The sequence below is a fragment of the Aethalodelphis obliquidens genome, unplaced genomic scaffold, assembly GCF_003676395.1.
Source record: "Aethalodelphis obliquidens isolate GAN/ISIS:26980383/991018 unplaced genomic scaffold, ASM367639v1 scaffold18, whole genome shotgun sequence".
NCBI classification, from domain to species: domain Eukaryota; kingdom Metazoa; phylum Chordata; class Mammalia; order Artiodactyla; family Delphinidae; genus Aethalodelphis; species Aethalodelphis obliquidens.
In genome coordinates, this window is record NW_020837962.1 from 4358440 (window position 1) to 4427159 (window position 68720).

The 68720-nt window shown below is 52.0% G+C and overlaps 2 protein-coding genes across 2 annotated transcripts; both read left to right on the forward strand.

The window, feature by feature from the left end:
* Nucleotides 1-38166: 38166 nt before the first annotated feature.
* PRM3 (protamine 3) lies at nt 38167-38427 on the forward strand. The gene has a single exon (XM_027118300.1). It carries the CDS (start codon nt 38167-38169, stop codon nt 38425-38427), a length of 261 nt encoding a protein of 86 aa, XP_026974101.1.
* A 12591-nt stretch (nt 38428-51018) lies between these two features.
* Nucleotides 51019-52612, forward strand: SOCS1 (suppressor of cytokine signaling 1). The gene is made up of 2 exons (XM_027118301.1): nt 51019-51142; nt 51718-52612. Exon 2 carries the CDS (start codon nt 51768-51770, stop codon nt 52410-52412), a length of 645 nt encoding a protein of 214 aa, XP_026974102.1. The 5' UTR covers nt 51019-51142; nt 51718-51767; the 3' UTR covers nt 52413-52612.
* The last annotated feature ends 16108 nt before the right edge of the window (nt 52613-68720 follow it).

Genomic DNA, 68720 nt, shown 5'->3' on the forward strand with positions numbered 1-68720 from the left:
TGAGTCCTTTCCATGGGCAGATGTGACAGAATGGGTTAAATATTACCCCAAAAGTGAGTGGTTATTACCTAGAAGCTCTAGCCGACCTTTTCTCCTTTGCCAAGGACAACCTCTGATCAGTATACGTGTGGCTTCACAGAACATATTTTTCAAACCAAAACCAGGGACACAAAGCCTAGTCCAGGTTTCCTTCCTCCCTGAATGGTGTGACCTGATTTACATGAAAAGTCTTCCAGGGCTGTAAACAAGACACCTGGGCCAATATATTGTACTGTAATGAACCGCTTTCCCAAAAGGATCACAATTCTGTGAAAGTAGAACTATTCTAGAAAATCAAGGCTGGGCACCACTGTGCACATCTGCACAGAAAAAAACCCTTCTGAGCAAGACAGGGAATAGGAATGCCTTATTTTGTGGGGTAGGAAGGGAAAGTACGGGACATGTGATGTTGAAATGGCCCCCCAAGGGCAGCAGGTGCCTTTTTCTGCTGGGTTTCAGGCAGTCTTAGGCTGGGAGGCAAAGGGGTAGACATGATGACTGCCCGCAGAAGCCTCAAAGCAGTTTCTCCAAACCGGAATGCCCCAAGCGCCAGAAAGAGTTGTTTCCCAACTGTCTTGAGATTGAGGTTTTCGAGGAGGGGCATGATCCTCATTACAGGGTCACTGAGGCAGACAGCAGAGTCAAACCTCAGCCTTGCAAAACAGCAACACTCTTGAGTGAACCCAGCTGGGAACAAAGGAAGTATGAGTCAACCCCAAAAGTTCTTTTAAAAAGGCTGTATTAGGGTGCCACAGCTGCTGGGCCGGGAGACAGAGTTTGCATGAGCCTGGGGCTGGGGCTCTGGGGGCCAGGCCCTCAGCCATCCTCAGAGACCTGTGGGCAGAGAGCCAGCTGCAGAGAGCCGGCTGGACTGGGCAGTGCCAGTCCAGGAGCTCGCAGGACAGCCCTTCCTTCCAGGGAGCACTTGGACGAGGGGAGAAGAACTCCGGCTATGCGCAAGCATTACCTCTGAGCCACACCTCCCTGTCAGGGAGCTCTGATGAGGCCCCACTTTACAGACAGAAAGACTGAGTCTGATCTCTCTACTCATTTCTCCACTTCAGGTATTCACCTGGGACTTTCCTGGCGGTCTGGTGGTTAAGACTCTGAGCTTCCACTGCCGGGGGCATGGGTTCGATCCCTGGTCAGGGAACTAAGATCCCACATGCCGCTGGCCGCAGCCAAACAAAAACAAACAAACAAAGAAAAAACAAGTATTCACCAAGTGCCTGCTATATGCCAGGCAGTGGGATGCAGCAGTAAACAAAAGAGACGAGGACTCTGAGTTTAGGAAATTTATAGCTTCGTGAAGGGTGAGGAGATAGAGGCCGTGTATGTGTACGGGTGATGTGTATGCAGGGGGCCAGGGAGCGGGTCTTTATCTGGAAAGGCTCTGTCAGCTGGCGATGTTTAGTCTGAGACCTGAAGGATGAGAAGGAACCAGTGATTCGAGGAAGGGCACTCCTGGCAGAGGGACCAACACAGGCAAAGGCCCTGAGGTGGGAATGACCCTTGTGAGAGGAGCAGAGAGGCCAGCATGGGTAGGTGACCTGAGTGGCGGGTAGTGTGCGGTGAGGTCAAGAGGTCGGCGGGGGCCTGATCAGGCAGAGACTCACGTTTTGTTCTAAATGCAACAGGGATTCTCTGGAGGGTTGAGAGAGACAGGGAAAGAGAGGTGTGCTCTGATTTCCATTGTTAGCAGATGCTGTCCGGGCAGAGGCGCAGGGAGATCAGCCAGGAGGCCTGCAGTAACCGGAGATGCCAAGGCTTGGGCAGGAGGTACGAGATGAGGGGAAGTGGCTGGTTTCAGCCCAACCCCTGTGGTCCGATAAGGGGTGACAGAGGAGTCAAGGATGATGGCCTGGTTTGGAGCTTGAGCAACTGGGTGACTGAGACAAGGACGATACGAGCAAGTCACCCAGCCAGGAACTGACTCTGCCCTTCCCCCTGTGACTCCCATCGCCTGCTCCCGCCCCCCGCCCGAAAAGCCTAGAGTGCTCACGGCTGCGTTCAAGCACCGCTGTGCTCCGACCTTCTGGCTTCTCCATCCTCATCCCCACCTCACGCTGCTCCACAAGGGGTTCTTCCCACTCTCTCCCCTGACACGCCACGCTCACGCTCGGTCCCACCTCCTCACCTTTGCTTTCTCCCTTCCTCCAGACTGCTCCTCTTGCCTGAGGGCTCTCCCTCCTCCTGGGACAGAGTGGAAGCCCCACCCCCTTCTACGGAGGCCTCTGAAGGGCTATCTGGGGCAGCAGCTCTAAAGCCAGTCCCTACTTGATTAGAATTGCCGCTTCACCACCTCCCAGCAGCGGATCCTGAGCAAGTTCCTTAATGGGATTCAGTTTCTTCAGCTGCAAAATGGGTTGAAAATAAAAGTACCCACCACATGTGGGTAGGTGCAGGATTAACAAAGGACCACTCACTCATCTGGCCACTCCAATATAAAGATGGTTAGTCAGTGTTATTTCCAGGTGGAACAGAAGTGGCGTGGGGAAGCAACTGCTCTTTGATACGTCCGTGCTCAGGCCTCTGTGCTCACTCAGGGAAGCACATATGGGTGTATGAAGAGGCTGGCGCCCACGAGGACTGTCCCATTCATGGCTGAGTCTCCAAAGCCTCACCGATGGATGCATGAATGACTGCATGGTCCCCTGCACTGAGGACTTACTACCCCTCTTTTACAGGAGGGGAAACTGAAGCCCAGGGCCATATGGCTGGATATGCCGATAGTGGATTTCTACACCAGTCATTCACTCCGGCCAGTTGGACCCGGGTGACCCCTGAGAAGGGGTCCCAAGATGCACCCACATTTCCTGAGGCAGCTGTGCCCTGGCCAGCCTAGGTAGTGTGTGACTTTCCTCGGGCTCTTACAGTTGGCTTCATGCCACAGATGCCACAGCCTGCGAGCTTGCAGCTGGCAGTGGGGACAGGTGTCCTGCCCTCATTAACATCCCCTCCACCCACTGCAGCCAGAGGAGTGAGAATAGGAAGCCACGAATCAGACCCAGCCGAGGTCTTGGTGCCCATCGCCACTGCCGCACAGTCTGCTGGAAACCAGACCAAGAGGTTTACAGGAATCGGGGCCTCTGAGCAGCACTGAATGCGAAAGCAAAACTCTCTCACACACACACACACAGGCACATACATGTGTGTGCACATGCATATGTGCACACACATACACACCCCTCATACAGGTACATGCAGAGACGATCATAAGGCAGGCACGTGCAAGGCACACACACTCCTGTCCCTACAAGCCACCACCCATCTAAGTGGTCGGCTCCCACCAGCCCCACCCACCAGGAAGCCCCCTCCAGCAATCACTGCTGCTCAGAAGTGGGGGACACGTGGGCTGGGGTCCTGGCTCGCCCTCTCAGCTGGCTTGGTGCCTGCCACAAAGGATTTACCCTCTCTGGACCTCAGTCTCCCTTGTTACTAAAGTTGAGATAATTATAATCATAACAAGAACCCTTGTCCTTGAGAGGGGTTGCATGGCCAGCCAAGCAGGCAGTAGGTACTCAGTAAAAGCTCATTAAAGGAATAAGAACGACATTTGTGGCAGACGAAGGCTGGCCATGTTTACAGGAGGAGCCCTGTGAGGAGCTCCAGTGACTGCAGGAGGCCAGAGGGCTCTCATCTCCCAGAAGAGGAAACTGAGACCCTGCGGGTCGTGGTGTCTTGTCCAAGTCACCAAGGTCAGCAGCGGAGCCCAATCTACTGACCCCAGCCTCACCTGTCTGCATGGGAGAAGGTCTAGGCACAAACCCACTGCGGCCCATCCAGTGCTGTCCCAGGGGAGGCTCCCCGGCCCGCCACGCTCCCCACAGGTCCTGAAGGGGTCCCCGGGCAGCTGGCATCAGGGGCCAGTGAGCAGGGGACCTGGCAGCTGCACGGTGGGAGCTGAGGCGAGGATAGAGAGGCCCAGAGAGGGAAGGGGACTTGCCCAGGGTTACCCAGCATATCAGTTTCCTAGGGCTGTGGTAACAAATGAACTTGACGGCTTAAAACAATAGAAATTTATTCGCTCACAGTTCTGGAGGCCAGAAGTCTCAAATCAAGGTGGCTGCATGATTCTAGTCTCTGCCACCATCTTATTATGGCCCCCGCCCACCCCATTCCCCACTCCCCACCCCCATGTCTATGTGTCTCAAACCTCCCTCTGCCCTTCTCTTATAAGGACACCTGGTGATGGATTTAGGGCCCACCCTACATCCAGGAGGGTCTCATCTCCAGATCCTTAATTACATTTGCAAAGACCTTCCTCCCTCCCCAAATAAGGTCACATTCACAGGTTCGGGGGTGTAGGACAGAGACCTATCTCTTTGGGGGACACTGTTTAACCCACTACACCCAGTAAGCCAGGGTTAGTACCAGGCAGAGCTCTCCCCACACCCCAGCCCTGATCTGGGCTATCATTACCAAGACCACAGGTGGGACAAGGGACAGATTCTGGAGCCTTCGAGCCTGGCTTGGAATCCTGACCTTACCTCTTATTTGCTGTGAGACCTCAGGCAAGTAACTTACCCTCTCTGTCCCTCCGTTTCTTCACCTGTAAAATGAGGATAAGCTAGTCCATTATCCTTCTCATAATGGAAATGAAGTGAGTTGATAAACATAAAACCTCAGAGCAGTGCCTGCCTGGAACCTAGAGAGCTCTCAATAAATGTTTGATAACTAAATACATAAAACCGTGTCTGGCACACTGTGAATGCTCAGTAAATGCTAATTATCATCTGAGGGCGCCTGGTAAAAAGGATTCCTTACCAATCATCTCCTGGTTCCCCTCCTTACTCCCCTGCCCCCTGGAGAGAGACAGAGAGGGGCACAATAGTCCCATTTGTCAGATGGGACCACTGAGCCCTGGTGGTAGGGGGGCAGCCCAAATCTGGCATCCTGGCCCCACTGAGGGTACCATGTGCTGGCTCCCAGACTAGGTCTGACCCCTGACAACATCTTCAAAGCAAAACGAGAAAAGCAGAACAAGTAAGCAGGTGTTTCCTAGAGTTAAAGCTAACCACAGGGACAGTATCACAAAGACTAGTGGTTCCCAGAGGGTGATCCCTGGGCCAACGTCATCTGGGGACTTGTTAGGAATGCACGTTCTCACTGATGCCTGAAGTTGGGGACCACTGGCCTAGGGCTGCAAAGCACAGGTGGAGAGCTGGCCCCCGTGGGCTAGAGTTACATATCTGCCACCTAAGAGCTCTGTGGCCTCAGGCACGTCCCTTCATGTCCCGCAGCATCCTCCTCCCAGATGGAAACGACGTGTCTGGCTCCTGGGGCTGCACCTCAGTGAGTTCAGACCTGGCACTGCTGATCACTGTAATTATTGCCTAGGACTAGCTTGCATTTGACATTATGAGCTTCCTTGTGTGCGTGCGTGTGTGCACGTGTGTGTGTGTGTGTGTGTGTGTATGCACACATGCACAGTGAACATTTTTCCTTTTAGGAAGGGATGAAAACAGTAGATATTAGTTGGTTTCTTCAAAACTCCATACTTTGTACATTTTTAAAAATTTTAATTAATTTATTTTTGGCTGCGTTGGGTCTTCATTGCTGTGCGCAGGCTTTCTCTAGTTGCGGTGAGTGGGGGCTACTCTTCGTTGCAGTGCACGGCTTTCTTATTGCAGTGGCTTCTCTTGTTGCAGAGCACGGGCTCTAGGTGCATGGGCTTCAGTAGTTGTGGCACATGGGCCCAGTAGTTGTGGCTCACGGGCTTAGTTGCTCCGTGGCGTGTGGGATCTTCCTGGACCAGGGCTCAAACCCATGTCCCCTGCATTGGCAGGTGGATTCTTAACCGCTGTGCCACCAGGGAAGTCTTAGAATTTTAATATTAAAATATTTGCACATTTCATTCTCACAAACGTCCCCACGAGGTCGCTTTTAACAGGCAAGAAAATCAGGGCACAGAGAAGTTAGGTAGCGGCCCACGGTCATACAGCAGGTCAGTGTGGAGCGATTCTGACCTCACACACCGGTTCCAGAGCCCACACTTGGCACCCCTCAGCTCTGTGGCCCTGGGGGACCAGAGACTCAGTGGGGAAATGAAGGAATAGAGAGAGGCAGTGGGGTCTGGAGGAGCTGGGCAGGACACAGCGAGAGCGGCCAAGGGTGGGGGCAGGTGGGCTGGGCAGAAAGCCCTGGGGGTCTCCGACAGCAAGGGGTTGAGGGGACAGCGGGAGAGCGGGCCCTGCTGCAGAATCACCCCTGCCTGGGCCTCACTAAGCAAAGCAGGGCTTGTCTGGGCCCTTCCGGAAGGCAGTTATCAGTTATCAGCCGCCTTGAGCCGTGCACTCCCTTCACAGCAGTAATCCCACTTCTTGGAAACCCTCCTAAGGAAATTCCCCCCTTCCTCCTCCTGGGGCTAAGCTACTAAGAGGGTGGCTTTGTCTCTCAGCCCGGGGACCACACACATTTCCTGAGAAAGGCGAGGCTGCTGGGTGTAAGGCGCTCCCCTCCCCCCAGCACCTGGTGGGAAGGGTGGATGGGAAGGGTAATGTGGTGGGGTATGGAAGGCAGAGGCTGAGGGGCCCTGTGGGTGGCCAAGGCCAGGCCGGGGTTCATTAACCTTTCTGAGTTCCTCTTGAGACCATTTTTGGGCTGAATTTTTTTCTGAATGTTATTTAATGCTGTTTAATTCCCTGTCCATGTGGCACCCAAAATCGATCGTGTGTGTGTGTGTGTGTGTGTGTGTGTGTGTGTGTGTGTGTGTGTGTGTGTGTGGTTTTTTTCATCGAGGTATATACAACCTACATACAGTAAAGTGTACAGCTTTGTGAATTTTTACACCTACGTACACATTTGTAAACCGAGACCCAGATCAAGATTCGAGCCCTGGCTACTCCAAGCGTGGTCCTTAGACCAGCAGCATCCACCTCTCCAGGGAGCTCTTGGAAATGCAGAACTGCAGGCCCCACCAGTATCTCGCGTGGGTCAGAATCTGCTTCCACTGAACAAGACCCCAGGGGATCCGTCAGGTCCTGGGTCTGGAAGCAGGCTCAGCCGTGCCTGGACCTCACTCTCACCAGGCCTCACTCTCTCACGACTGCTCAGAGAGCCTTTCCAACGGAGGGAAGGGAGTCACACAGCAGGTGACTAACGGGTCCAGGGCACCAGTTGCCCCAACCAGGCCTCTTGCCCTGGACATTGCTACTTTGGGTCTCTACTTACCCATCTGCAAATAGGCATAAATATCTCTTCCCAACCGCCTCCCACAGCCGTGGGAGCCCTTGTAACACGGGGCCTGTGCCCCACCGGGCACTTTCTCAGGCATGTCTGTGCACCGCCTCACTTAAGCCAACAAGCTTAGAAGACAGGAACTATTATTAATACCAACACCATATCGATACAAATATATCATCTCAATAACGGGCCATTTTACAGGGCAGAAAACCAAGGCTTGGGGAGGTTAGACAACTTTCCCGAGATCACTACAAAGCAGGGCAGCCAAGCTTTGAACCCATTCTGTCTGAATCCAGAGCCCTGACTGATTTTAACCTGAGTCTCTCACACAGTAAGCAACATGGGACGTCCCTCCAGCAAGCTAGTTTGAGAAAGAAAGCTTCTTTCTTCTCTTTCTTCCTTTGGGAAAAAACAAAAACAAACCGGAAAACCCAACCACAAGAATAATGCATGCACATGATGTAAACAAAAATTCAAAGCATCCAAAGGCTTTGCTGGAGAAAGTAGGCTTCCCTCCCACGCCATCCCCAGCCTCCCATGGCCCTCCCTGGAGACAATCCCTGTGATCAATTTCTTGCGCCCCTTTTCAAACATGCTCTGCGTGGACAGTACGTGGAAATACATACTGTGTTTTCTCACTTATATTGTACAAATGGGGGCATATGCTCTATATCCAGACCTGCTCCTTGCTTTTACCGCCCTGCACTTTGTCTTCCTATCAGCCCATAAAACCCGGGTTATGGTTTGGCTGTGCTGTAATTCACCTCGCTGCCTCCAGATTGCCCAGCACATGGGTCGTCTCCAGTCTTTTATGACCACAGCATTGCTGTGCCCAGGCCCCTTGCACTCCCATTCTTTCGAGCTCCGATGAACCTTTCTGTAAGATGCCACCCAGAGGTGGAACGCCCAGCCCTGGGTGTGTGTGGTTTCAGGCTTGGCAGATACAAGGGGCATTTCTTATCTGCCAGCCTTGGACTGGGCTCAAGTTGCCTGAAGCCTCTGGTGCCCAGATCCTGGGTGGGGGCTGACGGGAGGGGCCCAGGGTAGGGAACGTCAGTGCTTTCCAAGAAACTAAAAATGGAACCAGAGAAAGGTGCTAGCAGCTCCTTGGGAGAGAGGGACCTGGCTGTGCAGCTACTTCTCCAGAGATAAGGGTCTGGAGCTTCCCTTTCCCTGAACATCTTGGGGGACAGCCTTGCCGCACACCCACCCCACTCACATCCTTCGAGGCCTCTCAGACCTGAGCTTTGCCTTGGACCAGGGCCTGGAAGGCAGCGGAAGATTTTCTGTGTGTTCACTTCATCGACGGTCATACGGCAGCGACGTGCGAGGACGCGTTGGTGCTAACCTCCCTGGGCCAGGCAGAGCCCCTCTTTTACTTTCACAGCTATTTGTTGGGTGCTAGCTAGGCGCCAGTGTTTATTTCAAGTTCCAGTGACTGTGTAGACATTAGTTCACTTAATCCTTGAAAATATACCGTGAGGTAGGTATGGTTATTATGCCCATCTTACAGATGAGGAAACAGAGGCCTGACAGGTTAAGAACCACATCAAGGTGACACAGCTAATGAGGAGCAGAGCCCATGTCCTCACCATTAAGCTGCAGGCAGTGGCTCTCACGGGTGAGTGAGCTCCAGCAGCCCCTGGGGGACTTGTTAAAACATGTTGTGCTGTCCACACCCCCCAAGTTCTTGACTCCATAGGTATGAGTTGGTCATCAAGGCCCTCAGACCAGGGATTCCTCACGAAAGGTCTCATGTGTGCCCACCCCCACCCCACGGCCTGTGGCCTTGGCTTCACCAGTGTCCCCAACCCCAAATAAGGAGCCACTCAGGACACACCCACCAGAAGTTGCAAAATGAAAAAGAGACCGGACGTGGCGGGGGAGGGCGGAGCTGCTGCTTGCTGCTGGGGTGAAGGTGGTACAACGCTGCGGACATCTGCTTGGCAGCACTGACCGAGGCTGGACGCAACCCCGCAATCCCACCTCTGAGTCTCTGCGAGACTCAGAGAAATGCAGCTGCATGTTCACCAAAAGACAGACAAGAGTGCTCGGATCGGCGCTATTCATAACAGCCCAGTTGGGGACGTAGAACTCATCGACAATAGAGCAGATAAATAAACTGTGGTCTGTTCATACAACAGAATATTATACAGCGATGAGGATGAACTAATGTAACCACACACATCAACAGAGTGAGGAAAACAGACCTAGCGTTCAGACAAAGAAGCCAGACACAAAAGAGGACGCCTGAGGGACTGCATTTACGAGGAACAGGGCAGGGACTCTGGTGACACAGTCTGATGGCCAGGGACCTGTTGGGGGAGGGGCATCGGCTGTGCAGCGCGGATGGGAGCTGCCGGGAGCTGCCTGTCCTCTGTCTCAGTCTGGTGGCCACCACACAAGCGTGCACACAGGCGTGCGCACATGTAACATTCCATCAAAGTTCTGGGAACTCTGCTATTTACGTTTTCCCACAATAATTTATTTTACAATACAATAAAATTTATTTTAATTGTAGCAAAATACACATAAAACTTACCATCGTAACCATTTTTAAGCATCCAGTAGTGGTAAGTAGGTTCATATTGTTGATAGCCAATCTCCAGATCTCTTTCCCCCTCACGAAACGGAAACTCTACACCTAGGAAGAAACCACGCCCCATCTCTCCACTCCCTGCAGTTCCTGGCAACCACCATTCCACTGTGTCTCTGTGACTAACTACCCTAGGGACACATGTAAGTGGAATCATACAATAGCTGTCCTTTTGTGACTGGCTTCTTTCACTGAGCGTAGTGACCTAGTGACCGTAAGGTTCACCCACGCTGTAAGATGTCAGAATTTCCTTCCTTTTTAAAGCTGAGTAATATTCCGTTGTATGGATACACCACATTTTGTTTATCCATTCCCCCGTGATGGACACTTGGGTCGTTTCCACCTTTTGGCCATTGTGAAGAATGCTGCTATGAACGTGACTGTGCAAAGGCCCAATTTTGTTTTACGATTTCACACCCACAAATGACGAGGCACGGAGGCTGGCAGGACAGAGGTTCTAAGGCAGAGTTCTGGAGTCAGACTGGGTTGGAGACCCAGCCCAGGCACTGTCAAACTGTGTGACCTTGGGTCAGACACTTTCCCTCTCTGACCTTCCATCCTTATGTCCTCATCTCTACGGGGTGAATAATGGAGAGCACTTAGCATATCAGCTACTGTTACTATTCTCACTATCGTCACCCCCACAACACACACACACACACACACACACACACACACACACACACACACACAGCCTCTGTACTCAGCTCCCAGACCCTAGAAAGGGTTTTGATCTCCCTAGATCAGTCATTCTCACAGAGTGGGGCAGGGGCCAGGAGAACCCCCTCGAGGAGCACCAAAACCACTGAAAATCCAAAGGCTGCCTTCTTTTCCTGAAGGCCAGGATCTACCTGTTTTTCAGTAGGGGTGGGGGCGGGGGGCCATGGAGATGTGGAGGGAGGCTTCTTACAAAGAACGGAGTGAGTTATTGAGGGTCATTAAAAATGGGACAGTTTTGGGCTTCCCTGGTGGCGCAGTGGTTGAGAGTCCTCCTGTCGATGCAGGGGACACGGGTTCGTGCCCCGGTCTGGGAAGATCCCACGTGCCGCGGAGCGGCTGGGCCCGTGAGCCATGGCCGCTGAGCCTGCGCGTCCGGAGCCTGTGCTCCGCAACGGGAGAGGCCACAACAGTGAGAGGCCCGCGTACCGAAAAAAAAAAAGGGACAGTTTTAACTTTACTTTATTGCCCTCCAATCCTTTGTTACCACCAAGCTGATTTCTCTTCAGTTACAAGCTGCTCGCGGTTGTGTCCTGTGTCCCAAGGGCCCAGGGGTCCTCAAGCCCCTGAGATCTCGGCATCGTGCAGTTTCTGGGCAGAGGGTCCTCACGCTCGGCAGCTGGGCCCCCTCACGCACACGACTGTCTTAAACCAGAGGGTTTAGTCCTCGCATGTGGAGGTGTTTTAAGATCCACATTCCCAGCCCCATTTCTCTACAGCATCGGATGAGGGGCTGGGGTGGACCCCCAGAACCTGCATTTTAATAAAACTGCAGCAGAGGCCACAGTCCACGCTTGGAACTACCCGGCTCCCACCTCGTCCCGGCCTCCTCTGCCTCTGGGGGCCCGTGGGTACCGGGTCCTCTGTGCTCACCTGCCCCAGCACTATGGTTCTGGGCCAGGGCGAGAAGATTTTCTCTCCTAGAAAGTTTTAAAATAACAGCTCTATTGAGATACAACCCACAAACCATACACTTCGCCCATTTAAAGTGGTTTTCGTGCATTCACAGAGTTGTGCAACCATCCCCACAATCAATTTCAGAACGTTCTCATCATCCCAAAAGACACCCTGTACCCATTTACGGCCCCTCCCCACATCACCTCCCCCCAGTCCTAGGCAACCACTAGTCTACTTTCTGCCTCTATGGATTCATATTTAAACATTTCCTATAAATGGAATCATACAAAATGTGGTCTTTTGTGTCTGGCTTCCTTCAAATAGCATGTTCTCAAGTTTGATCCACGGTGTAGCATGTGTCAGCACTTATTTTTTTTTTACATCTTTATTGGCATATAATTGTTTTACAATGCTGTGTCGGACTTCACTCATTTTTTATGTTATTTAATTTATTTTTTATATAGCAGGTTCCTATTAGTTATCCATTTTATACATATTAGTGTATAGATGTCAATCCCAATCTCCCAATTCATTCCACCCCCTACCCCCCACCACATCCAGAATTAGAGTCTGTCATACAGAATGAAGGAAGTCAGAAAGAGAAAAACAAATATCGTATATTAACGCATATATGTGGAACCTAGAAACAAGGTACTGATGAACCGGTTTGCAGGGCAGAAATAGAGGCACAGATAAAGAGACTTCATTCATTTTTATCTCCAAATGATATTCTGTCATACACCCAGGAGCTTTTTTTTTTTTTTTTTTTGGATCGATGATTGATTATTTTGCGGGAGGGGGGGTGGTTCTTCCTTGCTGTGTGCGGGCTTTCTTTAGTTGCGGCGAGCAGGGGCTACACTTCGTTGTGGTGCGTGGGCTTCTTATTGCTGTGGCTTCTCTTGTTGCAGAGCTCGGGCTCTAGGTGTGCAGGCTTCAGTAGTTATAGCACATGGGCTCAGTAGTTGTGGCTCACGGGCTCTAGAGCGCAGGCTCAGTATTTGTGGCATACGGGCTTCGTTGCTCCGTGGCATGTGGGATCTTCTTGGACCAGGGATCGAACATCTGTCCCCTTCATTGGCAGGCGGATTCTTAACCACTGCACCACCAGGGAAGTCCCACCCAGGAGCTTTTATTTATTTATTTTTTTAATGTTTTTTGTTGTTGTTGTTTTGTTTTTTGGCCTCGAGGCATATGGGATCTTAGCTCCCTGACCAGGGATCGAACCCACGCCCCCTGCATTGGAAGGCAAAGGCTTAACCACTGGACCGCCAGGGAAGTCCCCACCCAGGAGCTTTTAAAACATACTGATGTGGCCGCCCCACCCCAGACTGATCCAATTAGTTGGAGGGGAGGGGACAGGACAGGATTTGTAAAGCTCCCTGGACAGACTAGGAGAATCCCTGCTGTCACTCCTTCAAAACTCCAAGCCATAAAAAAAAGATAAAATCTTGCCATCTGTGATGAGGTGGATGGACCTTGAGGGTATTATGCTAAGTGAAATAAGTCAGACGGAGCGAGACATATACCGCATGATTTCACTCATATGTGGAATGGAAAAAACAACAACAGAAACGCACACACAAAATTAATGAACACATCGAACAAGAACAAACAATTCGATTCAGAGATCAGAGTGGTGGTTACCAGGGGGGTGGGCGGGGGATCGAAATCGGTAAAGAGAATCAACTGTGATGGACAGAAACTAAATTTTTGGTGTTGAGCACGCTACAGTGTATACAAAAGTAGAAATATAATGTTGTACACATGAAACATATGTTATAAACCAATGTTACCGCAATAAAAAATAAATTAAAAAAAAACAAGATTCCAGGGCAGGTCTTATGAGCACCATTTCACAGACTAGGAAATTGGGGCTCAGAGAGGGGATTGTGTCACCAGCCCAGGGTCCTGCAGACAGAACTGCTGAAGTGGATCTGACTTCCTCCCTCCACTTGTTCAACATCAACAAGGTGCCAACTGTATGCCTGGCACCATGAGATTCAAATGATCCAATGACTGAGACATTCCTTCATGTTATTTAGTTATTTAGCCTGGCCTCTGTTTAACCACGAGTAGAATGAATGGAATGAGGATGGGAAGGCCGAGCGACTGCAAGGGCAGGTGATGGGTTCATCAGTGTTTTAAATCAAGTGGTGCTTCTCAGTCTTTGGGGAGTGCCCACCCCACAGAGAATCTAATGGACACAATGGGAAATGCTTTTATGGTGACCACATTTTTGCCTATAATTATAGGGGATTCTCCATCCTTTGAAGCCCACTGGTAAGAACCCAACCATACACTGAATACCTTCTTCTCTGAGCATCTGTGATTTGCCAGGCGCTGGGGCTGCAGCCATGAGCTGGTCCACGTCCTTGCTCTCAAGGGGACTGAGATCTGGTACAGGGCGGCAAACAAATAAGGAGGCAGGACCGTCCAGCTGTGTGGAGGACAGAGAATGCAAGCGGGCTGGGAAAGGCTCCCTGTGCCTGGGAGGGCAGGGCAGACCTGTGACATTTTGCTGAGATCTGATGATAAGAAGGGCATTCCAGGCAGAGGGAACAGCCCGGCAAAGGCCCTGAGGTGGGAACAGGATTGGAATTCTGGGAACTGAAAGGGGGCCATACATAATGCGTAAGAAGGTGGGTAGGGGCCAGTGTCTGGCTCTTTTCTAGGCAAGAGGACGGGGCAGTGAACAGGCCAGACTTGGCCAAGTCCTCTTGGAGCTGGGGGTGGACAGAGCCAGCGCTTTTACAAAACACATCTCAACAGCCGGGAGGGTGAGGGCTGGGGCATGGTGTCTAGGCAGGGAGACGCGGAGGCCTGAGGTTGGGCAAACAAAGGCCCATTTGCAGGCAAAGTGTCACAGGAGGGACTTGCACAGACCTGAAGCTGGAATAGTGGTTGTTTCCCAAGCGGAGAATGAGACTAAAGGTGGTTTCAACAAAGTCCCGAGAGAAGGGGTCCCAGCTGCAGTCAAACCCACTGGCATTTGCTAAAACTTCTAAACTGGGCAAAACCGGAGCGCCCAAATGTTTTCTCTGAGCCGGAACATTTTATATATGGAAATAAATGTAGACATTCTTTTGAGCACCCACAATGTGCCTGGCACTGGGCTGTAGGCTGATATAACTACTATTCATATCCTGGTTGTTATTTTCAGACAGCTTCCTGAGTCCTTTCAGCATATTTACCTGCATCTCCCATGGAGTGGGTTGAACAGTGCCTCTAAAAAGATATGTCCCTGTCCTAACCCCCAAAACCTGTGAAGACGACCTAATTTGGAAATAGGTTCTTCGCAGATGTAATTAAAATAAGGCTCTCAAGTTTGGGATTGACTGCTATATTTAAAAAGGATAACCAGCAAGTATAGCACAGGGAACTCTGCTCAATGTTATGTGGCAGCCTGGATGGGAGGGGAGTTTGGGGGAGAATGGATACATGTATATGTATGGCTGAGTCCCTTTGCTGTGCACCTGAAACTATCACAACATTGTTTTTATTTTTTACTTTTTTGTGGTACGCGGGCCTCTCACTGTTATGGCCTCTCCCGTTGCGGAGCACAGGCTCCGGACGCGCAGGCTCAGCGGCCATGGCTCACGGGCCCAGCCGCTCCGCGGCACGTGGGATTTTCCCGGACCGGGGCACGAACCCATGTCCCCTGCATCAGCAGGCGGACTCTCAACCACTGCGCCACCAGGGAAGCCCTCACAACATTGTTAATTGGCTATACTCCAATATAAACTAAACAGTTTTAAAAAACACATAAAATAAGGCTCTCAAGATGAGCTAATCCTGGACTAGGGTGAGCCCTAACTCCAGAGACAAGAAGGCCATGTGAAGATGCAGGCAGAGCTTGGAGTGACATATCTACAATCCGAGGAACACCAAAGCCTTCTGGTGGCCTCCAGAAGCAGGGAAAGAGGCCTGGGGATTCTCCCCCAGAGCCTCCAGGAGAAACCAGCCCTGTGGACACCTTTTTTCAGACTTCTGGCCTCCAGAACTGTGGGAGAAGACATTTCTGTAGTTTGAAGCCACCCAGTCTGTGGTCACTTGTTACAGCAGCCCAAGGAAACTAACACAACATATATAATTTATTACGGGGTTCACATACACAGGGGTTTGTGCTGACCTTTTACACTGATATGGGAACGGAGGTCAAAAACTTTGGGGGAGGGCTTCCCTGGTGGTGCAGTGGTTGAGAATCTGCCTGCCAATGTAGGGGACACGGGTTTGAGCCCTGGTCTGGGAAGATCCCACATGCCGCAGAGCAACTAGGCCCATGAGTCACAACTACTGAGCCTGCGCGTCTGGAGCTCGTGCTCTGCAACAAGAGGGGCCACAACAGTGAGAGGCCCGCGCACCGCCATGAAGAGTGGTCCCCGCTCGCCGCAACTAGAGAAAGCCCTCACACAGAAACAGAGCCCCAACACAGCCAAAAATAAATAAATAAATAAAAATTAAAAAAAAAACAACAACTTCAGGGGACCCCTCGCTTAGCCTGCCTGATTTCGAACCTCCCCCTCACGCTGTAACCTTGGACAAGTTCTTTGGTTTATCTGGCTTCAGTTGCCTCATCTGTCCAAAGAGATTAACCAATGGGTTAAATGAAATTCTGATATGAGGCTCATGTGGTGTGGACATGTAGTGGATCTCCATCACCAGCTGCTGGGAGTTCTGTTGTCAGGGCTGCTGCCTTAGAGTCAGTGGTGGCTTCCGCTTCGGCAAGCCCTGTCTGGCCCCACGATCCCCCTCCCTTCAGGAAAGGGGCAGGAGTAGGTTTCCGGGTCATGGGGTAAAGCCTCCAGGTGGGATTCCGCAGAGGGAACACTGTTCCCTGGAAAATTCTGGGCCAGGTTTTCAGTCCAGCAATGGAGGCCTCCCAAGAAGAGGTCAGGGGGGTGATTTATGATCTGAGAAAGCCCAAGCAGGGTGACCTCTCTGCTGGGCTCAGAAGGAACAGTCCCTGTGGCCAGGATACTTCTGGGGGCCCACTGAAATGTTCTGAGTGCTTTTAACATAGGAGGGAAAAACAGATGTGGTAATAATGAATATGTAATAATGACTCCAGCCTAGATTATAGTCACTTCATACAATGTGGCCATAAAATACAGCTTTATTTTTCCTTTTTTTTATGGAGGAGGTATTCATGGAAGCATCCCTGGACCAACGACCCCGGAGAGGGATTGAAGCTGAGGGACAAGAGGGCTTGGCCGGCCCAAGTAAGGAGTTTCAGAACCCAGACCAGCAAGGGAGCAGAGAGGCCTGATCTGGAAAGCGGTGCCGGCCATGCCCATACTCCCTGCCCTACTGGTCATCAGGCCACCATTGCGGGAGGGCCGCTGCTCCTGGAACAGCAAACCAAGTGCTCGCTGACCAGGTGCTGTGCCCAGGCTACATGGGGAAAATAATATTTAATCCTTCCCATGACCCTGTGCGGGAGGACTGTTATTCCCATTGGGCAGATGGAGAAACTGAGGCCAAGAGAGTCCCTGCACATAACGCAGGGCCTCAATAAATGTCTGCTGAGTGTGAACTGGATGCATAGAAGGTCCTGCGCCCAAACTATCACCACTGGTAAGGGTAGAGCTGGGATTTGAAACCAAGCATCCCTGCTCCAGACCCTCAGCTATAACCACCACCTTCTACGGCCTTGCGGTACACATGCCAGCCCTGCTCTGGTGGTATTTCTAATCCTGTACGGTTGACCTTACCAGCCCTGTTTCCAGGTGAGGAAACAGAGGTTCAGAGGGCTGAACACGCCTGTCCAATTTCCACTTGACTCTGTAAGTGGCTTCCTTTCCCTCCCTCTGCAGTGTCCTTTGATCCAAAAGCCGGGGAAGGGCAAGCGGCAGTGCCTATCCAGGCTGCAGAGCGTTGGTGTTTATCTGACGCCCTACCCGACCACAGCAGGCTGACCCTTGCCCATTATCCCAGCAGGAAAACAAGGGAGGGGTTCCTGCCAGCCCTGGGGGCAGGGGCAGGGCTGGCTGCTGCCCACCCCTGTTGTCTTGATAGCCAAAGGGCCACCATCTGAATTTCAGGGACAGGCCTTCCCGGGCTGTGGGGCAAGAGAGAAGGGTCTGGGCAGGGGAGGCTCCCCCAGGGGAATGAAAAGAACTTCAGACCCAAGTTCCCCCAGTTGGCTCTCACCTTGGATAAATCAGTTCGTCCCTCTGATCCACCTGTGAAATGGGGCCTTCCAAGAGGGGCTTCAGGGATGAGACAGCCAGTGTGGGCCAGCCTCGGCTTCCTCACCTTTAAACTGGGGATAAGGACGCCGACCCTGAGGGCTTCTCCTGGAGCGCAGATGTGGGAGGTGCCCAGCACAGCCGCCCTCATCACATGATGCATGTAGGCTCCTGCATTTTTTTAAAAAAAATTAATTAATTAATTTTTTAATGGCTGCGTTGGGTCTTCGTTGCTGCGAGCAGGCTTTCTCTAGTTGTGGCGAGCGGGGGCTACTCTTCTTTACGGTGTGCGGGCTTCTCATTGTGGTGGCTTCTCTTGTTGCGGAGCACAGGCTCTAGGTGCACGGGCTCAGTAGTTGTGGCACGTGGGCTCAGAAGTTGTGGCTCGCGGGCTTCAGAGCACAGGCTCAGTAGTTGTGGCGCATGGGCTTAGTTGCTCCGTGGCATGTGGGATCTTCCTGGACCAGGGCTCGAACCCGTGTCCCCTGCATTGGCAGGCAGACTCTTAACCACTGAGCCACCAGGGAAGCCCAGACTCCTGCTTTTTAACAGATGTCATGGAGGTTCTGACCCAAAGGATCTGGGGACAGCTATAAATAGTTCTCAAAGCACCTTTTTCTCTGGTCTTATTAGCTTTTTGTTGTTGTTTTTTAAACCACAAAACTACCACTATGTGTGCTGGATCATGTCACTCAGGACAAGGCAGCTGTGCTGAAGGGCCCATCATCTCCCTTACTTTTTTTTTTTTTTTTTTTTTTGCGGTATGCGGTCCTCTCACTGCTGTGGCCTCTCCCGTTGCGGAGCACAGGCTCCGGACACGCAGGCTCAGCGGCCATGGCTCACGGGCCCAGCCACTCCGCGGCATGTGGGATCTTCCCGGACCGGGGCACAAACCCGTGTCCCCTGCATCGGCAGGCGGACTCTCAACCACTGCGCCACCAGGGAAGCCCCATCATCTCCCTTCCTTTAATCCAACCTTTGGGGAAAAACAGGGGTAACAGTTCGGTGTTATACAAGTTTCACACTTTTCTCTCTTCTCAGACAAACATATTTGGACATAATTTGGGTTCCCTTCTTCTAGGTTTTTTTTTTTTTTGGCCACGCTTGTGGGATTTTAGTTCCCCTACCAGAAATCAAACCTGGGCCCTCAGCAGTGATCACACAGAGCCCTAACTGCTGGACCGCCAAGGAATTCCCTAGTTTTTTTTTAAATTGAGGTATAGTTGATGTACCGTATTATATGTTACAGATGCACAACATAGTGATTCACAACTTTTAAAAGGTATGCTCTATTTATAGTTATTATAGATTATTGGCTATATTCCCCGTGGTGTACAGCATTTCCTTGTAGCTTATTTTATACATAATAGTTTGTACCTCTTACTCCCCTACCCCGATGTTGCCCCTCCCCCCTTTCCTCGCCCCACTGGTAACCACTAGTCTGTTATCTACATCTGTGCATCTGCTTCTTTTTTGTCATATTCACTAGTTTGTTGTATATTTTAGATTCCACATGTAAGTGATATCATAGAGTATTTGTCTTTCTCTGTCTGACTTATTTCACTTAGCATAATGCGCTCCAAGTCCAACCTTGCTGCTGTAAATTGAAATATTTCATTCTTTTATATGGCTGATATTTTAAAAATTTTATTTAAAAAAAACATTCATGTTTTCTGCATTCTTGTTTTGACAGCCCCTAGTGTCGACACACAGAGCATGGAGGAGGGGGCTTTGGGGAAACGGAGGCCCGCCTGGAGGGAGTCCCAGCGGAGGCACTGAAGCCTCGGAGGTGATCTGGGGACCGGGCGGCCCAGCAGGGGTACCTGGGCTTCCTGCAGTCCTCCCCAGGGAGCAGCTCACATGCCGCCTCCCCTGCCCGGGTGGGTGAGGGCCCACGACTAGCTGCACAGCCCGGCCAACCGCAGACCAGGCGGGAAAGTGAAAATAAACGCTGGCTGGCATCCGAGTTTCTGTTTCCTGTCACACAAATGCCTTATCGTCCCCTGGGCCGTGTGTGCAGTGGGGTCACCTGGGCTGCTTTTGATTTTCTTAAGGAATAACATTTACATAACGAGTGTAGGAACCATATCAAAAAATTGTCAGTGCCCAGCTCGACAGTTTTATACATTCGCCACTCAAATCAAAATCGAGGTCACGCCCAGCCTCCCAGAGGGTTTCTTTACACCCTTTCCCACCCACCCCCTAGCAGAGGTAACCACTGCTCTGCCGTCGAGAAATACCAGTCAGCTGTGCCTGCTCTTGAACTGTGTACAAAGCAAAGCAGTCACACGGTGTGAGTCTCTCTTTCCTGGTTTCTTTCACCCAGAGTGACGTGGGTGAGGGTCGTGTATGACGTTGCATGATGGGCAGCTGCTCCGTTTTATTGCTGAGACGTGTCCTACTGTGCAGATCTGCCTCAGTTTGTGTATCCAATCTCCTGTTGATGGATATTCGGGATGTTTCCAGTTTGGGGCTGTTAGGAACAAAGTTGCTGTGAGCATTTGTGTGCGAGTCTTTGCGTGGACACAGGCTTTCTTTCCTCTTGGGTAAATACCTAGGAATGGGGCTGCTGGGTCATCAGCTATGTTTACTTTATAAGAGATTGCCAAATGGCTTTCCTCGCTGGCTGCTCAGAGCTGTCTCTAGACCTCAGAGGCTCCGCTCCACATCACAGCAAACCTATAAAACGACCCGTGAGCCACATTAAACATCTTTGTTGTTTTGGAGTAAAAATAGTTTTTTTCAGGGGCTTTGCTAATTTTGCTTTTTTAAATAATTTGGCCCGAGTAACTCATTTGCTCAGGTGGGTCTGCTGGAGTTTCTCAGCAATCACGTTTGGGCAGTCTGACAAGGGAGATAACTGAACACCCAAATTGTTTTTCATATAGAGTAAGGTTTTTATGAATAATACATTTAGAACCCATGAATGTCCTTCCCTTTCTCAATGGATTTGTGAACTCCTTTGCACCCCTCAAAACCCCACTCAAAGGTCCACACATCCATGAAGGCTTCTGGTTATAGACAATGGCAGCCTCTCCTCCCCCACCCCACCCCCAGCGCAAAGTCTGATGGCACACTCCCTTGGAGGAGAGCACTGGGCACTATCACAGTTAGTGCACCGAGGAGCGTATATCTGGAGTACAGGGAGTGCTTCACGCCTTCCTGGATGCTTGGCCCAGGCTGGATGCCTGGCACATGTTTGTTGATCTGATTTTTCCAGAATTCTCTGTATGTCAGATGCCCTTACCCAGAAATGCAGGGTCCAGTGGCAGAGGAGCTCATACCACCTTGAACATGGATGTAAGATACTAAGTGCTGGGGGGGCAAAGACCACGTTTTCTTCCAATTCTCTGAGAAGCTGTCTGTGACCCCCAAAGGACTGAGGGGGAGAATCTTTGATGGCCCTGGAAAGAGTGTTCCCTGGGAGAGGGCACTGGTGACTTGTAAGCATGGGGAACAAAGGAGGGGACAGAGGGGGTTCATTCAATGAGCATTTAGAACACACCATCGCCCCTGCACTGGGCCCTGGGGATGTGGCAGGAACAAGACAGACAAGGTCTAGGGGCAAAGCAAAGAAAGATGACTTTAGATGTGAAAGATGCGATAAAGAGGAGGAGCGAGAGCAGAAGCGAGGTCAGGGAGGGCCTCTCTGAAGAGCCAAAGCCCTGTATGGCAAGAAGCAGCCAGCCAGGCAAGGCTACAGGCCAGCGTGCTCCACACTGGGGAACAGCCAGTGCAACGGTCCTAAGGCTGGAACACCTTGCTGTGCTGGAAGGCTAGCCAGGTGGCCCTCGGCATCCCAGGTGTCTGCAGCATGCAGAGTGGCGGAGGTGAAGATGGGTGTGTGCAGGGGAGGGGAGTGGGTTTGTCTCAGGCCAGCTCTGGGGGCCCGTGGGACTTGGGGCTGAGGGGATTCCAGGCATAGTGACAGCCTGGCGCCTCTAAGTACAACCAGGACAACCCAAGTACACCTTTGGGTGGGTGGCAGATTAGACAAGGGACAAGTGACTTGTCCAAGGTCCCTTGGCACCCTGTGCATGCTCCCTCACTGCACCCCAGCCTGCTCGTCCTCTAGCACGTCCTGACTCCCCAAACTCTCTCCCTCCTCAGGGCTGTTCCACTGCCCAGAACACCCTTCCCTGTGCTCCTCCCAGCCAACTCCTACCTGCCCTGTCGGCTCTCAGCTTAAAGAACATTTATCAGAGACGCCACCCAGACTGCACCCCCAAATTAAACTAGGTCCTCCCTTCAATCTCCCTCTTACAAGCTTGACCTTTTCCTTTGTGGCGTTTAACACAATTGGCAATTTATTTTACGTGTGTATTTGTGTAAGTCTTTGTTTACCGAGGGTCTCCCCACCTGAGAGGCCCTGGGAGGCTCATGCTCTCTGCCATCTTGCCCCACAGCACAGTGCTGGCCCACGCTTACTACAGGAGGGAAAGGCCTGGATTCTAAGTCCAGCCCCCTCCGAGCCTCTTCCCCCTCTCCAGCTTCCTCTACACAGGGGACCCGAGTCCCCTTCCCCAACCTCTCCCATGTCCCCAAGATGTAAAAGCCCAGGTTATCCCCGATCCCTCTAATTACAGTGCCACCCTGGAAGCCCACCCACCCCAGGGCCTGAAGGGATGACACAGCCTCCCCCCAGCCCCAGCCGGCCAGAGGAGCAGGTCCCTTGGCCAGAGGGGAGAGGGACCCACCAAGGGAGCCAAGCCCCTGGCCCTCTAGCACTGCCCCTTCCCCCGACTCCTCATGGAACACATCTGCACTTGTAGGGTTTTCCCCAGGTTTGCTCATTACTAAATTAATTTTAAAGGGAATACACCAAATGCAACATGGAATTCTGATTTAGATCCTCGAACAGAAAGAGGACATTAGTGGGAAAACTTGAAATCTCAATAAAGTCGGTAGCATCTTTTTTTTTTTTTTGCAGTACGTGGGCGTCTCACTGTTGTGGCCTCTCCCGTTGCAGAGCGCAGGCTCAGCGGCCATGGCTCACGGGCCTAGCCGCTCTGCGGCATGTGGGATCTTCCCGGACCGGGGCACAAACCCATGTCCTCTGCATCGGCAGGCGGACTCTCAACCACTGCGCCACCAGGGAAGCCCCAGTAGCCTCTTAATGTGCTGTGCTTCTAGTTTTCACTAATGTAATGTGACAAGGTAAGATGTGAACAGTGGGGGAAACTGGGTGAGGTGGTTTATGGGAACTCTCTGTACTAACCTCGCGAGTTTTCTGTAAATCTACAATTATTCAAACAGAAGAGGTTTGGTTTCAAAAAATAAATTAAAGGAAAAAGAAAGAAAAGCAAGCCACCCATCAGATTGGTAAAAAAGGTAAAGTCAGACAATGCCAAACGTCCGTAAGGACTTGGATAAAGAACAGGGGTGTGTGTGTGTGTGTGTGTGTGTGTGTGTGTGTGTGTGTGTGTGAAGTGGGACAAGCACTCTGCAAAGCCAGGTAGCACCTGGGGTCAAGTTCAAAACGGGTCTATCCTGCAGCCTCACAATCTTCTACTGCAGAGGCTCTCAGAGTGTGGTACTCAGACCAGCAGTGTCAGCATCACCTGGAAACTTATTAGAAATGCAGGCCCACTAGAGATTATCATACTAAGTGAAGTAAGTCAGAAAGAGAAAGACTAATATCATATGATATCACTTATATGTGGAATCTAAAATATGACACAAATGAACCTATCTACGAAACAGAAATAGACTCACAGACACGGAGAACAGACTGGTGGCTGCTAAGGGGGAGGGTTGGGGGAGGGATGATTGGGAGTTTGGGATTAATAGATGCAAACTCTTATATATAGGATGGATAAACAATAAGGTCCTACTGTAGAGCACAGGGAACTATATTCTATCCTGTAATAAACCATAATGGAAAAGAATATGAGAAAGAACGCATATATATGTATAACTGAATCACTTTGCTATACAGCAGAAATTCACACAACACTGTAAATCAACTAAACTATAATAAGTTAAAAAAAAAAAAGAAAGAAAGAAAGAAAGAAATACACATCCACAGGCTCCACCCCAGACAAACTGAAAAAAAGGAAAACAAAACCCAAAACAAGTCAAAGCCCTGGGCTGGGTGGCAGCAATGGGTGTTTTCACAAGCCCTCCAGGTGACTCTGATGCGTGCTGAAATTTGAGAACTACTAGTCTACCAATGTATTCTAGAGTAATCCTTGAGCATGGTCACAGAGAGAACTGGAATCAGCCTAAGTGTCCATCACGAGGAAATGAAGATATCAGGGAAAAGGCGGAGTGCAACAGTGCAGATGAGGCTCAGCCCCACTGACCTCTTCCTTGCGTGTCCACAGGGGTGAGTCTCACACACAAAACCCCGCCAACAAAGCAGGTCACAAGATACATGCAAAGGTTTCGGCGCCCAAAAGTGTTCTGATTGGGAACATACACGTATGGATATAAAGATGGGCCCAGGAATGATACACACCAATCTTCTAGGAGAGAGAGGGAAAGGGAATGAGGTGGGGAAGGAAGGAGTGGAAGGGGGGATTCAGATCGGCCTAAAGCGTTTTAAGTTTTAAGCCAGGGACTGGGGAGAAGATACTCTGCATGTCTGAGAAGCTTCGTGAACATGATTTTAATGAGTACATGCTCTTTAAAAGTGATTCATCGAGACCCACACAAAGTTAAAAGTGAGGGCCCCTCATTTCAACCCCACAACTACTCTGAATATTTGGTGAATATACCTGCAAAATTGAGTCTCTGCATTCTTTAAAAAATGATGAGTGTAATATGCTGGAAAAGACAAAACTATGGAGACAGTAAAGAGATCAGTGGTTGCCGGGGTAGGGGAGAGGAGGGAGGGATGAACAGTTGGCGCACAGAGAATTTTTAGGCCCGTGAAACTATTCTGTATGATACCATCACTGGGGACACATGTCATTATACATCTGTCAAAACCCTAATATAAAGCCATAAACTTTAGCTAATAATAACGTATCAATATTGGTTCATCGGTTATAACAAATGCACCACAGCAATGCAAGATGTTCATAATAACGGGGAAAGTGGGGAGGGGCTGCTGGGAGGGGTTGGAGAGGGGGTATATGAGAACTCCCTGTACTTGCTGCTCAATTATCTGTAAACCTAAAACCGCTCTTAAAAAAAAAAGCAATTCATTTAGAGAAATAAATTAACCCCCCAAATGAATGTTTTCTTTGATGATGGATGTTGTAATGTTTTGTAAAATGCACAGCAGCTCTCAGTAACACGTGGACCTCACCCTCCAGGTGCGTATTCTCCGAGCAGGTAGCCTTGCCACGGACCTGCTGTAAGTTTCTGGCCAGCCCCCGGTGAGGGGCACTGAGATTGGCTCCAACGCTGGCCAGCAGGGCTGCAACGAACTGTGACCTAGTCTCTGCTCATCCGTGACAGCTCATGGCTCATCACCGTGGGCCGCACTTTCCAACGCAGGAGCCTCGAGCCCTGCGTGGCAGATGAACACCTGAAACGTGGCTTGTCTGAACTGAGAAGTGCCGTGAGGGGGAACCTACCCAGACCTCCCGGACTCGGCACAAGAGAAGGTAAAGCATGTCGTCATTTCTATATTGACGGCAGCCGTCTCTCCTCCCGCCAGCACTGACACAGCCGCCCTTAAACTCCGCCCGGCAGCCCTTCTCCACGTGGCTCCCAGGACTCTGTACACTCTCCCAGCTCCCTCAGACCCGGCTGCTCCTCAGCTCCCCAGCTTCCTAACACTGGGGGGCCCCAGGCCTAGTGCTTGGGACTGTCTTTGTCTCCATCTCCACTCACCCCCTTGATGCTCGTAGTGGGCCCCCAGAGATGTCCCCATTCTAATCCCCGAACCCATGAACATGTTACCTTACATGGCAAAAGGATTTTCCAAGTATGATTAAATTAAGCATCTTGAGATGGGGCAATTATCCTGGATTGTCCTGGTGAGACTAATGCAATCACAAGCAACCAGAAAAAGGGAAAGAAGGAGGGAGGAGGAGAGCCAGAGTCGGAAATGTCTGAAGATGGAGGGGAGAAAACACCATGAGCCAAAGAACATGGGCGGCCAGAGGCTGAGAGAGGCAAGGGAACGGATTCTCCCCTGGAGCCTCCAGAAAGGACTGCAGCCCTGTGGACACCTTGATTTTAGCCCCATAAGACCAATTTTGGAATTCTGACTTGCAGAACAGTAAGGTAATAAATTCGTGTTGCTTTACGCTGCAAGTTTGTAGTATCAATACTATGTCACAGCAGCAATAGGAAACCGAGACAGTGATATGATCCATCTTTAAATGCTGACAATGCCCAAATGTATCACCTCCAGCCCTGACGTCAGGTTCAGAGCACCTCCGCTTAGATGTCTGAATTCTGGATCTTTTCCCACAAGCCTTCTCTACTCCTTGCCTCCTACATCTCAGCTGATGGCAACTCCATCCTTCCAGGTGCTCATGCCAAAAGCCTCAGCTTTGGAGAGTCCTTGACTCTTCTTTCTCTCTTGCTCCCCTCATTCAGGCTGCTAGTAAGCCCTGTTGGCTCCATCTACAAAACTGAGCCAGAATCTGACCACTCCTCGCCAAGCCCGCCACTAACACCCTGCTCTGAGCCACGATCGCCTCTCCTCGGCATGATGGACACAGCCTCCGAACTGGACCCTCTGCCTCCACCCCTGTCCCCCACGTCCTTCCAACACAGTAGCAGCAGGGGGGCCCTTGAGTCAGAGAACGTCATACCTGTGGTCCCCATCTCCTTCAGAGTAAAGGCCAAATCCTTAGCATGGCCGACAAAGCTATCCATACTGTGCTACCCACCCCCCGCCTCTATGACCTTGTCTCCCCCAACCCTCGCCTCTCTCTGCTGCAGCCACACCGGCCTCCTTACTGTTCCTTGAACACGGCAGATACATTCCCAACCAGGAGCCTTTGCACTGGCTGTTCCCTCTGCCTGAGTATATTTCCCAGATATCCACATCACCGACTCCCTCACTGCCTTCAGGATTTGCTCAAATGTCACCTTATCAACAAGGCCTAGGGCTTCCCTGGTGGCGCAGTAGTTAAGAATCCACCTGTCAACACAGGGGACATGGGTTTGAGCCCTGGTCCGGGAAGATCCCATGTGCCACAGAGCAACTAAGCCCGTGTGCCACAACTACCGAGCCCACACTCTAGAGCCCGTGGGCCACAACTACTGAGTTTGCATGCCACAACTATTGAGCCCACGTGCCTAGAGCCTGTGCTCCGCAACAAAAGAAGCCACCGTAATGAGGAGCCCACGCACTGCAGCGAAGAGTAGCTCGTTGCAACTAGAGATAGCCTGCGTGCAGCAACGAAGACCCAACGCAGCCAAAAATAAATATAAATAAATAAATAAGTTTATATTAAAAAAAAAGAAACAAAAAACAAGGCCTGCCCTGATCACCCTGAATTGCCACTCATCCCAACCACCCGCAGCAAGCCCAGCCATCCTCATCCTGTTCTACTTTCTCTGTTTTCCTCTCAACATACTATATGATTATTTATTATACTTATTGCTCTGTTGCCTGCACTAGAATATAAACTCCATGCGGGCAGGCATCTTTGTTTTGTTTATTGTGCTTAGAACAGTGCTCAGCACAAAAGGCATTCAATAAATATCAGCTGAATAAACTTATAAAAGGAAAGGTATTGGGGTATAGGTTAACAATTCTAAAACCACTATACATGCATGCTGGAGTTGAACATAAGAAAATGGACAGTGGATGGTAGGAGCCAGGTCTCCCACTGTTGGGGTAAGAAGTTAACAGCTAAGCAAGGGGAGGAGGCTGGAGGCTAGAATGATCCATGTGGTGGTGGATTAGGGTTAGAGACATCAGGATGAACTTATGTTTAAAAGTGATACAGATGGCTACATATACAGATATTTATAGATTTGTATACATACACAGGTTAGTATATACATTATATTCCCCAGAGAGCCTAGAAGAAACAACACCCCATAGCAACGAGCACACCTAGTATCCAGACTTTGGTTTCTAACACCATTCTCCAATAAAAGGAACTAGGGCTCCTTGGAGAAATGGTTGATTCTAGGTTTAAAGCAGGAAATACACAAGATGGGCCTGGGGTATCTAACAGGGCCAGAAAGTAAGGAGGCATGAAAAACTCACAATGATGGGCCATGTCAAAGGGACACAGGGGCCAACTGAAGAGCTCCTATAGGCCGAAGTGGGAACAATTTGAGCAATACAATAAAGTAGTATTGGATTATAACCCACAGTATGAAATATCCATGAGCCTATACTGATGTAAATATATGACTGAATAAATAAATGAGGGAGCACAGGCACATTTCCAGTGCAGAAGAATTTCAAATAATTTATGTATATACTCTGCCCTCAGGGAGGTGGGGCATAACTTCCCAGCCCTTACATGTGGGATGCACAGTGACTCACCTCCAAATATTGTATTAAATGAAGTAGAGAAACCTGACACACAGTGCCTCAGTCAGGTGATAAAGGTCAACTTCAACCGTTGTAAGGCAGCTCAAGACCATGTGCCCTTGTTAGGAGGTGGGGAGAATGACCCTTTCCCTCTGTGATCTTCCTCCTCCAAACACATAATCCCCAGTCTAATCATGAGAAAACATCAGACAAATCCTAGTTGACATTCTGCAAAATACCTGAATAGTGCTCCTCAAAACTGTTACAATCATCAAAGACAAGTCTGAGAAACCAGCACAGTCCAGAGGAACCGAAGGAGACATGATGATTAAACGGGATCCTGGAACAGAAAAAGGATATTAAGGAAAAACTAAGGGAATATAAATAAGGCATAGACTTTAGTTAATAACAATGCATCAAAATCGGTTTATTGTGACAAACACACTATCCCTAATAAGATGTTGATAATAAGGAAAACTGGATGTGATACCCTGAACTAGATCCTGGAACAAAAATGGGCATTAGTGGAAAAATTGGTGAAATCCGAAGAGAGTCTGGAGTTGGTTAACAGTAACGTTCCGGCGTTGGTTTCTCAGTTGTGACAAATGTGCCATGGTGATATAAGATGTTAACAACGGGGGAAACTGGGTGAGAAGTAAATGGGAACTCTCTGTAACTAACTTTTCAACTTTTCCCCAAAGAAAAGTGTATTAAAGGAAAAAAAAAATAACCTGTATTAAAGGAAAAATAAATAACCTGACAACTAAATGGGATCACGGCACGTGGCAGTTGCTCAGGTAACAAGGTGACGTGTATTATGAGTTTCCATTATTTTTTTCCACATGATGGAAATAACTCATCCAGTATTCAGCAATGCCATGGCCCTTAGGTAAAAAATTCCAAACAATAAAAAAATGAATAAAGTAGAAAGTGAAACCTTCCCCACTGCTAAGTCAATATATTATATTCTGGACTTTTCCCTATGCTTATGTAAACATTTATTTAAAAATTTTTACAAACGTGGGGTGACACCCTACATTTCATTTTGCTTAGAGCTGATAACACTGTGGACTTCCTTTCGTATCAGGGCACATAACTCTACTGTTCTTTTTATCTTTTTTAATTTTTATTTTATATTGGAGTAGAGTTGAGTAACAATGTTGTGTTAGCTTCAGGTGTACAGCAAAGTGGTTCAGTTATACATATACATGTATCTATTCTTTTTCAAATTCTTTTCCCATTTAGCTTATTACAGAATATTGAGCAGTTCCCTGTGCTATACAGTAGGTCCTTGTTGATTGTCTATTTTAAATATAGCAGTGTGTACATGTCAATCCCAGACTCCCAATCTATCCCTCCTCCCTTCCCCTTGGTAACCATAAATTCATTCTCTAAGTCTGTGCGTCTGTTTCTGTTTTTTAAATAAATTCATCTGTAGCTTTTTTTTTTTTAGATTCCACATATAAGTGATATGTGATATTTGTCTTTCTCTGCCTGACTTACTTTGCTTAGTATGATAATCTCCAGGTCCATCCATGTTGCTGCAAATGGCATTGTTTCATAGATACAATGGAATATTACTCAGCCATTAAAAAGAATGAAATATAGTGTTCTCCTGAACAGCTGCAATATGGATGTAACAATGGACCATTTCCTTAAGGTCAATAGTAAGGTATTGCCAATTTTCTTCCCACAAACAGTGCTCTAGTGGGCACCCTCCTACACACACCTTCATGCCCACATGTGGGAATTCCTGCAGGACAGACCCCTGGCTGCAGAATGGTGGGCACAGTGGCACATTTAAAACATTGTCTTCCTACTGCTGATCATCCTCTCGTTACCCTGAGAATGAACTGCCTGGCTCTGTCCTTCTCAAAGGCAGAGGGGAGCATGTAGCCCCTACCCCTCCCTTCATCTCTTTGGTGACATCTTCCCTTGATCCAGGCAGTGGCCATTGTGACCTCACGGATGTGGCTGGGAAGGGGGGGGACACAGGACACACCATGCGATTGACCAACTGGGACCTCAGAGGACAGAATTGGACATCCTTCTGAGATTCAGGTTGTGTTTGAGATGACAGGAGTCTTGGGGATTTCTCAGCAGAGCTAGGGCAGTGGGCAGGGAGAGGGTGTGTGACATTTCAAAAGTCGTAATCTGAAACCATGATTTTATATTTGAAAATGACAATAAAAGAATTTTACCACACAAAGCATCCATTTATTGTTCAGTTCTTCAACAAATATTTGGATTTCTTTTATGTACTGATTATTCAGTGCTAGGATGGCCTCAGTGAACAAAATTAAGTTCCTGATCACACAGAACTTATATTCTCCTTGGAGACAAATAATAAACTCAATAAGTATGAGTTAGTAGCAAGTGCTGCATTATTTAGGGTAACAGGTGGCTGCTAGAACCCAAAATCCCAACATTTCTGGTGGCCCCCGCAGTCCTCCGACTCCAGAGCAGACCAAACGTCCCATCCCAGAACTCCGAGGGCCTCCTCTTTCCAGGACGCCTCACCTGTTTCTGTGATGATTTGACTCATACCCATCTCCTCCACTAAACCGTAAGGCCGAGAACTGTTTTCTCCTCTGCAGCCACAGGGGCCTCCTTTCAGTTCCAAACTTTTTCCTGTCCCCCTGCCGAGTCCTCAAACCAATGGGCTGCTCCCGCCAGCCAAGTCTCGGCTCACATGTCCCTTCCACCGAGCGGAGTCCCTGAGTGACCGCTCCCTCCCCAGCTGGGAGACCCACATGGGACAGATGTTGGCACACCTGGCTCCTTCTTCTCACTCAGCTCTCAGCTCAAATACTGCCTCCTCAAGAAGGCCTGTCCCCAGCATCCTAAACTAAACCTCCAGTCAGCTGCTGTCATATCAACTGATTCTACGCACACTTGTAATAAAATTCAAAGCCTTTTGTTCAGTTGTTTGTTCACTTGAATAATGCCGTCCGTCCCAACTAGAATGTAAGCTTCTTGGGGGCAAGAACTTTGACCTCTCTTGCTCATGCTGTAATCCCACCGCCTAGAAGAGTGCCTGGCACAGAGTAGATGCTCAATAAAAACCTGAGTGAGGGAGGGATCTGGCCTGGGTGTCTCAAATTCCTCATCAGCAAAACAGGGTAAATTCCCATCTCTGTCATCTCATGGGGTTCCTCCGGGATCATGTAGGTTATCTTCAAAAAGTACTAAGTGTTACAAGATTGGGGGTGATAATTTTAAGTCAGTCTAGACATGAGTCAATAATCGAGAATTTACTGCTGACCTCCTATGTGCCAAGTGCAACATGCTTGTAACTTACTGGACTTCAGCTTCAAATTCATGGTTTTCCCACCTTGCTGTGGGTTGCAGGGTGGGGTCCTGGAAGTTTCTGGGTGCACCCCCTCTGGGTATTAACTATCCACTGGCCCCGTTCTCCTTCCTAAGAACCACAGCTTTATCCTCAGAGGCAGGGTGCTCTCATGGTAAGGAAAGTGATCAGAAGAAGTTGCTGGGTGGGGGTGTCTGGGAAAGCTCTTTATAGAGTTATAACTCCTTTGCCCCCCGCCCCCTTTCTTCTTCTTCATTTATTCTTGCACAGTGGATAGAGCTGAATTTCCAGCAGGGCCGAGGCTAGCCCTTAATGTCCCTTTGTTCAAATTAGGAAAGACTTCCACTGTGAGCAGTCTAATTAGAAAAAGATAGCTCCCATGGGCAGAAGCATGCTTATGGGTGCTGGGCCTGGCCTGCACCATTCAATCCCCTGGCTGAGAGCTTTGAGCAGTACACGAACTGCACAACCATCCATGGCAGCCCTGATTTTGGACTGCGAGGCAACCTTGAGGATGGAAAGTACTTGCCTAGGGCAGAGGCGAAAGATAAAAGAAGTCTGGGCCCTTGTTAAGGGTGGAGTCCCTATACCAGCCCTGGAAGGCCTTCCTCCTGACTTTCCCCGGCCCACCCCCCTTTTTTTTTTAATCTCCATAATTTATTTTGAAATAACTTCGAATTAGAGAAAAGTTGCAAGAACCATACAAAGAACTTCCCTTCATCCAGACTGGTCAATTGTTAACATTCTATTCCATTTACTCCACTCCCCCTCCCTTCCTCCCTCCCTCCCTCCCTCTCCCTCTTTCTCTATGTAGATACGAACCCCTTGTTACTGTTCTTTTTCTGAATCACCTGAGAGCAGTTGGCAAACATGATACCCATTATCCCCAAATACTCCAGCGTGTGGATCCCCCAAACAAGACACTCTAATGATCATCGAAATCACCTCTGACTTCTTCAATGAAACAAAACTTCTATGCCAAAGTCACTTCTTTTGGTTTCCTGTTATAGCTAATGAAATCGAATTCTAACCGCTGCCCTCTTTATCCCTAAAGTTCATGGGGATGTGGGAAAGGTTAGACGAAGCTGAGAGTGGTCTGGCCCTGTCTCGCCCCCCTCCGCCACAGTCTCTGCTCCTCCGCCTGGGCCTCCTTTTGATTCCTTACACCTTTCAAGCACCTTTCAGCCCCAGAATCTTTTTTTCTTTCAATTGAAGTAAAATTCACATCATGTAAAATCCAGCCTTCTAAAGTGAAAATTCAGTGGCATTGAGTACAATCACAACGTTGGGTAACCATCGCTACTCTCTGGGTCCCAAGCATGTTCATCACCCCAAAAGGAGACCCTGCCCCCGCTGAGCAGCCGTTCCCATTCCAGCCGCTTCTAGGCACCCACCCACCCATCTCTGTGTCTCTGACTCTCCCTCTCTGGACATTTCACGTGAGTGAAATCACACACACGTGCTGCCTCTGATCTTCGCAACAGCTGTTCCCTCTTCCCAGATGCTTTTCCCACCTCCCATTCTGACTCATCCTCCTTAGGAGGCTTTCCTAGGGCCTCTCCTGAGGTCAAGCACCACCCCCCCCAACACGCATTCTCATAAAAACCTGAAGTTCCTCTCCTCGGCACTTTTCACAATTATAGTTACTCTGCGTGGTAATTTCATTCACGTTTCCTGTAGTTAGACTGTAAAGTTTATTAGGCAGGAACACGTCTGCCTTGTTTATCACTGTGTGCTGGGGTCTCGCCAGAACCTGGCATATAGCAGGTGTTCAGTGATGCTTTGCAAACTGACTGACTAAGTGAAGGAGCGAGTGAGTGTCCTTACGGGGAAGTCACCTCGTCTCCCCTCCGCTGATGACCCGGAGGCCCACACGCATCACGTCCCCACCCTCCTTCAGCAAGGGCCTCCCACATGCCCATATATGGACATGATGCAGGCCGGCTCTGGCCCTCTTCTGTGACGTCCAGGCCTCTGTGACCTTACAGTGAGCAGGGCCCCTGCCACACCTATAAGAGGCCCAGGGGTCAGCCCCTGGCTCACAGCCCACAGAGTTCCACCTGCTCACAGGTTGGCTGGCTCAACCAAGGCGGCATCCCCTGCTCTGAGCATCCAGGCCGATTCCATCCGTCACCATGGCCAGAAACAGATGCCGCAGCCCGAGCCAGAGCAGATGCCGCCGCCCGAGGCGCAGATGTCGCAGGAGGAGACGGTGCTGCCGGAGGCGCAGGAGAGGTGAGGGGGTCCGCTCCGCGGGTGGGGGCCGGGGAGCTGGGGTGGAGTGGGGGTTCAGCCCATGCTGAAGTCTGCTCTCGCCCCCTCGTTCTCCGCAGTGTGCTGCCGCCGCTACACCACCACAAGGTGTGCAAGATAGTAAGCGCCCAGTAGCAAGACCACCACACTCCTGCCTGAAACGCTACCAGCCTTCAAGACCCTCTTGCCACATCTCGAACATGCCACCATTCCGATGAAATGAACAGCAGCCTGCCAGCGAACAATGCCGCCTGTCAATAAACGCTGAAGGAAAAATGTCACTCTCGTCTCTTTACTTTCAGGGACTCAGTGGCGAGGAGGGCTTGGGGACACCGGGAAGAGGGGACGCGAGGGATGGTTGTCGCACGGGATCTTGTTTCCAACTCTTGACTACTCCCAAGTCACAACCCAAATCTGCCTCCCCGGCCACCCCTTTACAGGCCCCACGGCCATGCTGGTTTCTGAACACACGCTCCCCAGCTCTGTGCTCAGTGGCTTTCCGCTGGCAGCCTGAAATGGGCCACAAACTGGCAAGTGCTACCAATCAAGACTGGCTTGCCACCCCTACTCCCCATCCCCGAGAGCCAGTAAACATTTCCCAGCTCAAGCTCGATTCACCAGCCGTCACTACATCCCACCAATTCCCCAAGGTGCCAGATGCCGAAATTCCCGTTTTTTAAAAGATGCCTCCGTTTGGGTACAGTGAGAGTAACCTGTCCAGACAGTGGTTGAGCTAAGCTTTCATTTAATCCTCGGGTACAACATCACCCCTGGCTGAGGAAACAAGATAACTTGGTCCACTAACCATAGGATACACTGAGATATGCGAAGGTGGTTCACAAAACACTTCCGTCGCCTGGCCTCAGAGAGAGCTGTCAGATCTTTTAACACAAGAGCCTGGGTCACGATCTCATTGCAGACCAAAGCCCAGGGCATTTCAGCAGTGACCAGAACCCTGACCCAGTTGCCTTGACAGGGCCACGCCTTCCATTTATAGAGCACAGGTACTGGGCATTCGCCACTTCCAGGCCTCACACCCAACCTGCGAGGCAGGTATTGACGGCCTCGTCTTTGCAGGTGAGGTCACTGAGCTGGGAGATGAACTTGCTTCCACGACCCAACTACTAGATTGGTTCCACAGCCAGTCAGAAGATGCTGGCAGGACGGCTGAACATGGGCCCCCGGGCAGGCTCCAGCTATGGAGGTTCTGACTTATCAGGGTCTGGGGGTAAGGCCTGGGCATTCGTATTTTGAGCAAGTGCCCTGGGGGAGCCTGAGGGCACTAATATAAGAGGCCTCTGTATTAGTTTCCTATCACCATTGTAATAAATTACCACGAACTTCATAGCTTAAAACACAAATTTATTTTCTCACATGGGCCTTATGGCGCTAAAAGCAAGGTGCAAGCAGGTTCTGAAGGTTCTCGGGAAGCATAACCTTTCTCCTAGTCTTTCAGCTCCTAGAGGCCTCTGGCTTTCCTGGGCTCGGGGCCCCTCCCTCCGCCTTCACAGCCAGTGGTGTAGCATCTTCAGATCTCTTCCTGTGACCCTCCTGTCTCCCTCTCCCATCTTATAAGGACCCATGTGATTACACTGAACCCACACTGAATCTTCCATCTCCTTAAGTCACTCACATCCAGAAAGTCCCTTCTGCACGTCAGGTGACAGTCACAGGTTCAGGGCTTAGGGCACAGACATCTTTGGGAGGAGGCATTAATGTGTCTACCACATCCTCCCTGCAGTTGCTATGACTCCGATTCTAGATTTTAATGGGTCATCAAAGTACAGTGAGAGGTGCAGGAGGAGGCCAGAGGTGGAGGGAAGAGGACACATTTGTCCCCGGGGCTGGGGAGGGGGCGGAGGGCCAAGGGCATGGAGTCTGAAGCCCAGCCTTGCCTCTTACTTGCAGGGACCATGAGCAAGTCACTTAACCTCTTCGTGCCTCAGTTAATGAGTAAATGTATGGAATTTCCGGAATTTCTGGCATAGAGTAAGCACAAGATAACTCTGTGGACAGATAAGCCCCACCCCGACCCCTGAGAGACCCCGGCACAGCTGCAAAGGCGGTGAGGAAGCTTCCGGAAGGACTACGTGTGGATTCGCACCAGCTGGAGGGGTTGGGGAATGAGGGCTTGGATTTGGACAAGAAGGCTGGCGCTCTTCTTGTGAGAGTCCCCCCGTTACGAGGCACGGGGACACGTTTTACGGGCGGGGCGAGGGGCGGCTGCTGTGCTCTGTGCTGCTTTCACAGAAGGGGCCAAGGTGGGGGGACTTATACACACCTTATACACAAGGCCCCAGAGAGCTGCCGACAGACCCGACCAACACTGTTAACAGTAAGAACAGGAGGGCAGGCCTCAGCCTCCTCCCCCTACCCCCAAGGCCAGCTGCAGCCTCAGCCCCAGCTGCCCCACCCATGAGCATGATGGTCGGATGCTGCCTGAGGAGTCCGAACGAAGGTCTCCGTCCGCAGCAGGGCTCTGGGCAGCAGGGCAAAAGCGAGCACCTGCATCAGGTGCAGGAGCTGAGGCTGGAGGATGTCCCGATCTACGGGAGGACCCACAGAGGCCCTATCGTGACAGACAGGAGCCACAGGTGGGGGGCTTGTGCAGTGCTGGGACCCCACCCTGTCTGAAAGCCCCCCAAGCCCATCCCCACCCAGATTCCCCAGATGGCCCCGTAACTAGAACTTTTTCCAAAAGGCTGCAGAAGGATCGGGAGGAGGAGAAGATGCATAAGGCAGCTCCCAGCCTCCCTGGGCCCACCAGGAAGAGTCGCCTGCCAGGAAGCACCTCGCGAGACCATAGCAAGTCCCCCTCGAATGCCCAAGCCCCAAGTTTGCAAGGAGCCCACAAGATTTTGAGTAAAATGAGCAAAAGTCATTTGCCAGATAAAGCTTGAGATAAGAAACTTGCTGGCCTGTCAGGGTCTCCATTATGCAAACGGCACAAACAAGGCTTCTATTCACCATGGGGTCAGGGGAGGAGGAGAGGGTCAGGGCAGGGGCCTCATCTCTGAGTGCTGTGCTGGTGTGTTACCCTGTGACACTGTGCATGTCCTCTCACCCGGAGCCATCATGATGCCCAAGGCCACACTACTCCCCCCTTGACCTTTCCATTTCCTTGTCATGGAAACATGATGACAAAAGTGTGAAAATGTGACCCGTTATGAGATGGGAAGCAGGTCTAGCGTGCTCCAGCAAGAACAAGGCCAGCGTGGGGGGAACAAAAGGCAAGGGGCAGAACTGGGTGAGGCCTTGTGGGCCGCTGGGATTCTGAGATGGGACCCTCATTATCACAACAGGGCCATGGAGGCTCACGGGCAGAATCCATTCCTGCCTCTTCCGAGCTTCTGGGGGCTCCTCGTAATCCTTGGCGTTCCTCTGCTGTGGCCGCATCTCCAGTCTCTGCTTCCTGTGTGAAATCTCTCTGCCTCCCTCTTAGAGGGACGCTTGTGGTTGCACTCAGCGTCCACCCAGATAACCCAGGATCATCTCCCTGTCATCTCCCCGTTTCACTCGAGGCAGGGGAAGTTGGCAGTCAGAGTGGAGGGGTGCGGGGAGTGGTGGAGAGGGTCCAGAGACCCAGACACAGTCTTCACCACGTGGCCCCAACCAGCCCTACTGAGACCACACCAGGCAGGGCCGTTAGAACAGAGCCGCACGTGCCTCCTTGATCCCCTCGGAGGCCTTAGTGACCACGAGGCTGGACTAGAGGGGACCAGGCCCGACTCTGAATCCAGGCTCCACCACTGACTAGCTGTGGGACTCTGGGCTGGTTACTCAGCCTCTCTGAGCCTGCTCTCCCTTTGTAAAATGTAACAATCGTACCTACCTCACGGGGTACATTAGCTTCTTTCCTCTCAGCCTACCACAGCCACCGAGAATCTGGGACAATATCTGTATTATATGTCAGAAAACAGATTCCTAGTGCTCAGCAATGACCAAGGAGACTTAACCCCCTCCGGGCTGAAGTTGTGCTGGGTGGGCATGTGTAGCTAGAGGCTGGTGGCCCCAAAAGCTTACAAGCCGCTGCCTTTAAAGGGTGATTTGGGAGAACAGGAGAGAGTGAGTAGGGTTTTCTTTAGTTTTATAAAAGTATAGTGCACAAGTTTTAAGTATGCAGGTCAAGAAGCCAGACATTGCCAGTGCCCCCTGGAAGGCTCCCTCGTGGCTGCTTTTCATCACATACTGTCAGCAGCTCTCTTGGGCTGGATACTTCTGGGATGTGGGGAGGAGTCTGTGTGCTCTCCTGCTTCTGGAAATTCTATCCCCAACTCTCATCCCAGCTAAAAGGGGGACTTTTGCCAGGGCAAACAAGGCCAGATGGAGGAGGCAACACAGCAGGGCGAGGCTGCACGGGTGTGGGCCCGGCATTTGGCCTCGATCCTGCCCGTATGTGGCAGGGGCTCAGTGGGACAGCTGGTAGCCTAGGTTTGAGTTCAGGTGTCGACTCAGACTCAGGTATCCCAGGGTGACATCCCCTTTGTGATGTCAGCGCTCTGCTTACCACCCTCGCCGGCCCCTCCATACCCCACCAGTGGCCTTTCCTCCCAGTCCAGAGAGGCAGCCAAAGTGGGCGATGGGTTCCCACTGTGCCAAGCTCGGCACGGGCCACGGCCGGGGCCACGAATCCTCCATGAAGAAGTTCGTGGCCTGCGTGAGTCAGGATAACTTCTCCTTGTCGTCGGCGGGTGAGGAGGAGGGAGAGGCAGAGGGAGAGGCGGAGGAGCTCCCGGTGCAGGGCAAGCTGCTGCTGCTGGAGCCTGAGTGGCAGGAGGAAGGTGCCAAAGACGACTCTGTGGCCCAGAAGAACCCCAAGCCCAAGCAGACGCAGTCCTGACCCATGACGTGGCCCGGGCAGAGGTGCCGGTCGCTGTTCCAGAGAGAAGAACTTTCAGAAGAGAGTAAATAAAGAGTCTCCAAGGAATCCTCCTCCCGCTGCTCTCCCCCCGCCGCCACACCCCGACCCCGTGCCCGTGGCACCGCGCGCGCACGTGTGCGTGTGTGCAGGGAGGTTGAAGAGCAGGAGTCACTGAGCCCTGTCCCTGAACTCCAGCCAGAAGCCCTCACAAGGTCCACTCCCTGTGACTTCTCAGCCGCAGTCCCGTGCTGCAGGGGGTGGAGAATGTGGTAGCCTGGGCTAGAAAGTCACCTCAGCCAGTCCCGTCTCCAGGGAAGATTCCTCCCCGAGTCTGAGCAGATGCAGGCTGAGAGCACCCGATGGGACAGTATCATCTCCCTCTGCAAACCCCCATTTTGCTGCTCTAACCATAAATGGTCTTAAAGAGCACAGACTTGGGAGGTCAGCAAACCTGCTTCCAATTTCTTTGCGCTCGCTGTGTGACACTGAGCAAGTCGCTGTCTGTCTCTGAACCTCAGCCTGCCCTCCCTGCCTAAGGGTGACATTAATAGCTACCCACAGGTCAGCGGGTCGGGAGAGATGACTGAAACGCTGGGTGGGACCGGGCCTGGCACGCAGTGAGTGTTTCACCAAGACGGGCACTGTTGTTGGAGCCACGGTGGTTCCATCCGACTCGCAGGCCCCAGTTTTGGGGGCTGAGCAGGTTGGAGGGGTCTGAGTCCTTCTCAGCCACTGATTCTTCTGCCATCCCTACTCTCAAGGTGACCATCTGTACCCTCATGAGAGGCTCACTTCTGCCTTGTTCAAGGGTTCCAGCTGTGGGGGCAGAGCCAATGCCCTCATTAGAACAATGGGCAGAGGAAGCCCAGAGAAGGGGCCAGACACAGACCTAAGACCCAGACCCTGGGTCCACTCACTCTGGCCTTCTTCAAGAAGCATCGTAATGTGTCTGCTGCCCCTCCTGTCCCTGGCTCCCTTAACCTTTTTCTTTCCAATAGAAATAACAAATGTGATCTCCACCCTCTTCCCTCAATAGCCCCCAAGCACCAGCTATCTGAGCCCGAGAAGGATCCTGATCAGGGCTGCTGGGAGGGGTGGGGAGGCAGTATTTCCAGGGACGTCTCTATTTCTTTGGGGGCTGGGTGAGGGGTAAGGAGAGGCCTTGGGCTACTCAAAGAGGAGGCCACCACTGAGGCCTGCAGATGGCCCACGGCACCTGAGGCTTGAAGGAGGTGGCCCTGCTGTCTGTGACCACCCACCCCCGTCCTGACCAAGCAAGTCGGTCCAAGGCCTACAGATCCACCCGCCCATTCATCTGCCCAGCAAACATTTGTTGGGCCCCTACTGTATGCCAGGCACTGTGCCAGTCATACAGTATGGGCCCTGGGATCAATAAACACAGTCTCTGTCCCACTACACACTCGAGGCTGGGGAAGTTGGCAGTCGGATTGGAGGGGTGCGGGGAGTGGTGGAGAGGGTCCAGAGACCCAGACACAGTCTTCACCGCGTGGCCCCCAACCAGCCCTACTGAGACCACACCAGGCAGGGCCGTTAGAACAGAGCCGCACATGCCTCCTTAATCCCCTCGGAGGCCTTAGTGACCACGAGGCTGGACTAGAGGGGACCAGGCCCGACTCTGAATCCAGGCTCCACCACTGACTAGCTGTGGGACTCTGGGCTGGTTACTCAGCCTCTCTGAGCCTGCTCTCCCTTTGTAAAATGTAACAATCGTACCTACCTCACGGGGCACATTAGTTTCTCAGGGCTGCTGTAACAAATGATCACAAACCTGGTGGCTTAAAACAAAGAATCGTATCCTTTCACTTCTAGAGGCCAGAAGTCTCGAGTCAAGGAGTTCTCTGGGCCACATTCCCCCGGAGGCCCCCAGGGAGAATCCTCCCTCCCCTGTCGAGCTCACGGTGGCTTGTGGCTGCACAGCTCTAATCCTGGCCTCTGACTTCCCGTGGTCTCTTCTCCCTGAGCCTTCTCCTCTGTCTCTTATGAGGACACTAGCCGTTAGATTTAGGGCCCACCTGGATAATCCAGGATGCTCTAAATATCCCGACATCTGCAAAGAGGCTTTTTCCAAGTACGGTCACACTGACAGGTTTCGGGGGTTAGGATGTGGACACATCTTTTGGAGGGGCCACTGTTCAGCCCCCTATGAAGGGTCACTAAAGCCGCCTAGAAGGAGTGGGGCCCGGACGGAGCCCAGCCATGTAGGAAGTGCTCTGTAAACGAGGGTGGTTTTCACCATGAGTGCTATGACATGTTTATTAAGAAATAAACTACAATAAGAGCAGACGATAGCAAAGTTGTGCACGAGCTATAGACAGGGGTAAGTAGACATGGGCTGGGGGGTCTGCCAGTGGGAGGGGAGATGGAGATGGAGGGAGTTTCCTGAGGGGAGGGGCAGGCTTAGAGTGGCCAAAAGCTTCGGCCAAGGCGTGGGGAGGGGTGGGTGGCTGTGGAGAGAACACCGAGACTAGGGAGCTCCCACTGGGCCCCGTGTGCACACACAGGTGGGCTTTCTTCCACAGGAGGTCTGAGCAGGGATGCAGGGCCCTCATTAGCAGGGAAGGGAGCTGAGTCGGCAGGCAGGAATCGAGGGAGGAAAACAGTTTTCAAGGGCCTCCTGTGGTTTGACAGACATCTCAGGCTCACAAGAATACCAGGAAGGAAGGGATGACATTCCTTTGTCAGATAAGGAAACCAGACCTTGAAAACCAAAACGAACTACCCGAGACTGGACATCAGAACAAAGTGGGCTTTGAACCTGACTCTAAATCTCCCAGCTTTAAATCTTGCTGGGGAGGTGGGCTTGCCAGTCAGGCCCCGGGACCACCGTCAGTCCATGTGGTTATTCTTATCATCTTATCCAGTAAGTCATCCAGTCATTCACCCATCCAATTCATTCATGGATGTATGATAAATGGATGGGATAAACAGATGGATTTGCAAGTCAAGAGGACCTTAATGATTGTCTCAGGTCTATCCATGCCCCATATTCAAATACACATGAGCATCCAAAACCCAGCGGAGACAGTTAAGCGACTTTAGGAAGCACTCAGCTATTAAAGGCTCCCTTCCCCATTCTCATCTCTTAGGATGAAAGTACAGCTAAGATGGCACCCCATGGCTCTGTTCCTGTGTCAGGTTCGCCCAGATGAGAAACGCCATCATGCATGGAACGCTAGAAGGAGGAAGTCAAACTCTCCGCAGGAATGTGTTACTACAGTGATTTCTATGCAACACTGATTAAAGCTTGTACACTGGATGACTTATCCTTGAGTCGGCATTTTGAGTTCATTAAACGTGTCACGTGTTTGGGGGCCTGGTTTGGAAGCACAAAGCAGGGAAGAGGTTGGGTAGGGAGGAGGGACATGCCTTGTGATGGGACCTCACGAAAGTATAAGGAACAAATCCTCACACAGGGTCACAAATGAATGGGAGGTGGAGACATCAAGAAGACTTTGGAGTAGATGGGCAACACTCTACTTGGGCAGAGCCCTCCTTTGTCCTATATGCTCCCATGTTCATGCACACAGGTGCACACACACACACTCACACACGGGATGCCCACGGGCCCACACACTGTTCGTGTGATCCACATGCAGTAGGCAGTCCAGAACCGTGGCAGGAAGAGGGGTTAGGTATGTGCATTTTGCAGTCCAGAGCATCCTGAGTTTGAATCCTGACTCATCCTGTTTCCCTGCTGCGTGGCCTTGGGCTGGTGATCAACCTCTGAGCCTCACTTGTTTCAACAAACTTTACCAAGGGACCAAGTGTTTTCAGGGGCTGGGCTAGGTTCTGGGAACACAGAGGACACACAAAGCCCTGTCCACAGAAAGAACACAAACGTGTAAGCACAAGACTTGCCGGTCACAATAAGCAGTATCAAAGGAGCAAGGTCTGGATGTAACGCAGAGCAACTCTGGTGCAGCAGGGCTGGGGACAGAGGTCACGGAAGGCCCAGTGGAGGAGACCTGAGGGAAGCACATTCCAGGTCAAGGGGACAGTATGTACAAAGCCCCAAGGAAGGAAAGAGCTTGAGGTGTTCCAAAGACTGGCGGGCTGGCACAGATGTGCAGGTGGCCGCCAGGGGGTGGCAGCACCAGGTGGGGCCAGGCCACGCAGGATCTGCAGGGCCGTGGGGAGCTTGGACATTTTATTTGGTGTGATAAGTCACTAGAGGGTCTTAATCAGGCAAGAGACAGGGCCTAGTGTCTTTGCTGGGTGGAGACTGAATGGTAGGGGAAAGAAGGGACAAGAGGAAGAGCTGTGGGAAGTCATGGCCAGGAGGGAGGGAGCAGGGCCTGGACCAAGGGCGGCACAGGAGACCTTCCTCTTGGAGGGCAGGTCTGAGATCTGAGATTCATGCTTCCTTCCCCCCAAACCTCCTGGTTCCCTGTTTAAGAACAAAAGCCACATAACATCATGATAGTCATTGACACCTCAGTGCTGAAGAGTTTGGGAAGTGCTTCTAGAGAGCAGTTTTAAGGGAGGAGGTGGAGACAGAGGGTCAGAGGATAAGGTCAGGGACTTTGAGGCCCACTCACCAAAGGACTTCCCTATTCCCTGGACAGTGTCCTTTTATGATACAGTCACTGAAGGCAGGAGCTCTACTGTAGAGACATCAACTCTGTAATAGAGGAAGTGAACTGGGAAGCAGACAAACCGGGTCGCGTGTGTGGTTTATGGCCCCATCTTAACCCCACATTTCCCTGAAACCAACACTCAGAAAAAAGTGGTACAAATACACAGACATCCAGTCACATATACAAAGAAATTGCCATTCAAACCCACTCAGACGCAGAGCCCGAGGTTCACGTGCGGACTCCCAGCTCCACACCCCCCCATACACACACGCAGGCTCTCACCCGCCTCCCCTCCCACACACCGAAACACACACAAGCAAGCACATGTGGGCACACAGCTGCCCTCCCGCAGGCAGACACACGACGACAAGAGGACAAAAATCAAACCACAGATTCATTCTTTCACTTGCTTGGTTTGGGGTGGGGCGGTAGTAGTTTGGGGGCAGGCCTGCGGAAAACCCAAATTCAGGAAACAGAGAGAAATAGATGCTAAACTCAGCCACCTAGAGGTCCTGCACATTCCCCCCACCCCCACCCCCTGTGTTGGGATGTTGGGTTGAAGTGAGGTCTGAGAAATAGACACAGCCCCGCCTGTGGTGGGACTGCTCACTCAGCTGCCCGGGCACCACTAAGGGGACCCAACAGTCCTGGGGGTGGTGGGGGGAGCAGCCAGGGAAGAGGGTACAGAGCCTGCGTTGAGATGCCCATTTGAGGTATGATTCAGGAGGAAAAAGACCTCAAACTCTGTAGATTCAGCTCCCCTATTCCCTCGCTGGGTGACCCTGGGGCTGTCTCTTAACCTCTCTGAGCCTTATTTGCACCTCAGGCTTTGTCAAGAGGTCCAAGGCGCCATGCTGTTCTTGATCGCTACATCCCCTGTACTTAGCACATATTAGAAGCTCAGCAAATATTTGCTGAATAAATGAAAGAATGTGCAGGCATTAAAGCAATAGTGAGGGGCTTCCCCGGTGGTGCGTGGTTAAGAATCCGCCTGCCAGTGCAGGGGACATGGGTTCGAGCCCTGGTCCAGGAAGATCCCACATGCCACAGAGCAACTAAGCCCTGGCGCCACAACTACTGAGCCCACGTGTCACAACTACTTAAGCCCATGTGCCTAGAGCCCATGCTCCACAACAAGAGAAGCCACTGCAATGAGAAGCCCGCGCACCACAACAAAGAGCAGCCCTCACTCGCCACAACTAGAGAAAGCCCGCACGCAGTAACGAAGACCCAACGCAGCCAAAAATAAATAAATTTATTAAAAAAAAAAAAGCAACAGTGAGATGCCACTTTTGAACCCAGTGAATGGGCAAAACCAGAAAAGTTTTGATAATAACAAGCACTGGGAGAACCCAGTGAAGCAGATACAGTTGAATGCAGTTGCCAAGGGGTCAGTGTGCGTGCACATGTTGGCAGGCGAATGGGGCAGTGTCTCTGAACATTTACAGTGTGCAAAGCATTTCTCTCATGTGCGCCAGGGCCACATGGCTTGCAAGAGCAAAAAACTGCAAACAACCCATAGGATGGCTAAATGAACACGCAGGTTCACTGAGGACTATCGTGCAGTTTTTAAAAGAATGGGGTTGATCTCTATGCTATCTACTCAGATTGCCAGGACATGCTGTTGGGTGAAAAGGGCTAGATGGAGAAAGATATACCATTGATGGAGGGGAAAAATTCTACACAAAGAATTCTACACTGTACTTTTATGGGGGAAAATGCAGGTATGTAAGTGCTTAGAAAAAGATCTGGAAGGACATAGACTAAGCTGGTGCCTGGGGATATGTCTGGGGAGGAGAAATACTTTATTTTCCACTAGGAAATGAAAATCAGGGAGAAAAGGCATGAGCATCAGTGAAGTATCTAATAAGCGCTCAGCAAAGCTCTGTTGACTCTGGAAAAAGATAGCACAGGAATGCTGAATGTAAACTCTGCCTCTGGAACTGGTCCAGGCAAGGTGACCCAGAAGGCTCTCCTCGGTGGGACTCACCACCCCAGGGCAGGGAGAGGCCACGGCTAGCCACCCACTGCCTTCCCCCAGCCAAGCCTCTGCCTATAAACCAGCAGGGTGGCACCAGGGCCTCTCCTGCTCCCTGGAGCCTCATCTCCTGCCACCTGCCACTCGGGTCCTCAAATTTTGGCCTCCAGGCCCTTGCTGACGCCATGCTCTGCCAGGAGTGCTCTCCCTTCTCCTCCCAGAGGCTGCTCATCCCTGCTGGCTCGGCCAGGGGCCCATGCGGCACGGGCCACCGTCAAGTCTCCTGCTGGTCAGTGTGCCCTGAAGCAACGGGCCTTAAGCGAAAGAACTGGGGCGCGATCAGCCCCTCCAAACGGCTTTCCCATGGTGTGGCGGCCGCAGAGCTGAGAAGCCCTCCTGCCCCCGCCCCCAGTGTCCCCAGACTGTGATGGTCAGCCCTCGTGTCTAGTTGCACAGCTTCTGCAAATTCTTGTTTCCCCTCTGTGTCAACTGCCAAAGGTAACCACCATTGCTCTTTTCATCAGCTGCTAACACCTACTTTGCCACTTACGGGATGGGGTAGGGTGGGAACCAGATCGGCCTATTACAATAATGCCCAAAAAGAGGCTCCAAGCAAGATCCTGGGAGATTTACTGATGAAAAGGCACTGGGCCTGCCAGGCTTGGGCTTTCTGACAGCTCTATCGGCCACTGCATTAAGGGAACTTGCCTGAAGCCACAGGGAGGGTGGGAGGGAGGGGGGTGGGGGTGGGGTGGGGAGCTGGGACCAGGACCTGGTGTGCCACAACCGGGGCTCTCAGAAATCCTCCTTCCCGCCCCTCCTTTTTTTGAGTTATTAACACAGTACCAGCAACTGCTTAATGAAAGCCGGTTAATACTGGATACTTCACGTAATCTCTGACCTAATCTCTCCTTTTTCACCTGTTGCCCGGGGATAATAGGCCTGCTGGAATGTTCCCACCAAGTCTCCCCAGGACCCTGGAAGACCAGCCACCAGCTCAGTCCATCACTCCTCCTCCGCCGGACGGGAGCCTTCTCCTTGGGCTCGAGCATCCCCTCCCCTCCACGGAAACACACCGCCTTTCCTGCCGTCGGGACCAGCTGGGACTAGGTTCTACCCCATGTAATGCAGCAACCTCTCTGCACAGAGGCCAAGCCCCAGGTCTCTCCAAAACACTTTCACCAAGTTCCATCAGCTCCCCGAGTAGCGCTTTTCTCATCTGGTAAATGGCGACATAATTTCCACCTCACAGAACCATGGGGGAGAGTAAATAAGACAACATACCAAGACACTGTCACCTGGCCCACAGCAGGCTCAGCAAATGGTGACTCCTCTTCCAGGGAGTGACGGGTGACCCCAGAACTCAGGTCTTGGACTCCTCAAGCAGTGTTCTCTACTACAAAGCTTGAATGTCCTGGCTTTCCCTTAGGACTGTCTTTGTACCCATTTGGGGGGCTAGTGTGGTAACATCCTGGGAGAGGGAGGTCAGGGACAGTTGTGAGGTGTGTCCCAAGGCCCCCACTGTAGGTCTCTGTGGCTAATACCCAAGCTGTCCAGAATTTCAGCAGCCAGAGGGTTTTTTCCACACCCAATCCTGTAGTGTCTCCTGGGCCTGAAGGAATGTCTCCTGCAGTCAGGGTGAAATCCAAACCCCTCCCACGTTCCAACAAAGCCCTGCCCCATCAACTGGACCCCTGTCAACCTCTATAACTCACCCCTGCACTCACCCTCTGGCTCTCTACACCAACTATACACGTCTCCTTTCTGATCCTCAACTATGCCAATCGCTCCCACCACAGGGCCTTTGCACTGGCTGTTCTCGCTACCTGGAATCCTCATCACCCCGCTTTGAGAAAGGCCTCAACTCCAGCCTCCAAGAGGCTTTCCCTGACTGCCTTATCTCAGTCCACAAACACCTTGTTGTTCCCTTTTTCCCTCTTTATTTTCCCATAGCACTTACCATGATCTGAGATGATCATGTGAATTCACTGTCTCCCCTATGTCTGCTTGAAGACCCCTGAGTTCCCAGTGCCTGGCAGACAGTAGGCACTCAATAAATACCTACTGAATAAATACTGAAAGAGTGAAATAAATGTCATTACCCCTATCTTGCATATGAGGAAATCGAGCCACAGAGAAGCTAAGAAGCTGGCCCCAGGCCATGTGTTCATTAAGTGATAGATTGAAACCAGAATCCATGCTCTAAGCCAGCAGTCCCCAACCTTTTTGGCACCAGGGACCAGTTTCATGGAAGACAATTCTTCCACAGACGGGGGTAGGGGTGGTGACGGATCAGACAGTAATGCGAGCGATGGGGAGCGGCAGATGAAGCCACGAAGCTTCGCTCGCTTGCCACCGCTCACCTCCTGCTGTGCAGCCTGGTTCCTAACAGGCCGTCCGTGGCCCGGGGGTTGGGGACCCCTGCTCTAAGCCCCACAGCTCGAGGCTCCCCAGAGGCACAGACTCCCATGGGAATCATGGCTGTAAAGAAAGGCTGATGAGCGCTGGGGCAGAGGGCAGTTTCAAGATTACACGACCTGATCAGGGACTGTTTTTCCCGGCAGGACTTTGCCAAAGCTAGAAAGAGAAACTGAAAAACTGAGCTCCGAGGGCCAAGATCTTGACTCCCCCCAGCTGCTGGCTGGGCTCCTCACTTCTGGGGCAGCCAGGGCTGCTGAGGGTGGGGGTGGGGGGAGGAGAACCAGCCAACAGGTCTGGCTGTGACCCAGCAAGCCGTGGACATGGGGCTGACCCAACTGCCCTGTGACAAGAAGTCACTGTGCTAAGCACTTTCTCGGTACCTGGCCCTTTGCTTCCATGCTGCTCTGTGAGGCACAAAACCTCCACAGCTCATTTTGCAGCTGGGGCAAATGAGGCCCAGAGAGGGCAAGTTGCTGGCCTATGGTCTCCACAGCTGTGGAGCCTGAGCTCCTCAGGGCTCCCACGTGGCCTAGCCTCCTGCGAGTCTACTGCCAGTCCTCCAGGGAGAACAGCCCAGGAGACAAAGGATTGTCAATCAGTGTATTTCTTTTTCCCTTTTGTATCTGGATTCGGTTTCGTTTTGAACTCAGGACTTCAGAAAATGAAACCAAAGCTGTAGTAACTGTCACTACTGGTGGTGAGGAGAGCCCATGTGTGCTCGGCAACTTGTGCCTACCTCACGATGGCTTGCACAACCAGGATCTGCTCAGGGTAGGCGATGAGACCCACTGTACAGGCAAGGAAACCAAGACTCAGAACGGCCCAAAGCCACAAAGTGGGAGACAGAGGCTTGGCTGGCAAGACCTGGGGCCTCCACAAGCTTATAAATAGGAAAGTCGGCAGAACGGTCCTCGCTCCTCCCCAAGCAGGCTCAGGTTGCAAATGAATCTGATTTCTTTGGCATCTACTGTTTTACCAGAAGACAGACTGGGATTCGAGATCACCAGGAATCTGGTTAGGGTTGGGGGGGGGGAGGAGGTGGGGAGGGAGTTTACAGCACAGTAGACAAGCGCTAAAGCTTTGGGGTCTGACACCCTGGGTATGAAGCTCCGCCCTGCCCCTTCTGAGTTGTGTGCCCCTGGGCAGGTGACTCCCCCCCACCTCAGTTTCCCTATCTGTAAAATGAGCAGATTGGATTGTTGTGTCAATCCAATGGTCTGAGGACTGTAAAGCATTTATCACCCAGTCAGTTTAGGCCAATACACCATAGGTATCAGTAAATGAAATGAAGGAGGGGGCTCCAGGGGGATGGGTGGGCATGTGGCAGCAAGTAGGGGGCCGAGAGGAGGAGGCCCCAGTGCCCGGGAAAAAGAGGTGGCTCTCCCAAGTAGTCATCCGGTCTGTCAATGGAAGGTGGGGGGGCATATGGGCCATCAGCTATTTATAAATCTCCCTCTGCCCAGAGGCCTGCCAAGGAGACATGCTGGCAGGAAGACAAGTCGTGCAGGAGCCAGCCCAGCCTGGCCACCTTCTCTGAGCCTGGACCACCCGCCTCCAGCTCAAGTGAGAAGGAGGTGCTATGCCTCCCCACTGCCAGCACCCAGGGGCCTGGTTTACCTCCTTCTACTCCACCCATGCCTTCTATGGCCTGCTTTCCCTGGGCTAGAACTTCTGAAATGAAGCCACGTGTCTGCAGGCTCCATTTTGCTGTCACAGCCACGGACAGCCGCTGATAAACAACAGCAGCAACAGCAAACACCTACTGAATGCTTATTATATACCAGGGACTGGTCTAGGCATTTGACCCATAACCACTCATTTAATCCCCACGCTACGAGGGAGATATTATTACCTCCTTCACAGATGAAGAAACCAGGCAAGGGAGTTAACTACATGTTCAAGGTCACAAGGATAGAGAGTTGCAAAATTGGAACTGGAAACCAGATAGATTGGGTCCAAAGTCCAATACTTTATATTGTCACCTACCACAGGGCAGCCCCCCATAGGTGCTCCAGAATGACCACAGCACCTGACCACTGACACATGCATGGCTCTGCATCTTCTCACTCCCTTGCACACAAGTGCATGAGCACTCTCTCTAACACACACCCCCCCCTCAAGACAACCACATTAATGACCAACACCAGCTGCTGCCAACACGAATTAATGGAGACGATGGGGCCCTAAGCAAGGCTGGTTCTGGGCCACCCCTTTGTGTTTACGAGGAAACATGGGGGTCCTGGGATCTACCTAGGGCCAGGGAAGGAAATCACCAGGGAGGTGGGCAGGAGGACCTGGCTCCAGCCAGGGCTCGGAGCAGAGGAGCTAGCTGGGCTGCAGCCTGAGAGCTGCCTGTAGAGGGCAGTGTGTGCCAGCGTGAGGCCAGTCCCTGCCAAGCCTGGCGTCTTCCCCGGGACCCCTCCCAGACTGTGAGACAGGCTACCCACCAGCCCCCAAGCTCATTTGTTCTTTCTTTCATTCAAAAATACATGTACCAGCCAGGCACCTTCTCCGTGCCTTCCCACGACAGAGAGGATCACACACAAATGTACAAATCGTAGCTGGTACCCCATCATTCCAAGGCGGAGGTGTGAGTGTGGGGAGGGGACAGATGCGAGCAGTGGGGGGGAATCTGTAAAGCAGAAGTCGGAGGAGAGGAGGGGCTGGCCAGGAAAACTCAAAGTAGGTTTTTGGAATTATCACATCTGAAAACGAACTATCTTTTCACTGGGCTCCCAAGTGCATTTAGGGGTGTCCAGATGCGACTTCCTCTCCCCAAAATAAAAGCGAGGAGGGCGTGCCTCGTTTGGAGCTCCCCCTCTGCCAACCACTGGGCCTCGGTTTCTCCAGCAGTCGTGCAGTAGGGAGGGCTGGCCAAGGCCGCCGGTACCTTGCCGGGCCTCACCCGGTTTCCGAGGAACTGGGCTCGCAGCCGAGGCACCCCTCCCGTACCGCCAAAGGGTTCCTCCGAAGCCTGTGGTCAGGCCGCCGCTTCCTCGGAAGCCCACACCAAGACCAGGGACAGCGACAGGCAGGGAGGGGTGCGGAGGCGGCCATCTAGAGGCTCCGAGACTACGTGGGCAGGGCAGTGGAGGGAGCAGTCCCGAGGGGTCCGAAGTGGGACCCCAGGGTCGGGTGGAGTAGAGGACACAGCTCTACCAGAGATGGGTGCTGAGACACCTGGAGGGGAAGAGGGGTGTGTCACGGTTAGTCCAGAGTATCCTAAAGGGCTTGCCTGCAGAAATCTGCGACCGAAGGTACGTGGGGGCAAAGTAGGGCCGCCAGTTCCGAAGGGGGCTTCTGAGAAGTGCCCAGGAGGTTCAGAGGTGGTGCTAGAGACCTTGACAGAGGGGGGTCCTAGGACAGATGCGAGGCTAGGTCAGGGCGGGGGGCTTCCCCGGGTAGGGCTCCCTGATTTGTGGAAAAGGTCGAGCCGGCTTGGCTTCCACGGCGCGCAGAAAAAGAAACCGAAAGTGGCGCGGAAGGGTGGGCCTGTAAGGGGGTGGGGTCTGTAGGGGGAGGAGCCTTCTGCCGACCACGCCCCCAAGCCAGTTTAAAAGACTGGTGCAGGGGCAGGCGCGCAGCAGACAGAGCTGCGGCCGTGGCAGCTGCACGGCTCCTGGCCCTGGAGCATGCGCGAGAGCCGCCCCGGAGACCCCAGCCGCCTCGCTTGCGGCGCCCCGCGCCCCGCCGCCAGGTGAGCGGGGCACTGGGCTAGGAAGCGGGAGGGAGAGGGAAGGAAAGCACAGGACAGCCGGGTGTCTGGCGGCCTCGGGGGCTGCGTGGTGGGGTCGCGGCCGCCACGCTCCTGGCCCCCTCTGGCCCCACCCTGGCAGACCCCGCGCGTGGAGTTCCCGCAGCGCAGCTTTTCTCCTGCCTTTGCCCAATTCGCCCGGACAAGGCGCCAATTCCAGGCCTGGCCAGGAGGCGGCGGTCACGGGGCGGTGAGCCGAGGGCCGGTTGGCCGGAATCGGGGCAGGCTTCTCCCCGGCACCTCTCCACGCCCCCTTCTTGTACCCAAACTCGGAGCGACTCGGGGGCTGCACTCCGCTCCACCGAGCCTCCACCCGCCTTGAAGTGCTCCGCAAGCGGGGAAGCCTATTTTCTAGATGAGCCCACTGAGGCTCAAAGGGCTGCGCGGACTTGGTCTTGAGCCCTCGGCCCTTTAGGAGCGGCTCACCCCAGAGACCCACCCCTCCCAAGTTGCCTCGCGGGCCCTCACCTGCCCAGCCCCACCCAGACTCCCTGCTCACAGCCTGTCTCTCCCATCAGCGCACCCCCGGACGCTATGGCCCACCCCTCCGGCCGGCCCCGCGTGTAGGATGGTAGCACACAACCAGGTGGCAGCCGACAATGCAATCTCCACGGCAGCAGAGACCCGACGGCGGCCAGAGCCTTCCTCCTCCTCCTCTTCTTCCTCCTCCTCGCCCGCGGCCCCTGCGCGCCCGCGGCCCTGCCCGGCTGCTCCGGCTCCGACCCCGGGCGAGACGCACTTCCGCACGTTCCGCTCGCACGCCGACTACCGGCGCATCACCCGGGCCAGCGCTCTCCTGGACGCCTGCGGCTTCTACTGGGGACCCCTGAGCGTGCACGGGGCGCACGAGCGGCTGCGCGCCGAGCCCGTGGGCACCTTTCTGGTGCGCGACAGCCGCCAGCGGAACTGCTTCTTTGCCCTCAGCGTGAAGATGGCCTCGGGCCCCACGAGCATCCGCGTGCACTTCCAGGCCGGCCGCTTCCACCTGGACGGCAGCCGCGAGAGCTTCGATTGCCTCTTCGAGCTGCTGGAGCACTACGTGGCGGCGCCGCCCCGCATGCTGGGGGCCCCGCTGCGCCAGCGCCGTGTGCGGCCGCTTCAGGAGCTGTGCCGCCAGCGCATTGTGGCCACCGTGGGCCGCGAGAACCTGGCGCGCATCCCCCTCAACCCCGTCCTCCGGGACTACTTGAGCTCCTTCCCCTTCCAGATCTGACCGGCCGCGCACGCAGCATTAACTGGGGCGTCTTATTATTTTCTATTATTATTATCTCCCTGGAACCACGTGGGTGCCCTCCCCGCCTGGGTTGGAGGGAGAGGGTGTAGGGGGCGAGGCGCCTTCTACCCTGGGTTGGAGACAAGGCCGCAGACCCCTCCCCACCTCTTGTGGGGGTGCCCCCTCCCGGTGCTCCCTCTGGGTCCCCCTGGTTGTCGTAGCAGCTTAACTTAATTGTATCTGGGGCCAGGACCTGAACTCGTACCTCCTACCTCTTCATGTTTACATATACCCAGTATCTTTGCACAAACCAGGGGTTGGGGGAGGGTCTCTGGCTTTATTTTTCTGCTGTGCAGAATCCTATTTTATATTTTTTACCACCAGTTTAGGTAATAAACTTTATTATGAAAGTTTTTTTTTTTTAAGAAAAAAGGTTTCTAGAGCGTGTGCTTTGGGCAAAGGTTTTCCATGGTTCTGAGTGGGTCCAGGTTCCTGAGACTGACCCGTGTGGCCGAAGATGGTGTGTGGCCTGTGTTCTGTGGCTGGGAACCCCGCATGGCTCCTCCCTCAGCTCTCAGGGGTAGACGAACCGTTGGTCTAGTTTTGGTATTGTGTGTAAAATGGCAGCTCACGTTTGAGCTCTTAATGTGTGCCCGGCCCTGTTCTGTGCTTTACATGCTTAACTTTACTTTAAAGACAACCCTATGAAGCAAGGCTCTTATCCCCATTTTACAGAAGAGAAAACTGAGGTGGGGTAAATTTGCCTGTGGCCATTCTTGTGTCAGAGAAGATACTGGGGCCTTTTTTGGCTGTCCTCCCAGAAATCTGTTTGAATGGATGACAGAGAGGAAACTTCTTTCATTCTATGACCACAACTTTTTCCAGGAAGAGGGTGGGGGTGGGGGCTTGTTGAGTTTTTGGAAGGAGGCGTGGCACATTCTGAAACTCAGCATATAGGAAGGCATATTTTAGATGGGATGGGGATACAGGGTTGGGTCTGAACTTCCTTCTGCCCACCCTGTTCTGTCCTGTGTACTTTTTGGTGAACACACAACTTGGAGCCAGAAAGATGCTCTGTGGTCTGTGGTGTCAGAAGGGCCCTGTTGGCAGCTTTGGGCAATTCCCTTTACCTCTCGGGGCCTCAGTGACTACCTCTAAAATGGGCTTGCTGGAAGAGGTGCTTTGCTGTAACCCTCAGCAGCAGGCACTGATGCAAAGGGGATGGAGGAGGTGATGTTTTCTGGAGCTTGGGCCTGCCAGCATCACCAGAGAGTGCCCAGGAAACGGGTTTTATGGCTACTCCTTGTATCTGTGGCCGGTCTGCTGGCCACTCAGGGCTGTGTTGCTGCACCCAGTGAATCGAGTCATTTTCAGGTTTAGGGTTAAACGGCTTTACAGACACATTTTTAGAAGTCAGAATGGCCCTCTGCAGCCTTGGACATGCTTACAATGGAGTGTCCTAATATTTAACAATACCTTTCAGACTTGAAAGTGCAGCATAAAATTAACTTGATAGTTGGAGAGCTGCAGCGGCCCAGACTTGTCTTAGGGATTAAATAGGTTCCAGACCTCAAGGTTAAGAATGACCAGGAGAGATTTAGTATCTCAGAGAGCTTTGGCAATATCATCCTTCAATGAAGTGGGGTGGGAGGAAAGGAGGTGATGTCTGTGTGCCTCCAAGGAACCACTGCTTTTTCTTCTTTGGACCATCTCCCTGCCCTTTGTTCTCTACTGTGTGGACCAACTCCTGTCCTTGTTCTGACTTTCCTGTCTCCTACCCAGCTTGGGCAGTGCCGGGAGAAACCCAGGAAAGCAGTGCTTGCGCATATGGCAAACACTTAATGAGCGCTTACTGTATGCTGGGCCCTGTGCTACCTTGTTTAAGCCGCACAACCAGCCTGTGAGTTAGCAACCTCTCCCCCATTTTACAGATGGGAAAACTGAGGCTCAGAGAGGCAAAGTAGGGCATACAGCAAGTGGTGGAGTCAGATTTTCAAACTTAGTACTGCTTCAGAGGCTGGGTACCACTAGGCAACACAGTCTCCCACAAGGGCCTAATGGTTGCAGTAATAATAACAGTAGCAGCTGCTAACATTTATATATAGCATCATTGGGCAGGTACCATTCCGAGCACCTAGTTACCTATGTTAAGCATTCAACCTTCACCCGAGCCTTAGGATTTAGGTACTATTAACATCCTCATTTTGCAGACGAGTAAACAGCTCCTCATCTAAAGAGGGACGAATCGCAGTTAGTTTACAATATTTCCAGGGTTTTTTTCCTCCTTTCAAAAAAAGCTTAAATATCACATCTTCATTATACAAACTCATACACAAACCCATTCCCCTTAGCAAAACAGCTAAGACCAAAGCTCCTCTAATCACACTTCCCAGAGTTGGCCCCTTCTCTTTGTGAGTCATTTTTAAAAAAGCTATACCGGACTTCCCTGGTGGTGCCGTGGTTAAGAATCCGCCTGCCAATGCAGGGGACACGGGTTCGAGCCCTGGTCCAGGAAGACTCCACATGCCACAGAGCAACTAAGCCCATGTGCCACAACTACTGAGCCTGCGCTCTACAGCCCGCAAGCCACAACTACTGAAGCCCGTGCGCCTAGAGCCTGTGCTCCCCAACAAGAGAAGCCACCACAATGAGAAGCCCGCACACTGCAACGAAGAGTATCCCCCACTCGCTGCAACTAGAGAAAGCCTGCGTGCAGCAACGAAGACCCAATGCTGCCAAAAAAAAAAAAAAAGAAAGAAAAGCTATATTAACACACATACTGTGACCTAGAAGCCCCCCAGGAGCTGCACTCCAGGCCCTGAGGGACAGATCTCCGGCATACACCAGTGCAGACACACTGCAGAGCAGGAGGGCAGGGAGGGGGGCAGTGCACGCTGTGTGGCTTCCCCGTGGTATAGGTTCTCTCAAACCTCAGCTTCATGATTCAGCAGTGCTGACGTCAATTTACAAGAATAAAAAGTGAGAGGAGGGTTGGTGTGTGTGGGTGGAACTGGTCTGGGGGCCCAGGAGCGTCTGAGCTGGGCAGTGGAGGGCAAACAGGATGGAAAAGGGGCAGCTCTTTAGAAGGTGGGGACTGCCTGTGGGTGTGGGAACAACCTCTGACCTGCATCAAAGCCATTCCAGAGCTGGGGACGCTGCTCCCCATTTTAGAGATGAGGAAACGGGGGCTCAGAGAAGTATAGTCACTCAGGGTCACACAGCGCAACAGTGATAGCCAAGACTTGCACCAGATCCACCCCACTCTCAAGGCAATTGGTTTCCTCAAGAGTGGAGGAGGCAAGAGGGAGGAACCCTGTGAAGATGCATATTCCCAGGCCTCACCTCAGCCTGCCTGATCCTCCCAACTTTATGAGTGGAACTGTTACTGTCCCCCAGTCAGGAAGTGGAGAGGTGAGCCTCTTCCTGAGGTGCTGCACATAAGGCATTTAGCCCAGAGCCTGGCAGTATGTCTCTGAATGATGTGGTATTCAATAAATGATAATGAGGTTCATATAACAAAGATTCACTGAACACCAACTATGTTCCAGGCATTACTCTAAGCCCAAAGGATACAGGAATGGACAAAACTGAGGGAGTCCAGTCCCTGCTCTCATGGAGTTCACATTCAGGGCCTCAGACAATAACTAAATATGAAACTAAAGGCACGAGAACAACCAAGGAGTGACAGTACTCAGATGGAAACTCAACAAGGTGGTTGGGCAGTGGGTGGGGCTATTTTAGAAAGAAAGGTCAGGAAGGCTCCTCTAAGGTGACGCTGAAATTGTGCCTGGAATGACAGGTCAGCGCCAGCCTGGGAGGCAGGCGTTCTGGGCAGAGGGAACAGCAAGGGCAAAGGCCGTCGGCTGGGAACAAGTTCAGCCCATTCCAGTCGCTGGCTGAGCTGGAAGGGAGATGATGGAGTGAAGGCCAGCGGCAGGAGATGAGGTGGAATGGGTGGACAGTGGGCAGAGCCACTAGTGAGGAGTGTGGATCTGAAGTGTGATGGGGAGCCTGGGCATGAGCTGATCTAATCTGTTAGATCCTCTGACTCCTAGGTAGAGGTGCACCAAGGCAGGGAGGCTTGGGGAGAAGGTCTTAGGCTTCTTGCCTTGTTATGTGTGTATTTGGGGATTGGGGTGGGGGGTGTCATTCTTGGTCAGACCCCTCAATCCCTCAGCTTAAGCCAATCAGGCCACAAAGAGGCAGGGAAAGCCACAGGACCTACCTGGTCCAATGCTGAGACCAAGTATGGGCCAGGCCTGGTGTGGCCAGCCCTGGGGCCGGCATCAGTCAGAAACCCCATTTATTATCAGACCGCAAGCCTAGGTCTGAACACAGCCCCAGGGCATAGCCCCCCAGAGTCCAGTGAGGGGCTTCTTGGAGCAGTGCTCACCTGTGCAGGGCGGAGCTGGCCTCAACTTTGGGGAGGGACACACAGGACCTGAAAGTAGGTGGATTAGGCCTGACACAGGGTGGGTGCGGCCACCTGGAGGCTTTGCTTTGCATCCCCCTCACCTGGTGTCTACTACCGTCATCCAGAGACTCCCCAGGGTGAGGCTTCTGGGGAATAACATGGGCCTGGCCTGATTCTAGGGGCTCTCAAGGTCCCTTACAGAGAGGAGTGCAGTCTTCAACAAAGCAAATTCACAGAGGGACAACAGTGCCCAAGGTGGGCGCTCAACTGCCCCTCCCACCTGGTCCTGGCCCTCAGACAGCCCACAGGAGAAACAGGTTCCACGATCTACACGGGTTGTTTGGCCCCAATACAACCCCCTACCCTCCCTCCCACCCCCACCAAAACCACACACTCCATGTGAGGTCGGGCATCTCCAAGCCCCAGTCCTCCAGTGGCTCCCCGCCGCGCTCAGAAGGCCCACCTCCCACGAGGACCCATGAGGCGGCAGGGTGTCCCTGCCCACGCGTCTGGCCTCAGCACTCACCTCACTCCCTCCCGCTACTGGGCCTTTGCACATGCTGTTCCCGCGCCTCCAGCAGTTTTAAGGTGAAGGGCTCATACAGGTACAAGTGCCGTGACCCAAGGGCTACGTACGGCTCCGGAGCTCCCAGGCCGCCACGTGCCGCGCGCTGATGACGTCACCACGCCGCCCTCACCTGCCGCTGCCTCGGATCCCACCGGACGCGAACTCGTATCTGTCGGCGGCGGGCCCCGGCGATGCTCGGCTTAGTTCGGCCGCACTCGGCTCCCCGAGGCCTCTCCGAGCAGCCGCAGGATACCTGGCCCCTCTGGGCTCCGCGCGGTCCTAACGCCGCCCTGTGCGTGCTGCCCACTTGGAAGACCCCACGCCCCCACAACCCCCACCCCGCCACCCACCCAGAGAGGACGGTCGGGTCAAGGCCGTAATAGCGGGCCCTCCCCGCCCCCTCTAGTCTTAAGAAACCAAAAAGCGCTTCCACCGCATCCCAGTCCGCACCGAACCCTGCTGCCCCAACTCACACAGCCCTTAGATCCCGAACCCCATTTTCCTTACCTGGAAATGAGATTAATCACTGTACCCACCCCATGGACGAAATTAAGTAAGAGGGTGCCTGTAAGGTGCTTAACACGTGATAGGTATCCAATAATTGGGACTGGCCTCTCTGCTTCTTGATTCTTGTATTGCTGCTATTTTAAAATAACGCCAATTACTGAGCACCTAATGGGTGCTAATACTTCACCTAGTTTGCATCATAGGAGTTGGCCTCAGAAAGGTGAAGGAATTGCCCCTCTAATGTGTAAATGGCAAAGCCAGAGTTTGACTCCCGTCGCTTACCCACTACAATGCTCAAGGGTTCATGGGTTAATGTGTTTCTGACACTTAGGACCACCCTGGAAGATGTTCAGAGCCATAGAACCAGCCAGGGCTCAGAGCACCTCACTCGCCTGCCCTTTTCCCCCAGCACAGCCTGGGAAGCCAGGCGAGACAGTGGGCTGGTAACTTACCTGCAAGGCTGCATCAGAATTCAGTCTAGGAGAATGGCCAGGGCTGCTTGATCAGAAAGGACCCTGGGGGAGTGGCTCTGGGTCAGCCCTGGTAGCTGGTGGGGGGAGCCATGAATGCAAATGAGGATGGGCAAGAACAGAGCAGGGAGGGTGACGTTCAGGGCTGGCCCCACCTGGGGACCTGCAGGGGCCTGTGTGATGACATACTCCCTTCCGTACCTCTCACACCTGGGTGCAGCCGGGAGGGGTATCCAGAGGCAGGATGGAGAGGAGGGGGCAAGGCATGGGTAAGTCCACCTTGGAGGGCCCCTCCCCACCAACATTTCACTGTGGGAGGCAGCACAGAGGAGCAGGAAGAGCTGGGACCCAGGCCCTGGGTTTGAGTCCTGACTGTTAACAGTGTGACTATAGTGGCCTTATCTATAAAACAAGAATTAGACTCAATTAGACCCACTCTGCCTTGCTTCAGAAGGATCATGAGGATCAAATGATTTACTATAAGTGGAAATAAAATGGATCACCACCCAAATATAGGAACTGTAATAATTATTACTGTCTTGCATCACACGGGCTGCCCAGATGTATTTGAATCAGCACAGCCATGAAGCCAGACAGACCTGGTTCCATTCCCAACTTGCCATTTGCTATGAACAGCAGTGGCTACCAGCTCGTCCATGTCAAATGCTCACTAGACAGTAGGCATTGTTCTTTGTATTGATAATTCATGCATTGTATCTCATTTAACCCTCACAAGAACCATATGAAACAGGTACTATTATGGTTATTATACTCATTTTGCAGATGAGGAAACTGAGGCACAGAGAGGTTAAATAAAGTGCCCAGGGTCACACAGCAGCTAGGTGGCAGAACCTAGAGGGTTCCAACACAGGCAGCCTGATTTTACAGCCATTCCCTCATTTTAAGCTTTAAACTGAGGTTTCCAAACCGTCAGACGCTGGAAATACACTTTTATGATTTTTGCCAGTTCTATTCAAGTTCCAGCTGTGATGTTATTCAATTACATTCTCCAAATCAATTTACTTGGTTTCCTTAAGTTTTATTCAAAGGGAAACAGAATTACTATACACGGAAAGCCAGAATCACCTGCCACAAAGAGGTAACCCTTAAAAAAATGCAGTGAAATTTAAACAATGTTATTAAGTTCCAGCTAGAGATTGGTGTCTTGCTCTGCTCTGAGAGAAGGTCTGCTTTGTGTTTGGTTGAGAGGGAGGGAGGGAGAGAGAGAGAGAGAGACAGGGAGGCACGTGTCAAGTGTCAGAAAGGTGTTTAACACACAGTAGCAGCCATATGAGACTGTCTCCTTGTCTTAAGGGGAAAATCTGAAATCTCTGTTTCACAGCAGCTCAATGTTTTATCAAAATGTCCCTGGGTCCCACCAAAAACCATCATCCAGGGACCCTTCAGGGCACCCATCCCATACCTGGAAACACTGCCCAACGTGGCTGCCAGCTGTGTGTCGTGGGCACTGACTCTGAGCCTCAGTTTCCTCACCTGTGAAATGGGGTAAGCATCTGGATCTCACAGGGTACGGGGGATTAAAAGGAAGTGATTATAAGCACATAGTACGTGCTCAATAAGAGTCACGATGTTGGCAGGGCAGGGTGGGCCCTATATCAGGGGCCCTGGCCCCCACCCCCACCCCATCTCCAGCTTGGGGCACTGAAAATGAAAGCCCAGTGTGGCCAGCCTGGGGCTCTTCTGTGCTGTTTATCTGATCTTTTGCCAAGTGCCCTCTGCACTAACCTGGTGACAGGAAGGGCCACAGTTTCTGGAAGGTGGGTCAAAGTGAAACTACCTCAGGTCCAGGCAGGAGGGGTCCTGGCGGGCTCCCCCAGCCAAGTGGGCAGGGCGTGGGAGTGGGGCAAGGAATGCAGGCTTGAGCCTTAAAGTGGCCTCCCCTTCACTGGATTGGAGATGGTGAAACTGAGGACCAGAGATGTGGGCTCAGGCTCCTTTGCAGGCACTAGAGGCAGTTGGGTGTGATCATCTAAATTACCAATCTGATCACCTCACACCCCTGGTCACATACACCCCTTCACTCCCACTGCAAATGAGTATTGCTGTTGGCTCCCTTTTATCTAGCCCTTTCTAAAGAGGTACCATTATTGTCTCATTTCACAGACAAGGCACCCTAGCCCAGGAGAGGTTGAGTTCCTTGTCTATGATCTCACAGCTGATAAAAGTAGTAGAAGCAGTATTTGAACCAAGCTAGATGACCCCAGAGCATTCTAGCGGTTCCCAACTGCTAGATACTAAAATATGACCACTTTCCCATGGGATCTGTGGGCCTTCACTGCCTGGTCCCACTGTACATGTCTAGTCCCTCACCGTTCCCTTCACGTTCCTCATCTGCTTCCATCATCCCCATTTTCTCATCATTCCTTTGGCCTTTTGAGCAACCCAGGGAAAGTCTTTAATGTTTCTCATGCTTGCTTGTCACTTGGCAAACTCCTACTCAACCTTCAAAGCCCAGCTCAGCCATCTCCTCCCCCAGGAAAAAAAGGGCAAGTGAGTCAGAGAAAGGGGGGGAAGAAAGAGATGGAGACAGGCAGAGAGAGGGAGCAAGAGGCAGAGATGGGGAGGCGGGAGGGGTGAGAGGAGAGGAGGGGAGAGAAGAGGAAAGATGAGAAGGGAAAATAGGAAGGAAAGAGCAAATAGAGAGAGGGCCTAGGAATGAGAGAAAGGACTTGTGGATGGATGGGTGAGTAAATGAATGAGTGCATGAATGAATGAATAAATGAATGAGTGGGTGAAGGAATAAATAATCCAAATCACGTACAAAATAAAGGGCAAGTGAATAAAGAGGAAGCATTGGCGGCCGGGCCGGGTGGAAGGCTGCTACCCCCAGTGGCCCCTTCTCCTACCCTCATGGCTCTGGATGGGGCCGGGCAGGACCTCTCTGGGCTCCAGGCCTGGTCCATGTCCTGAAGTGGTGGCTGTGTCCTTGACATTTGACAAAGCCTTGCCTGCAACACCCTCCCCTCCCAACCAAGAACCTTGGGCACCTACTCTGCTCCAGCTCCAGAAAACTGAAAGTAAAAGCCATGCTGAGCTTTGCCCAGCCTTCGTGTGCCTCAGTGGTTTCTTAGAAATCAGCTGCCTGGGCGACCAGCTGCAGCCTGGACTTCCTCCCTCACCCAAGGGCCCCCTCCCCTGGTGGGTGTCATGCTCCCAGAAGAGATGGGACCAAAGTCCTGTGCTGGAGTTGGGGGGACCCCTCCAGAAAGCTTGGGAGTCATGCATTCATCCCACAAATGTTTATTCATGCTTTCTGTGTGCCGGGTACAAGGGAACAGATGAACCTGAGCCATTCAGAGAGTTAGGAGAAAAAGGACTTACATAGGGTCGCCGTATCACCTGATCCAGGCCCCAGGTGGCTGGATGGTGGGGGGGGGGGGCACCAAGAAAAGAATAGCTAATTAGCTTAAGACTCATGAGGAGGAGGGTGGGAGATGCGGAGTCAGGTGAGGCTCCAATTCACCTGGGCAGCCAAGGTGGGGAAGGGCATCTCAGGCAGAGGGAACAGCATATGCAAAGTGACCTATGTTATCTCCCATAATCTGTATAGCTGCCACTGAAGTAGGCATGTTTCTCTGGCTTTTGCAGGCAAAGAAACTGAGGCTCAGAGAAGTGTGGTGATTTATTTGCCTAAGACCTCACGGCTAGAGTGGAGATCTGAATGCAGCCCATGTGCCTAGCCTCTCTTAGCTGAGCCCCAAGTAGCATCCCAGATCCTTACCATGGCTGTCTCACTGGAGCATGCCCTCTGCCCCAGGCCCTGGACTCCTGCACACCTCACTTAAATCCTCAGCACCACTCTGTAGAGAGACATGGTTAGGAGAAAAAATAAGGCTCAGAGAAGTAAAGTGACTTGCCTAGGCCACACAGCCTGCTGGGGCAGAGCAGGGATTCACATCCAGGTTTGTGGGATTCCAAAGTGCCTCCTCCTTCCTCTACATGAGGCATCTGGGTCCTCACAGAACACAGACCTGACCTGACAGTCTCTTTCCCCACATTCGAAAGAGGTGGAGGGGACAGCAAGTACAAAGTCTCAGTGGCTGGAGAGCAGCAGCCACATAGGGTGTACTGTGAGCTAGAGCTTTGCTCTCAGGGAACTGCCCCACATCATTCTGTAAGGTCCTGAAGGGGCTGTCGGTCACAGTGCTCTGGCCACAGGTGGATGTGGACCAGACCCGGCCAGAGTTCCCCATGCCCCAGTTCAGGGAAGGCACGTGACCTAAGCTTGACCAGTCAGAGGCCCTCCTGGGACTTTTTTGCTGGAACAGGAACTCATTCCTCTAAACTGAGGCCTGCTGGCAGCCATTGTGCCCGTTGGGTCAAAGAGTGGAAGAGAAGGAGCACAAGACAGAGCCCTGATGCATTGTGGGAGCTCCTACATCCAGCCATGCCTGAAATCCACCTCTGGACTTACCTGTTACACACGTTTCCTTTTTTGCTTATGTTTGTCTGAGTTATGTTTCTGCCATTTGCAACCCAAAGAGTCCTGAGTAATCAGAGTTTGAAGAGCAGCAAGGGGTCAGGTTTGGCTAGAACGAAGGGTAGGCGAGTAAAATGGAACCACTCATCCTAAGAAGAGGCCAAACAACTCTCCTACTGAGAGAAGCGAGACTACTTTTGCCAGGGGCTGGGGCCCACAATGCTCCCCTCTCTCGCTGATATCTGCCCTCAAAGAAAGCTGGAATGCAGACTTTCACACCTCCTGATTCATGGTTGCTCTTAATAACTTCTTTTTGTGCTGGAAAAAAAAATTCCACATTAAAAAAATTTTCCTTCCCTTTAAAAAACAGACTTTATTTTTAGAACAGTTTTAGATTCACATCAAAATTGAGTGGAAATCACAGTTTCCATATCCTTACTGCCCCCCCGGCCTCCCCCCACCACTATCAACATCCCCCATCAGTTCACATTATGGTTTTTTTGTTTTATAAATTTATTTATTTTTGGCTGCGTTGGGTCTTCGTTGCTGTGTGTGGGCTTTCTCTAGTTGCAGCGAGCGGGGGCTACTCTTCGTTGCAGTGTGTGGGCTTCTCATTGCGGCGGCTTCTCTTGTTGCGGAGCACAGGCTCTAGGCGCACGGGCTTCAATAGTTGTGGCACGCAGACTCAATATTTGTGGCTCGCGGGCTCTAGAGCGCAGGCTCAGTAGTTGTGGTGCACGGGCTTAGTTGCTCCGTGGCATGTGGGATCTTCCCGGACCAGGGCTCGAACCCGTGTCCCCTGCATTGGCAGGCAGATTCTCAACCACTGCGCCACCAGGGAAGCCCCCACATTATGTTTTAATCTCCACATTTATTTTAAATTTGTAAAAGCATCTACCAATAATGTTAGTATGAAATACATTCTATATTTTCCTGATTTCCACAGATACATATATTTTTTCTTTTTTTTAAAAAAGACACCATTCTTTATGACTCATATGGTAACCCACTTTTTCCACTGAGCATTTCGTGAGCAGCCTTCCAGGTCATTGGTTGAGAAGGTAGGGATGATGGTACCCGTTTCATCAGTAAGGAAGCCGAGGCCCAGCGGGAACCGGGAAGGGACACATGTTGACCTTGTGAGGCACATTTCATTGGATGCTCTCAACTGCCCACTGAGGTTTTGTTTCTTCTTCAGGGATGGGAAAACTGCTGTGCAGAGAGGGAAAGTCACTCTTTTTTGGGGGGAGGGGAGCCCCCAAATCCCTGGGCGGGGTGAGGGGGAGGGGCTGCTGGTCAACAGGGCTACACCAGCAGGGGCTCTAGGCGCTCTGTCCTGAGGGGAGGGAGGCTGGTCCTCTGAGGAGCCCTCTGATGTGTCCCTGAGGGACAGCCTTGCTTCACGCCTGCCTCAGCCATGCTGCTACTAAACTTTCCAGGATGCATCCGGCGCAGAAAAGATTTGTGCCTCTGGCTAATTCTCATATTCAGGCTGGTACTGAGTACCTACCGGACACCGCTGGGGGCACCATGCACACGGTCTCGGTTAGTCCTTCTTACCACCCTGCAGGGTAGGACTGTTAGCATCCCCATGTCTCAGATGAGGAAACTGAGGCCCAGAGAAGTGAAATGACTTGCCAAAGGCCACACAGCTAACATGTGGTAAAACCAAAATTGGACCTCAGTGAGGTCTGAATCCAGACAGAAGCATCAACATCCTGGTCGGGCCTCTGACTTTGTAAATTGTTAACCACACACACACACACGTGCACACACACCCCAACTGGCCAAGAGGTCTTGAGTGGTGTGCCCCAGAGCTCTGGCCGCAGCTACATCCTTCCTTCCATCTTCCCAGTTTCCTTCATGAGAATCCAAACAACCTGCTTATTGCAAAGACGGTGAACCCCCTGGGCAACAGAGTCAGGATCCCAAACGAGCCCTGCATTAAGACATTGAGTGGACACCAGGGTGACATTTAAGACATTGATATAAAGTCCTACCCTGGGATTAGAAAAAGCAATCACTCCAATACTGGTTGACTTCTGTCCCTAATACCATGGTTGAATGTAGCTCAAGACGACCTGTGAGCCAGCTGCAGTGTGCACAGGTTGGCAGTGGGACCTTCCAGCAAGGATGCTTGGGATGACAAGCGACACGCAGTGACAGTGACAGCGTTGGCTTAGGCACCTGTGTACACAAATGTTGAGCCCTCGCCTCATGCCTGCACAGGGCACATGCTCAGGAATCAGGGGTGACATCAAGCGTCGGTGACAATGAAGAATGCTTACACCCCTCCTGGGCACACGCTGCATGATCAATAAACATGGATTTGACAAGGGGAGGATGGGGGAGAGAATGGATAACATTTAGCGTCAGTAATATCATGGGTGTTATGTCATTAGATAGGAGATATCAAGTATTATCATAGGACATAAGGGCTATTCTTGAGTTAGCACTAATTACATACAGGCATGGTGCTAAGCACTTCACATTATCTCATTTAATTCTTGAAACAGTCTTGCGGTGGATCGTGTTAAGCTGAATCACATGAAATTGCTGTTTTTGTAGGTCAAAAACACAAGAGTATTGGCAATACGGTTCAACCTCACAGCATCTTCATTTCTACAGATTGAGTAAACCCCACTGGCAGGGCCCGGAGGCGCCTGCCTGCTCGGAGGACTCTGGTTTTGTCCTTGCTTCCTCCTCTTCACCCCCCCTCTCATTCTGGCGACGCGTGCCCCCGCCCCCCGCCCTGTTGCGGCCAGGTCTATATTTACAGCCTGGGTTTCTGTGAAGTGGGGACTCGAGGAAGTGACTTATTCCAGAGTCATCACAGCCACCCAGAGATAACGACATCCAAGAACCTTCAGTTTGACTGTCCCCCCTCCCCCGCCAATATGGGACTTCCCCCCCCGCCCCCTCTGGATTTCCAAGGCCCAAACCAGCCAGACAGAAACAGAAATTGTATGTCTGTCTACCAAGTGTCCCCCATCTGGTGGGCAGATGAAATGGAGCAGAATATCTGTGTCCATTTTCCTACCAGTAACACCGAGGAAAATCTGTGCCCAACCTGGTCGTCAACTGCCCCCGTCAGGGGCAGAGAGGAGACAGGGTGGGTTTCTGGACATCCGGGGTCCCAGACCGGTCCAGCTCAGCCCGAGCATCCCAGAGGTCATTGGAAGGACTTTCTGGACCAGCCTTACCCCGCCACTCCTGGGGCCGGTGCTGACCTGACAGCCAAACCATAGGGGTGCTGGGCCCGGAGGGGTGGAGTATTTCCAGGTAGTCAGACTGAGATAGAGAGTGGCAGCTGTGGGGGCAGCGGAGGAGGAAGGCAGCAGCCCGGTCCCCTCCGTGCACAGCCCGCCCGCCAGGCACAGCCGGTCTTCGGGGAAGTCGCGGAGTCGGAGTTCCAGGAAGCGATAATGCTTGTTGAAACCTCTTTCTTGTGGCCTGGTCTCGTCACATGGCTTGGTGGGGACCAACGTCAAGCAGGGCCACAGGTCTGGGCCAGCTCGCACCCTGGCAGCTGCTGCCACCCTGTGCTCTTCCCCAGAGGCTGAAGGGGGAGGGGGGGTTGGGCAGGAAGGCAGGCGTGTGTGGCTCCCATCTCCACGCACCTGTCCCAGGCTGAAAGCAAACGACCCCTGGGCCAAAGGGGTTCGTGAAAGTGTGTAGTAGGTGCTGAGGAGATAGAAATTCTTTGTTCCTTTCCCATGAAGCCAGGGAACGCGTTTTTCTTCATTCCAGAGCAGGGCTCTCCACCTTGGCACTACTGACTTTTCTGTTGTGGGGATGGTCCTTTGTATTGTAGCAGCATCCCTGGCCTCTACCCACTAGACACCAGTAGTACCCACACCCACTCCCCAGTGGTGACAACAAAAATGTCTCCAGACATAGCCAACTGTTCCCTGAGGGACAAAACCCTGATCCAGATTCAGTGTCTGGCACATAGTAGGTGCTCGGAAATTAGTAGGTCCTCATCCCTGATGGCAGAGCATGTCTGGTTCATTTTTTAAAAATATATTTATTTATTTATTTGGTTGTGCTGGGTCTTAGTTGTGGCAGGTGGGCTCCTTAGTTGCAGCTTGCAGGCTCCTTGATTGTGGCTCGCTGGCTCCTTAGGTGTGGCACACGGGCTCCTTAGTTGTGGCGTGTGAACTCTTAGTTGCAGCATTCATGTGGGATCTAGTTCCCTGACCAGGGATTGAACCCGGGCCCCCTAAATTGGGAGCACGGAGTCTTAACCACTGTGTCACCAGGGAAGTCCCTGGTTCATTTTTATACCCCAACATCTGGCATCATGGAGGTGCAAAGTGATAATTTGGGAGGCTGTTAGCCCTCCAATCTCTATCAGCCACTAATAAACATACCATCTAAATAAAAATTGTGCTGAGGGCCTTGAACTTGAGGACAGGAGTCTGAATTGAGGGTGGGGTCAGGCCTGACACGAGGGGTAAAGGGAAAGGCCATGTGCCCATCAGTGAGACGCCCTTTTTCCCCATCCCCCTGTATGGTCTCTGGAAGCTGGCAGCCCTGCTTTCCCCGAGGCAGGAGACTGGGGGATGCTCTTTGGAGAAACTGACATGCCTAGGAGAGGACACTTCAGATGCTGACTCTGGGATTCTACTGTGACAGCCAGATCCTGCCCAGTCGCCTGGATAAGACTCACCCGTCCACATGCCCTGCCCACAGGCAGGGAGCTTCTGATGATCTGTTTTCAGTTTCCTGCTCTTCAATATGAACTCACAGCCAAGGATCACTGGACACGGGAGGCCGGCTTGTACAATGCAAGACAGAGATCAAAATCAGCAGAAGAAAAGAACTCCTGGAAAACAGGGCCAAGGCAGGGAGGAGGAAAAATCAAGACAACAAAAGCCCCCGTAGAAATAAAATATGTTGCATCTATAAAACAAGAACAAGAGGCTGCGTAAAGGAACATTCAGTGACCAAGAAAGAACTAGAGAGGTGAGAACAGAAAGAAAAACTTCAAAATTAGCATTGCAAGAGGAGATTGGAAAATCTCCCAGAAAGACAAAGAGATTGAAAATATGACATAAAAGATAAAGAAATGAGGGGATCATCCCACAAGATACAACATCTGACTCATAGGTGTTGAAGAGCGAACAGAGAAAATGGAGGGAAAAAATTTTCTAAAACTGAAGGACTTGAGCTTCCACATTGGAAAAGCTTATCAATAACTGCATTAGTTTTCTATTTCCATGTACAAATCACCCCAGCTCTCGGCGCTACGGTAGGAAAAATTCTAAGATAGTCCCCATCGTTTCCCGCCACCCAGTCTAATCCCCAGGACGTGTATATAATGGATTTTGCTCCTGTGATTAGGTTATAGTATAAGGTTGGTTTTACAAAAGCCCTTCAAAATCGGAGCATTTTCTCTGGCTGGTGCCAGAAGAGGAAGTCAGAGATTTGAAGCACAGGAAAGATGTGATGCAGTGTCGCTGGAGTGGAGGAGGAGGGGCCGCGTGTGGATGAAATGTGGGTCACCTCGAGTTAAGAGCAGCCCTCGGCTGATACTCAGCAAGGAAACAGGGACCTCAGACCTACAACCACAGGAACTGAATTTTGCCAAAAATCAAGAATGAGCTTGGAAGCAAATTTTTTCCCTGGAGCCTCCAGATGGGAACTGGAACCCCAGCTGACCCCTTGATTTTGGCCCAGTAAGACCCTGAGCAGCAAACTGCACCGTGCTGTGCCAAACCTCTGACCTGAGAAAACTGTGAGATAATACATGTGTGGTTTTTGAAGCCACTAAGTTTGTGATAATTTGTTATACAGAAAAGAAAGAAAGAAAGAGAGAGGGAGAGAGGGAGAGAGAGAAAGGGAGGGAGGGAGGGCGGGAGGGAGAGGGAGAGGGAGAGGGAGAGGGAGAGGGAGAGGGAGAGGG

What these genes read in the sequence shown, in the direction of transcription:
- SOCS1 (XM_027118301.1), top strand. Translation starts at nt 51,768, where the DNA reads ATGGTAGCACACAACCAGGTGGCAGCCGACAATGCAATCTCCACGGCA.
- PRM3 (XM_027118300.1), top strand. Translation starts at nt 38,167, where the DNA reads ATGGGTTCCCACTGTGCCAAGCTCGGCACGGGCCACGGCCGGGGCCAC.